At 34.3% G+C, this 72,089-nt stretch overlaps 2 protein-coding genes and 1 pseudogene across 3 annotated transcripts; 1 reads left to right on the top strand and 2 right to left on the bottom strand.

Moving 5' to 3' along the window:
* Nucleotides 1-25,403: 25,403 nt before the first annotated feature.
* Nucleotides 25,404-43,445, top strand: LOC114260102 (MLO-like protein 11). The gene is made up of 15 exons (XM_028200159.2): nucleotides 25,404-26,270; nucleotides 26,474-26,531; nucleotides 26,644-26,879; nucleotides 27,195-27,311; nucleotides 28,361-28,421; nucleotides 30,559-30,656; nucleotides 39,119-39,193; nucleotides 39,673-39,758; nucleotides 40,246-40,295; nucleotides 40,817-40,857; nucleotides 41,262-41,432; nucleotides 41,554-41,589; nucleotides 41,957-42,024; nucleotides 42,117-42,177; nucleotides 42,764-43,445. The coding sequence occupies exons 1-15, from the start codon at nucleotides 26,145-26,147 to the stop codon at nucleotides 43,160-43,162; spliced, it is 1,683 nt and encodes a 560-aa protein (XP_028055960.2). The 5' UTR covers nucleotides 25,404-26,144; the 3' UTR covers nucleotides 43,163-43,445.
* Nucleotides 31,295-32,199, bottom strand: LOC145794911 (heat shock cognate 70 kDa protein 2-like; annotated as a pseudogene).
* Nucleotides 43,446-44,681: 1,236 nt separating the features above from the next.
* Nucleotides 44,682-70,338, bottom strand: LOC114260101 (choline transporter protein 1). 2 transcript variants are annotated; one of them, XM_028200158.2, is made up of 10 exons: nucleotides 70,015-70,338; nucleotides 62,054-62,412; nucleotides 61,549-61,694; nucleotides 61,081-61,264; nucleotides 59,958-60,031; nucleotides 59,763-59,876; nucleotides 49,132-49,488; nucleotides 47,056-47,316; nucleotides 46,180-46,404; nucleotides 44,682-45,149 (listed from the first exon to the last, which is right to left on the bottom strand). In XM_028200158.2, exons 1-10 carry the CDS (start codon nucleotides 70,197-70,199, stop codon nucleotides 44,964-44,966), a joined length of 2,091 nt encoding a protein of 696 aa, XP_028055959.2. In that variant the 5' UTR covers nucleotides 70,200-70,338; the 3' UTR covers nucleotides 44,682-44,963. The 2 variants fall into 2 exon arrangements, with proteins under 2 accessions (XP_028055959.2, XP_082736054.1); XM_082879928.1 differs by lacking the exon at nucleotides 49,132-49,488.
* Between the last annotated feature and the right edge of the window lie 1,751 nt (nucleotides 70,339-72,089).

Here is a 72,089-nt window from a genome sequence, read left to right as displayed (position 1 = left end):
TCGTTTCCTGAGGTTAACTTCAGGACCACCTTTCCCTCAACAAATGAGGTAGTAGAGTTTCCCATAAACAATTTCTCACCGTTTGTAACCGGTTCGAAAGTTATAAACAGCTCATTCTCGGAGCAGATGTGGCGTATAGCCCTAGTAAAACTAAAACCCCTCGCTACCACAATTGTAGCACTTTCCAAAGAACCGATAACCAGGTTCCCGCGGCTTGTGTGCCAGCTTCTTTTGCAACACCACCCCTTGGTCCCAGCTTAGAGCCCTTGTTCACGGGGGGGCTTCTTCCTTATCCCAGAAGATTTGCCATGCTCAATGACATTGGCCTTCATTGAGGAGGTAATGTCATTGAGGAGGTACTCCCTCATTTCTTTCTATTATCCTCCTCAATTCGGAGTCAGATAATTAAGTCTTCTTTGTAAAATTTATACAAAGTCTTGAACAAATCCTTGTGTCACAATGACTATGAAACTCTCAAAATCATATCACAGTAAAAACATTCCCAGAATGTCATTAACTGAATTAGGCACCCAAATATAATTGGTCCAACCTATCACTCTGAAGCTAATAGTCTTACTATCAGGAAACACAAATCCAGTATTCAATAGTCTACTATTTGGAACTTCATAACATGGCCAGTAGTCTTATCACTAGGAATCACTAATTTCTCAGCATGTGGTCAGTAGACTTTTTACTACTAGGAATCGCAATGTCTTAACATGTGATCAGTAGTCATTTTACTACTAGGAATCACAACGTCCTGATATAGGATCAATAGACTCTTTCGTTACTAGGAATCATCATATCTTGACATATGACCAGTAGCCTCTCCACTACTAGGAACCATGATGTCTTGACATGTGGTCAGTAATCTGCTCACTACTAGGAGCCGCAATTTCATAACTGTGTAGCCAAAGGTCTAGCACCTCCTAGGAACCACCAGTTTTCTATCTCTGTAATCAGTGATCTTGTACTCACTAGGAGCCACCAATTTAAAAATATATTTGGAATTTAAAATCCAAAAAATTTTCACCCACTATAACAGGTTGTCTCATCTTTGCTTTCAAGCAAAGTCACATAGCAATCACAAGAATACCAAACTAATTGCCTCTGATCAAATCAGAGAAATTTTAATGCAATCTTATGATTTCCTTTAATCATACTTGATCTCTCATGATCTTCCTTTAAGAATCTCGTGAGGCTAAGGTTGTTAGGTGGAACAACATTTCTGTTTGTCACCTTTTGAAGTCATTTCTGAAACATCACAACAGAATTTCACTTCTGTGATTTCAGAAATTAAACTTAACCCTTAGAAAATCCCTCAGATGAAATTTTAATTCAAAACTAATATCACCATTTAACCTAGAATCGAACATGGTCAGGAATGTTCCCAGGAAGACTGGAGGGGTCACATCGGTCCCACTTAAAACCCAATTAACCTTTTGACAAAACATCCAAGAGCATGTTGACTCCTAGTCCATAGGAAACAATTTTAAAATTAAGATTTCCGGGGGATAAAGGTTATAACAAACCGATTTCCAAGCAAATAAAATTTGCTGCCAGAATTACACCATTCATAAAAGTTAACCGGTACTCCCGGAAATGAGCCCATTATTTCTAAATAAAATCAGAAATATTTTAGCTAAAGCTAAAATTTGGTTTCCTTTCTCAAAACCAAAACACTTGTGACATAATCAGATTATAACCAAAAACTTTCTCCAAACTTGGTTTTCCAACACTTTGGGAATAAAATGATTAAACCCAAAGACTTCCTTAAACTCCAAAGGTTTGAAACCAAATCCGTCTTAGTTGTCATTTCTGAACAAATAAGAACTACTCTTTAGCCAAGACTAAACACTTTGGTTTCTATTACAGAAAACCAAACCAAATTCTAAATTTATAAGCAATTTAAAAATTGCTACAACCAAATACATGCATATAAAATGCTACTAATAAAACAAGCAAATAAAACTTGCTACCACAAATTGATAAACAAACCAACTAAATCTCAAGCAAAACATGCTTCAAACATTTAAATAAAATAGCCAATCCATAAGGATTCTATTTAGTCCAAAAGCTTTTCCACGCTTAGGTATTCCTATTCAACACAAAAGTTAGTAGTCCAAACATTTTTTATTTTTTTCATCCCAAATATTCATTTGGTTTTGTATTTGTTTTTCCATTCCCTTTCGCATTGGTATGCCTACAAAGAAAGTTAGTAGCAAACCACAACAAAATACAAACAAATAATCTAAGCAAAAAATAAATATAATAAATAATAGAAACCATCTAGCCAACTATTTATAAAATTAACCAATGAATTAAAATGCCAATTTAATTAAAACTTTTAAAAAAATTCAATACTCATGAGTTATGAATGAAATTAATTCATAATAAATATTTAAACTAATAACTCTAAATAAATAAGTTAAATTCAAAGTTAATGCACTCAATTAAATAATTCAGATTAATGCACCCAATTAGATAATTTAGATTAATGCACCCAAATAAATTCAAATTAATGCACCCAATTAAATAATTTAGATTAATGCACCAAATTAAATAATTCACATTAATGCACCAAATTAGATAATTTAGATTAATGCACCCAATTAATTCAAATTAATCATGTACACAATTCATAAAAATTCTATAACTCTAAATACATTAAACTAAAATTAATAGGCAAGAGTTACAAACCAATAATCATTTAGCAATTAACATATGCAAATAATTCTAAAAACATTAAATTATGTAATCTAGTCTAGAAAATAATAGGAATTGGTGTGGCTGCTGTGCGGGGTGCACAGCAGCCACTGCTGTACAGCCATTTGGGCCCTTTTCGGGGCCCATTTTGATAATCCGAACCGTTCACATTTTAGAACACATCAAGTAGAACATACCTGTAAAAAATCAAGTTAATCGGATATCGTTTACCCATTCATCCACTCACATTTGTATTCATTTTAATACTTTAAATTACAATTGTTATTTATTTTTGTAGATACAAATGTGAGTGGATGGATTGGTAAACGATATCCGATTAACTTGATTTTTTATAGGTATGTTCTACTTGATGTATTCTAAAATGTGAACGGTTCGGATTATCAAAATGAGTCCCGAAAAGGGCCCAAATGGCTGCACAGCAGCGGCTGCTGTGCACCCCCGCACAGTAGCCACCCCAATTCCAAATAATAAGCATGTAACAAAATAAAACTAGAATAGAATTAGCATGTTAAAATTGCAACATCCATAAATTATATTTTATAACCATAAAATTCATGCAAATTATGATAGAGAATTCTAACTAAACTAAGCAATTAGAGAGTACCATTACATAATTTACAATCATTGAAATAGTGAGCAATTCCGCAACAATTCCTAGTAACATTATACAAAGCTAACTTAATAGTTTATATAAATCTATACGATCAATTTCATAGAAAATATATATAAAATCTGTTTTAAGCTTGTTGTTCAAATTGTAAAATTAAATAAATAGATTTATGAAGAAATCAAATTATATACCAAGAACATATGCTGATAATTACAATTAAATTTCAACATAAATACACAAAACAATAAAAGGGTAAAGAGACGAAACCGAAGCCTACACGGAAGCAGTTTCTTTAAAACAGATTTCGCCGCCTCACGAGTCTAGTGCTTGAGGAAACCCGGCGTCTGTCTCCCAGGATACGACGATCAAAACCAGCTATGGCAGAAGCACTTTCTGTCTAGCTTAGCGAATAAGAACAGTGGCAGCACTCTCTCAATGTAGGAACTTTCTGGCAAACTGACTTGTAAAATGGAAGCAAAAAATTTCTATATTGAAACTTGATAGGAGGGTCTCAATTTATACATGTAAAGGGGAGAGAAGAAGAGCCTCCAGCCTTTAAGGCTGGTCATTAAAACACCAAGCATCCATAGCCCCTTTCCAAAAATATGAAAGTTTGGATGCCCAAAGGATTCACACCCTTTAGCCAAGAAAAATGATTTAAATACCCTTAAAAATCCTATTCATGAATCTAACATCATGAGGCAATTTCTTGGCAATTTTTTATTCAAAACTCAAAGGTTTTTGGCTCACTTGGACCTAACACAATAAAAGGTTGGGACCCACTTTAATATTTAATTAAAGTCACCACACTTTAATATTAAATTAAAATCACCAAAAATTATTTTTTCCAACAATATATATATATATATATATTCAGTGATTCACAAGACATCTCTAAGTGTAAATTTATATGTCTTGATGGTTTTAGGTGAGTTAATAAATAAAGAAGATGATGTTGAATTTGAAAACAGTTTACTAGAATTTGCAATTAACAATTGTGTTTGATTTTAATTTTATGTATTCAATTTTTTAGAAATTGAGTTTTTTTTTAGTGAATATTTTTAAAATTTTTAACAATTTATTTATTTTTTTAAATGTACATTATTTAGATATATCTAAAAAGTAAAATATTTATAAAAAATATTTTAAACAAATAATAAATATACAAGAGTACGAATATATACTGAATTTTTATATTTTTGGTATTTAGTGAATTTTTTACAATTTTTTTTCATAAATATTATACTTTTTAAATATATTTATGTTAAGTGTATCTAAATATTACAAAAATTACTTAAAATATTAAAAAAAAATTCAGTTAAAACAAAAAAATACGAAAAATAAAAATTTTAATTTTCTAAAAATAAAACTAAACAATCGCATTCTTTAAAACTTTAAAAAAAATAAAAAACAAAAAAAATGATAACTTTTTCTTCTGAGTGGTGTACTTTTAATAATGGAAAAGATTCGTAATGGAGAAGGGGATGGTGTTGTCACAGCACCCTATTTCGAAGGGCTTGATTGAGGTTTATATTAATTTTATTTTGATAATTTAAATTGTTTATATTATAAGATTTATCGAGTATATCATAAATATATAAAATGAAGTTAACCGTACATATGTAGTCCCATGATTGGACCATAATTGTTTGAAAAAAATTATCAAAATTATGCTAATTGTTTATTTTTTAAAACATAAATGTTGTGTTGGACTATTTCAATATCTTTTATTTATTTATTGATATATTTTGTTCATGAATCTTCTTTTGTCTTGTTCATGAATCTCATCTTATTCATGAATGGAGTTTCATTGCTTTAGTGACCATTTGTCTTGTTCATGAATGAAAATTAATTAGAATTCATGAGCTTGGTGGTGAGTTAATATTAGAATGCACTCTCCCTTTTCTCTAGGTTCATGGTCTTTATTATTTTTTGGTGTATTTTGTAAGTCCTAGTGGCTATAAATAGTTCCTCTCTTCTACTCTTTTTTACACCAACACACCAACTATTTTCTATACAAGAGAGATTACTAGCAAAGAAGAGTGTTTTTCTTAGTTGAGTTTTGGGTTCATCATATTGTGTAGAGTTGGCCTGAACCATGCGACAAGTAGTCGGGTTGTTGTATCCTGGAGGAGACAGGTCATAGTTTTGTGACTGCTGCATCGGTATTTGGGTTCTTCCTACCGCAGTAGGCTTGATCTCCTTAAAGTAAACGAGATATTCGTGCATCAACCTGATCTATTTGTATCTTATTTTCTTTACATTATTTATCAATAAAATATAATTTTTTCTGGTATTTTCACAAACAATTTTAAGGAGATCAAACATGGATCAAGTGCCAGAAAAAACCAATGATGGAAATGGAGATCTCAACAAGCCTTTCAAATTCAGGAGAGTTCATTTTAAGAGGTGAAAAGAAAATTTCTTTTTTACCTCAGCCTTTTGAAAGTTGCATATATTCTCACTGACAAGAACCCAAACAAAATCCTAAGCGAGGAGATGAATGATGAAGACTACAAGGCACATGAAGCAAAAGTGACTTCCTACAATACAAATAAGTATAAATGTCTATTTTATCTCTTAAATTTTCTTGTTGATTAATTTTATGATTATTACTATGACATCACTTACACTTTTTCTTCTACTAATTTTTGGCATGCTCACTTGTGTCATATTAACAGTAAATATGTGGGAATCATGAGTAGTTTAGAATTAATTCCTAAAGTGACAAAAAAAAATTGAGAAATGTGTAGTTTGTAGTAAAGCAAAAATTACTAAAATGCCTCATAAAAGTGTTGAAAAAAAATACCGAATTTCTAGAATTATTTCATACTGATTTGTGTGAGTTTGAAGGAATTTAACTCGGAGTGATAACCAATATTTTATCACTTTTATTGATGTGATGCCCCAAAATTTAAGGACATCATAATAAGATTTAGAAACTTAAAATCAATATTGCCACAAATATTACTAACATCCATTAATTAACAACCTAGAATTTAAAGTTCTTACATCACAACTTAGTCTTAGTACATAATAGAAATGACACAAATATAAAAAGAAAACTAGAGAAAAAGAAATTTTAGGAAATGGTTCATGGAACTTGGGCACTCTTCAAGCTAACCAAGGCTGAGTGTCGCGTTGCAAGGTCTCGGTGTTTCTTTCGGTTTCTTCGGTACCTGGCATAAAATGCCAGGGCAACGGGAATGTCAGTGAGCGACGAGCTCAATAAGATACTACAACCCGAAAATACTCACCTCGATAATAATACTCACAATTTATGAATAATATGTAGTAACAGAATAACAAATAACATTTAATAAGCATAAAAGGAATGTTATCAATTGAAATAATAACAATAGATAAAAATAAAAATAAAACTACAACTACAACAAATGGAAACAGTATTTCATCATGAGGAATATGCCCACTTTCTTTATTTTTTTTATTTTTTATTTTTTTAAATTTTCATAGATTTAGTTTATCAGATAAATTTAAGTAACTTCCCGCGGAGCACTACTTCCACTCAACCACTAAGCAATGGCCATAAGCCCCCTTGGTCAATTATTCAAATGTTACTTCCTGTAACTACCAATGATAGCCACGCACCAGGGTTACATACCCGAGTCATGACATCACGGTCTGCCCTAAGGGAACGGTCTATGTTGTGACACCCGCACCACCAACCTTACATCACCTACACCGATAAGAGCCGAAATATCTTCCCGTGCCACGTTAGGCTTCACAACTCACTTGCGCAAGATTCTTGACCGGGCTCATCTCATCACTTTTAAAAATTAATGTATCATTGGTTAAATTTCGTGTTTCTATACTTGTTGAGATAGTCACAATAATTCAAAATTTAATTACTAATAATGTTATACCAACTCATTAAAATCCCAACATAAATATTACACATGTCACACAATAATAAACAATTGTACAAAATTTAAATAAACAATTTATTTAAACTATGGTATGAAATAATAATATAGATACCAAAAAGAAGAAATAAATCATAATCACACACATGCATGGATTTTTAATCTACAATATTAGATTAGTATAATATTAAATTTTAGTCCAAATAAACAATTGAAGAGATACTTTTTTATTCCTCCTTAATCTGCCAAAGTTTTCAGAATGTATATCTTGCAAATAAAATTATAAATAAATTACTTATACAACTCTAAAATTCATATAAATCTACTGAATACTCAATAAACATGTTATGGTCATTTTTCAGAAAACATTTTTCAAAAATAAATTATAAATAATTCTTCCAAGAATGTTCATGTCACAGATTTATCACATTTTCTTAAATTAATTACATACTTAGATTTATAAATAAATTCCATGATCTAAAAATTTATTATGAAACTAGACTTCTCCAATTTTATTTTTTGCTTAGAAATTATCAGATTTGGTTTAATATAAAATTTTTAATGATTTTTCAAACACATAGTGAAATCTGCCTATAGCTCCAGATTTGGTTAAAAATTTGTATAAATTCGTAAAAAACTCAATAATTGTTGAAAATTTTTTTGGATGAACTAGACATCATTATAAACAACGTTTTAGAAGAAATCATCTTCAAATTTTGAGTATAAAATTGTCTAAAAATTCGTACAACTTTCTGGCAGATTTAAAGGGCCAAATAACATCTTCAATAATCTTTTTAATGGCATAAACTACACATGCAAGTTCAAATTCCACAACATTATCATGATTTTCAGACTACCAATATTTGATATACCATCATAAATTTTCATACAATTATAAAAAAAATTCTACCTACAAGTTTAGACATTTTATCATATGTATATAATCTGAAAATTTCAAATATAAAAAAAATGAGAGGGTTGAGATGGTTTTCTTACTTAATAGTAGAATTGAAATGGGGTGATGAATTGGTAAGAAAATTATAAGCTTCTTGATCTTCTACTCTTCTTCTTCCTATTTTAACTGAACTTTGCTCAAAGATCTATTTTTATTTATTTTATTTTATTTTAACTCTTCTCCGATCAGTTGAGGAGAAGGATACAAACCATATGTGTATATATAGAAGCTCATCACCTAAGGTTTTCACATACTCTCTCTCTCTCTCTCTCTCTCTCTCTTTTCATTATTTTATTTAGCCACTTTCTCTCAATTCCAAGGAGTATGATGGGGTTGAGGTTCCTATATTAACATGCAAACAAGCATGTGGAAAGTTGTTCTGCAAAGGTTTGATTTTTTTTTTTTTTTTTTGGTGTGGGTTTCTTAAAATTGATACACTAAGATTTTTAACTAAAGTATTTAGTAAGAATAATTATCATACTGAATCCTAATTAAAATAATTTATAAATAACAAATATTGAACACCCACAAAATTATTATTCTTAATATTGTCTTTGTTAGTGATTGAATTGGGTCAATTTAAAACTAACTTTTACACTAATATACATTTCAGATAGACTCTAGATAAAATTAATTAATTTATTTATTTATTTATTTTCTTTTAAGAATAATTAAATGTGGGTTTTCACAATTGATGATTTTTAAAATACACAAACGTATATTTATTAAAAAATAAAAGTGATGCTTTTGAGAAATTTAAAGAATTAAAGTGAAAAATCAATTCAATAAAAAGATTAAGAGAATTAGAAGTGATAGAAGCCAGGAGTATGAATCTCTAGGATTTAAACCTTTATCTAATGGTGTAGCTGAAAGAAAAAATAGAACGTTAATTGACTTGATGAATGCTATGCTTATTGATTCATGTGCTCCCTCAAATCTTTGGGGCGAGGTTATTTTGACAGCTTGCTATGTGATAAATAGAGTGCCACACAAAAATACTAAAATTGTACCTTATGAGTTGTGGCAGGGGCATAAACCAAATCTAGGTTATTTGAGAGTTTGGGATTGTTTAGCTTTTGTGAGACTTGTAGATCCTAAACGACCTAAATTGGGTGAACGAGTTACCACTTGTGTTTTCTTGGGTATACATTGCATAGCACAGCTTATAGATTTTTTGATATGGAAAATAATATTATTTTTTAATTAGGTGATGCTATTTTTCATGAAAATAAATTTTCTTTCAAATCTAGAAATAGTGGGGGTCAAATAATTTTTGAAAATATTTTATCCGTGCCTAGCTCTTCTACTCATTCTCAATTTTTTCAAGAACAAGAAAATTCTCAAATCCAACTAAGGAGGAGGAAACGAGCTAGAGTTGAAAAAGATTTTGGCCCTGACTATTGTCTTTACAATGTGGAAGAAATGCCTCTTACGGTGCAAGAAGCTTTATCATCACCTGATGCTATTTTCTGGAGAGAGGCTATAAATGATAAGATAGATTCATTACTTTTAAATAAAACATGGAAGCTAGTGAACTTACCTCCAGGTTGTAAAACTATTGAGTGTAAATGGATCCTTCGTAAAAAACTTAAACCAGATGGAACTATAGATAAATATAAAGCGAGACTTGTCGCTAAAGGTTTTAAGCAACAAATGGATGTGAAAACAACATTTTTAAATGGAGATCTAGATGAGGAGATTTACATAGACCAACTCGAAGGCTTTGTGGAGCCTAGCCAAGAAAGCAAGATGTGTAAGCTAACTAAATCCCTTTATGGTTTAAAACAAGCTCCTAAACAGTGGTATGAGAAATTTGATTCCTGCATGCTTGAGAATGGCTATAAGACTAATGAATGTGATAAGTGCATATATTATAAAACTTGAAAGAATGCACATGTGATTATTAGCCTATATGTGGATAATCTACTTATCTTTAGCTCTAATTTGCATATTATAAGTAAGACTAAGAATATTCTTAATAGCCACTTTGATATGAAAGATCTTGGTGAAGCCAATTTTATTTTGGGAATTAAAATTATCAAGACTAATGATGGCATTTTTCTTGATCAATCGCATTATGTTGGGAAAATTTTAAAGAAATATAACTTTCTAAACTGCAAACATGTTGCTACTCCTTTTGATGCAAGCATATATTTATCTGTTGTAACAAATCAAAAAAAAAATGATTAATCAAAAGAAATATGCTAGCATGATTGGTAGTTTGAGATATGCTACTGACTGTACTAGACCTGATATTGCATATGTTGTTGGAGTACTTAACAGGTTTATTAGCAAGCCAAATCGAGATCATTGGCTAGCCATGGAAAGAATTATAAAATATTTATCTGGTATAAAAAATTATGGTTTATTTTATAACAAGTATCCTGCGGTACTTGAGGGATATAGTAATGCCGATTGGAACACTTTGTCAGGTGATTCTCTCTCTACCTCAGGTTTTTATTTTACCTCAGGTGGTGGTGCTATATGTTGCACTACAACATTTTCTTAGTTTAGTGACATTTGAAAGTGCCACAAAACTATTGGTTTAATGACTTTTTTAGTCTTGTGGCATTTTGAACAAGTGCCATTTGTATCTGTGCCACGGTAGATACTAGTGCCATGGTAAATACTTGCAAGTGCCACTACACCATCATGGCTAAAAACTTTCAATGACATTTTGATGTCATGATAGATATTATTTGTGGCACTATCAAGCGCCATTAAAAAAAGAGTTAGTGACACTTGTAAGTGTCATTACACCATCAAGACTAAAACCTTTCAATGACACTTTAATGTTATGGTAGGCACTATTCGTGACGCTATCAAGTGCCATTCGTGACGATAATTCGTTGTAGAACAATTTGATCCGCTCTTGCGGAGACTCGAACCGCCAACCTCCTGCACCATAAACCTTATACACTTCACTCTTCCCACTACACCACTATAGCACCACATGATTATATATGCAACATATATTATTTATATAGTACATACATCCATATTAATGTAAAAGTATATGTATAAACATAATTATTTTATTGAACATAATTTATGTAAAATAAACTATTTACTAGCAAAATAAAAAAAGACCACTTTTAGCGACTAAAAATATTTTTTAGTCGTCAATTCTATACTTTTGGCTACTAATTATTTTTTAGTTGCTAAAAAACTTAACTTTTGCTGACCAAAATTGGATTTGGTTGCCGAAGATACACTTTCAGCTACCAAAATTTTGGTCGCCAAAAAATTTAATTCCTGCCTTAGGATTTTAGTTCTCCTGCGCTAAAAATGACCACTTTTGGCAACTAAACTTATTTTTTAGTCGCCAATTGTAGACTTTTGGCTACTAAAATTTTTTTTGGCACCAAAAAGCTTTACTTTTGGCAACTAAAATTTCTTTAGTTGGTAAAACCTATATAATCAGTGACCAAACTTATATTTAGTCACCAATTGTAGACTTTTGGCTACTAAATTTTTTAGTCGCTAAAAAGCTTTATTTTGGGCTACTAAAAATTTTTTAGTCACTAAAACCCATATAATCAGCGAACGAACTTAGTTTTAGTCGCCAATTGTAGACTTTTGGCTACTAAAATTGTTTAGTCGCCAAAAAGCTTTACTTTTGGCAACTAATGCTGTTTTGGTTGCTGAAAGCTATACTTTCAGCGACCAATTTTTTTTTGGTCAGGAAATTTAGTCACCGAATGTGCTTTTTCCTATAGTGTATATTGAGTTTAATTTATTTATTTTTAATCATTTACTGCATTTTAAACATTTAGAAAATATATCGGCATTTTTTGTTTTTTCAAAAATGTCATTATAAGCTTGGAAAGTTTTTGGCTTAGTGGCATTTTTCAAAATGCTATAAATATTTGTTTATGACATTTTTTACCTAAGTGCCATAAAAAATAATTTGCATCTACCTAGTATCCTAACATTTTTTAAAAAATGCCATTGTGATTAAAGTTTAGTGGCATTTGTTGGTAAATGCCACGAACATAATTTTTTGTGTCATTATTTTATAAAATGTCATAAGATTGATGTGACATTTCTTTATTGAAATGCCACTAGAGCCTTATATGTTTGTGGTTCTATGGCATTTTTCTAAAACATTTAATGCCAATTTTTATTTTTGTGACATTTTCTAAAAACATGCTACTAGTGTAGTATCACTAAAGTGTAAATTTGTTGCAGTGACATTTTTGTTGTAGTGAAGTGACACTTTTTTTAATTGAAATGCTACTAGAGTCTTGTATGTTTGTGGCTCTATGATATTTTTCTAAAAAATGCAACCAAATATTCTTTTTGTGACATTTTTTAAGAACATGCCACTAGTATGGTATCACTAAAATGTGTTTTGGTTGTAGTGTCGGAGGTCTAAAAAACAGACTATAATTGCTAATTCTACAATGGAAGCTGAGCATATAGCGTTAGCTTCAGCATGAGATTTGTTAAATGAAATCCTTTTTTGAAAAAAACTAATTCCTCATATGTTAATTCGTTGTGATAGCACTGCTGCTATTGGTAGAGTGAACAACCATTTTTATAATGGTAAATCTAAACCTATTCGAAGGAAACACAGTAATGTGAGATCCTGTTTTAGTAATAGCATCATAACTGTGAATTATGTAAGATCTTGTGATAATCTTGCGGATCCGTTAACTAAGGCCTTGGAGAGAGATAGGGTCTAGAATACATCGAGGGGGATGGGTTTGAAACTTATAAAATCATAAACCATGTATGAGAATACCCAACCTGGGGACTAGAGATCCTGTAACTAGATTTAATGAGAAGAACGAATCATATAACTCTTTAATATTTTGTTATCTATCCCTATGATGTAAGTGCATTCGTCCTGTAATGTTGGAGAGTTGAGTTTTTATACTCTTAATGAAATTCTGTAACTCTTATTGAGTAGGGTGTGTCAATTACAGGAACATCCTTGACAGATTTCACCTATGTGAGCATGAAAGTAGGGCCGCTTTCTATAAGAATAATGCTTATTCTCAAATATGCTCATGAAAACTGAGATAAGCATAATGCCGTAATGTGATGGCTATTAAAACTCATGTCAACACCTAGATTATTATATGTGAGCAGTAATACTTTATTTTCTCTAAGCAGTTATAGTTCAAGTCTAAGACCACTGCTGACTCTGGAGTAGAGGTTACTGTTTCACTAATGAAGGTTCAATGCAGAGCACATCTTCATGATGCATACTAGTCTATCGTTGTTTGGTAATCTCTCTTGTCCTTGTTGATATTAAAATGAGTGAGGGATTGTTGGACCATTTTAATATCTTTTATTTATTTATTTATATATTTTGTTCATGAATTTTCTTTTGTCTTGTTCATGAATCTCATCTTATTTATGAATGGAGATTCATTGCTTTGGTGACCATTTGTCTTGTTCATGAATGAAAATTAATTAGAATTCATGATTTTGTTGGTGAGTTATTATTTAGATACACTCTTCCTTTTCTCTAGGTTCATGATCTTTATTATTTTTTGATGTATTTTGCAAGTCCTAATGGCCTATAAATAGTTCATATCTTCTACTATTTTTTACACCAACACACCAACTATTTTCTATACAAGAGAGATTACTAGCAAAGAAGGGTGTTTTTCTTGGTGGAGTTTTGGGTTCACCATCTTGTGCAGAGTTGGCCTGAATCATACGACAAGTAGTCTGGCTGTTGTATCCAGAGTTGGCCTGAATCATACGACAAGTAGTCTGGCTGTTGTATCCTGGAGGGGACAAGCCATAGTTTTGTGACTGCTGTATCGGTATTTGGGTTCTTCTTACCGCAGTGGGCTTGGTCTCCTCAAAGAAAACGATACATTCGTGCCTCAGCCTGATCTATTTGTATTTCATTTTTTTTTGTATTATTTATCAATAAAATATAATTTTTTTTTTGATATTTTTACTAACATGTTGTCTTCTTATAAGTTATACATATCTAATTGACTTTATTTTTTTTTCATAAATAATATTATTCGATGAATCTTATGATACGAAATACGCACATCATCAAAAAAGATTTAAAAAATGCGCGACGATCTAACAACACGGTATTGTGCCCCCGGGTTCTGATTGATGGTGGGTGTAAATGCATTGCTTTTGCCTTTTTACATACGCACTTCTAATGCAATTTGTTAAATGAGAAAGAAGAGTTAAAAACAAGTATATGGCAATTACCCTTGTAATTTATAATATTAGTTTGTTTGGTTCCTTTTTTTTAAAAATATATTTTTAAAAATTTTATTTTCTTATTTTTTGTATTTTTTATTTTTACTAAATTTTTTTAATATTGTAAGAAATTTTTTTATTTTTTAAACACACTTAACATAAATATACTTAAAAAGTAAAAAATTTATGGAAAAAAACCTTTTAAAAATTCACTAAATACCAGAAATATAAAAATAAAAAAATATGAGAATTCAGAACATTTTTGTATTTATTAATTTTTTAAAATATTTTTTCACAAATTTTTTACTTTCTAGATACATCTAAGTAAGGTGTATCTAAAAAAGTAAAAAAAAAAAATGTTTAAAATTTTAAAAGTATTCACTAAAAACAAAAAAATACGAAAACTAAAAAACTCAGGGTGTGTTCAGTTTTTGTTTGTAAAGTAGTTTTTGAGATAAAAAGTACGAAAACTTGTTTGGTTTGCCTTTTTTCAGAAATGGTTTTGAAAAATTGTTTTGAGGAGAGAGTTTTAAAAAAAAAATGATTGATTTGATATGTATGAGAAAAGAGTGATTTTGGAAAGTAGATATCCAAACAAAATTTTGAAATTTTTTTTGAAAAAAATTGTTTGGTTTGATTACTCTTGAAAATTTGTTTGTCGAGAATTTTTCTCAAAAATTTTTCTGAAAAACAAACCAAATAAGGCCTCAGTTTTCAAAAAACTTAATCTAAAAAACTCAAACCAAACACACTGATTATTCTTATGGGTAATGTGTACTATATGTAATTTATAACATTATTATTCTTATGGGTAATGCGTACTATATGTAAGTTATGTTATTTGGGGTGTTGTTTAACATAAATGTCATAATCTAGTCATAATTAAAATAACAATTGAGTTATAATCTAGCATCACATAAGATATAACTAATGATTTTTTGGATTATAACTAACATAATTTACTAAATTATAACCAAGTCATAACTAACACCACAATAAATTATAACTAAATATTACAAAGAACATAACAAATTGTATATGACATAGACCTTTTGAGAGTGTTTTGTATAAAATTCTTCTATTATATAATACAACAATGCTTGGTAATTCCAATTTTCATGACTTGAATGGTTCGAATGTCTCAAAACGATATCGTTTTGAAGGTAAAATAATTTCATTTCAATACATTCGAGTCACACAAATTCGACCTACCAAACATAAGCAAAAATGTTATAGGGTGTTTGAAATTCAAACCTTCAATTCTTATTTCTCATAATTTTGAATTTTTTAAATATAAAAACAAACATGTTGCAAGGTTATTGGTTGTTGGATTTTCAAGACAACATATTTTAATTAACTCAAATCTATGAAAGGAAAGTAAATGGGATTTATTTTTTTAGATTTGATAAATGAGATATTTAAAGTCTTCAAATTTAGTATTAGTTTATAAATGTTATGTCACTTATATGAAAATCTTTTAAAATTTTCAAACATAATCTGGAGTTATAAATGAAAAATAGATAATACATTTACGTTGTAAAATGAACAATCTATGTATTACAAAATTAATAAATATTTCATGTATTAGACACTAATTTTACTATTAAGAAAAAAAAAAACACTAATCTTCGCAGCTCAAGTAGAGTAATTTTTTTATTTTTTTATTTCTTAATTATGCATTCATCGTAAAATCTAAAATGTATTTATTAAAAAAATTAATAAATATTTTATATTTCATATATTAATCTTTACCCATCAAGTATAGTAAAATTTTTAAATTTTCTTTCAAAACCATATCTATATGTATCTATCCATCTATATATTTGTACTATATATTAAACAAAAGAGACTTTTCACGAAGAGCCTTGTGAAAATTACAACACTTCTAATTAAATTTGTAAATTTATTTATTTAAAAAACATTATTGACTAACCATTAAACCAATAATTACAAAAATAGTAATGATTTCAAATTTATGTTTTTTAGAAGAAAGGATAAAATAATCTCCTTTCTGATTTATCCAAATCTATTATCTCTCATAAAATTCAAAAGGAAAAATTAAAAGATATCCAAAATACTAATTACAAAATTTTAAGTATTGATTTATCTACCCGATTTAATTTAAAATCTATATTATTATGTAAGAAAAATGTTGTTAAGTATTTGAATTTTAAAGTGTCAATGTAGTTTTTTTTTTCAATTCTAAAAATACAAAAATACACATGTCATGAAATTATTAGACATTTAATCAATATGGTAATATATTGGACATTTAATCTTTCCTCCTTTAAAACATTGTTAATTTGATCAATATGGTAGTATTATAATTGATATTTTATCATAACTCTTTTAAAACATTCTATATATATAGCAGTTAAGTCAAATATTTTAACTTTTCAATATTTCAAAAAAAAAAAAAAAATCATTATTGAGTCCTTCATCATCAGTATAATAATATTTTTAAATTTTCTTAACTAATAATCTTTTTAAAAATAATTTTAATTTTAAAATTTATATCTATCTATCGATGTTAAATTTAGTTGGTAAAGATAGTTTGATTTAGATATAATTTAAAAAAATTAGTTAGTATAATACCGAAAATATCTACCCACATCTTAGACAAAATTTATCATGTCATGTGATAATTATCATCTAAACACTTCCATTACAAAAAGAGTATTGCTATTAGCACCCAATCAATTATTTTGGACTTTCCATTTCTTTGGACTCCCACTTATAAATTATAAAACCCTTAAAATTTATCGTCTCTTCCCAAATAATACCAAAATTATTCTTATGAAAACATTACACCTATTCAATTAAATGCACACCCCCATAACTAAAAAAAGCTCTCTCCCAAAAACCTTAACAAAACCCAGGAAGGTGATTATTACTCTATCTCAACATACTTATTCATGACTTGAGAAAATAAATATAAGGTTTTTTTGGTTATTAATTCAAAATTTCTTTTTTTGTGGGTTTTGTGATTTTCATGAGTTTGGATTTGTGATTTTTCAGGTGGATTTCTTTGAATTCTCTGACAATTTCAATTCTTGTTCTTTATTTTACTTGGGTTTTGTGATTTTAAAGTCTGAAAAAAACTCATTAATAATGCTCGATTATCTATTTCTGAACAAATACGAAATGTTCGATTACCTATTCCCGAACAAATAAACAATATTCGGGCTTGTGTTCTCGAATTTTGGTCATATGTTCTGAAGTTCAGTACTGAAAAAATGACTAACAATTTTTATTATTTTATCATTTTTTTTAAGAAACTTACCCTTACAACACTACAAGAAAAAGCACCTTTGGCGACTAAATTTTTAGTCGCCAAAAGTCCATTTTTAGTTTCCCCGACTAAATTTTTTAGTCACCGGTTTTGTCGCGAAAACATGGTCGCCGGAGGTATTGGCGGCTAAAACTTTTTTAGTCGGCAAAAAACAAGTCTTTAGCGACCAAAGTTTTGGTCGCCAATAGTGAATTACACTTTTTAAAATTATACATTTAGCGACTAATCTTTTAGTCGCCAATAGTCAATGAATCACCAACCAAACCGTTTAGTCGCCAAAAGAAACACTTTTGGCGACCAATAATTTTAGTCGCCAAAGGTGACAAAAAAAAAATACTAACTTTTTTGGTTTTTTTGAGATTCGAACCACCAACCTCTCACCACATTCTAAACCTTTAGAGGCACACTATCTCCACTATGCCACTACAACACCACATGAATATATATGCAACATATATTATTTATATAGTATATTGACCCGTATTAATATAAAACTATATATATATATAAACATAATTATTTTTATTCAATATAATTTATATAAAAAATAAATTATTTACTAAAAAAAAGTGAGACCACTTTTGGCGACTAAATCTATTTTTTAGTCGCCAATTCTATAGTTTTGGCTACTAATTATATTTTAGTCGCTAAAAAAATTCATTCCCGCCTAAAAATTACCACTTTTGGTGACTAAACTTATTTTTAGTCGCCAAAACCTCCACTTTTGGCTACTAAAGTGACTTTTAGCCGCCAATTGTACACTTTTAGCTACTAAATTTTTTTTAGTAGCCAAAAACCTTCACTTTTGGCTATAAAATTTATTTTTGTCGGTAAAACACGTATAATCGGCGACCAAACTATTTTTTAGTCGTCAAAACCTATACTTTTGGCTACTAAATGTTTTTAGTCGCCAAAAACCTTCACTTTTGGCTACTAAAATTCTTTTAGTCGCTAAAACCCATATAATCGGCGACTAAACTGATTTTTAGTCGCCAATAACTATACATTTGGCTACTAAACTGTTTTAGTCGCCAAAAGTCTTCACTTTGACTTTTGGCTACTAATTCCATTTTAGTCGCCAATTCTGCTACTTTCAGTGACGAAAATTCTATTTTTAGTCGTCAATTCTGCTTTTTCTTGTAGTGCAAGACCAAGCTTTTTTGAGTTAAGAATACTATCATAACTTCCTTTGAGCTTTTATTCTTGTACTCCTCTCATCTCATGGAGCTGTGGTTGTTATAAAAGCTTTCACTCTTTGTCATTACTGGAGAAGTATAGGTAATCAAATAGTTGCCACGATTATTGCTGAAATATTGCTGCGAAATGGTTTTCAAGGTTTTGAGAATGAATAGTGCTAGACTTATTTATTTTAATGATTTATTTAATTATGTTTTAATTTATTTGGAAGAGAAAAATAGAATCAAAATTTATTTTGACGATTTATTTAATTATGTTTTAATTTATTTGGAAGAGAAAAATAGAATCAAAATTTATTTTGATGATTTATTTAATTATGTTTTAATTTATTTGAAAAAGAAAAATAGAATTAAAATTTATTTTGTCCCATTATTTCTCATCTAAACCTTAATCCTAAATGTTGTTAGAATGTATTTAATATTTGATTAAATCAGGAGTTCAAACAGTCCAAAACAGAGGTTCAAATAGCCCAAAAACAGAGGTTCAAACAGCCCAGCACAACAGCAGTTCAAAAGGTTCAAAATGTTCAAGTGGAAGATATTCAAATTTGTAATAATGGAGTAGAAGGTATTCAAATTCGTAATGATGGAGTACAACGGCTATAAGTTTCATTATATATACCAAAGCCTATAATGTAAACAAGTTACAAAAAAAAAAAAATTAGAAAATATTCTTTGATCTATAATCACTCACATCTATTTTTTGAAAAATTCTTTGAGAAGTGTTCTTCAATTTTTGTTTACAGTCTTTTTTAGAAATTATACACTGAGATGTATAGCTTTAAGCCCATCTTTCCTGTGTGAGGTTTACAGAAAAACCAGAGTTTCATTTTTATATCTATCTTTGAGAGATAATTCTTGTAACTTTCTGTGAAAGTAAAAACACATTCTTTTCAACCTTGTAAGAGTGTAGTACACTCAGTGTTCTTGACTTAGAAAGTCTATGTAAAATCTGTGAAAGATTGCTCCATCTGTGAAAAAGTTGCTAGCACCCTGTGAAGCTAGAGTATAGTGGAAAATCTCAAGTAAGCTTGAGGAGTGGATGTAGGCCGAGTTAAAGCCGAACCACTATAAATTTGTTTGCTTCTCTCTCTCTTATCTCTTTATTTTATTTAAATTGCTATAATTATATTTCATATTTTCACTGTGCTAAAATCATTAACTGACATAGTTTGTTAGAACACTTGTTTTAATTATTTTTATTTCATTAATTATATTTATTTATTGTGCTAATAATAATTTTTATTAGAGTATTATTATTTTTTTTTGTAAAAACCTAATTCACCCTCCCCTCTTAGGTTGTTTTTTGAGAAACAGGTAGGTTTTAAAAGTGAGATTTGGGGAAGATGGATAGGTGATGATGGAGGTGGGTACTCTCATAATTCCTAACTCATAATGTAGATAGTGTGTAGGCTTATTTGTGAAATGAGGTGTCTTAAAATTATTAATGTCCTTTTTAGTAATTTGATTTGAGATTGTTATTGTAATAAAAAATAAAAAATAAAATGAGCTAAAAAATGAAGACTCCAAAATTTGAGACACCTCAAAAAATTTGAATTATTATAATTAAATTTATCTTACAAAGTATGTGTGTATATATATATATCTAAGAGATTCTAGGAGATTAAAATTAAAATTTTAAATTTCTCAAAATTTTTACTTTTCAAAAATTAAGAAATACACATACTGATACTACAAAACTATTGATATATCTAATTTAAAATTTTAAAAACTTTTACAAAAAATGTTCAAATAAAATCATTATTTAAGTCAAATCACATTTGAATTCGAAAATTTTTAGATAAAAAGTTTAAAATGAAATTTTAAACATACATATTTAAAACGAAGGGGTTGTTTGGGATGAACTAAATAAGTGCATTTTTTATCTTTTTATGAAAAGATGTGCAGAAAAGTAGAAAGGTGATGTGATAAAAAAAAGATAAAAATATAAAAAGATGAATTATTTGAGATATGCCAAACTTGACCTTAGTCTCAAATAAAATTTTAATAATGCTATGGGGACTGTTGTGATGCATAACACTAACCACATATATGCCATATGAAACCCATCAACTATATAATTAGTGTCATATGAAACATCACATCAGTTATGTTTGGCAGGGGTTTGTTTTGATTATTTTAGTGAAAAAAAAAACAAATTAGAATAAAAAATAAATAAGATAAAATGTCACATCTAAAATATAATCATTTTATTTTTTCTTTCATAAAAGTTAAAAAAATAAAAAAAATCTATCACAAACGAGATTTTTAACCTCAAACTAAAATAATCAAAAAATTAAAACGCCAATCTACATCCCAAACGAAGGTATCATATAATACCAAAATATGATATTAAAATATAATCATCTTAAAAGTTACTTAAAATTCAATTTATAAAATTATGCATAACTTATTATAAAGAAATATATTCTATTCTTTATTTCTAATAGCGGGTCTAATGATATGTCCAATTCAAATATTTATTTATTTATTTTGTGGGTTAATTTTTTGTTTTAAAATTATTGCATGTTTAAACAAAAATATTATGATTAAATCTTAGTGTAATTTGGATTTTAATATCCAATAAAGTCAAATCACATAGCTATTCTTGATTTTTAATATCTTTTTCCTTAGGCTCCGTTTGGCAAGAGCTAAATGGGTTTTTTTGGCTATTTTAGTCACAAAAGACAAAATAGGCTATTTTAATCACAAAAAATAAAATATCACATCAAACCCATAATCATTACATTCTTCTCTCACAAAAAAATCAAAAAAGTCATTCCCAAACCAAACTTTTTAGCCCGGGCTAAAATAGCTAAAAAAGTCAAAAAGTCAAAAAGTCAACCCACTTCCCAAACAAAGGCTTATATATTTTAGTTTCCTCTCAATTATTTTATTTTATTTTATTTTAAGGAAATGTATATCAAATGAGAAAATATAGAAAGAGAGAAATAGTGAAAATAATAGTCGGTCTAGGAATTGAATTTTTAAATATTTTTTAGCTTTTCATAATAAAAAAATGTGCCAAAAAATATATAAAATGTTGACTTTTTGTAATGACTCTTTGACTTTTTAGTTAAATATATTATTTCCAAATAAAGTCTAAATACACTAATTTTAATAGTAAGAATAAGGTTTATAATCAAATATAATGTTTTTACAAAGGGGTATTGACTTAGGATAAAGAATGTGAAAATAACTAAGCTGAAGTTTTATTGGGAAGGAGAAGTTGACGAATGGATGGATGGGAATAATTAGAAAAATGGTTAAGTATGATCAATCTGTGACACCATTAATGAAAGAAAAAATAATAATAATAAAAATAAAAAATACAAACTTGATAAACTTAGTAGAATTACTTGATTCAAAATCATTATAATATATATTTAATATTTTTACTATTTAATTTTAAATTATTTTTTCGATATTTATTAAAGATAGTATGTAACACGAATATCATACTAGTTCTTATATATATACATTTATTTATTTATTTATCTATCACCTCCGCGACTCCATCCATGATTGTATGGATGGACCGAGGAATCTTTGAAGTGATATTGGGTTGTGTTCGTCAATTTTATTACTTGGAAGAGTCAACAAAACGACATCACTTCATTGGACTATGTGATAAATCCCATCATTCATCACGGCTGGTCCTCCAATCCCTCCATGATGGGCTAATAGAATTTTAAAATCTTATGAATGCGCATAGGACATTCTATGGTAACACTTTCTTTCTTCTTCTTTTTAATGTTTATTCATTTGACTTTAAAAAAAAAAAAAAAAAAAAACCAAATGGGGTTATAGAATAGAATTAATAAAACGAGATTCGGGATATAAATCAAATTTTAAATTTTTTTAAGTTATATTTTATTCTTTTAGGGATAAAAAAGTAAAACAATTTGAAAGATTATATTGCTACTACTTATGGAAAATCCTATTTCCACACATCCTTTCATCTCAGTACACACACTTGATGAAATAAAATTTTAATAAGAATTTTACCACGAAACAAAATGACCGTAATAGACATCATAACACATACTAAATATGAAATCTTAGTTTTCACTATACACATAAATTTGTGGTGTCATTGTTGTTATTTCATGTGCAGCAAAGCTCAAGAACAAAGAATTTGTGTATATGCATGTCCTTCTTTGAGGAGCTCAGGAACCATACCATTTTATTGATGAGAAGATCCATACCATTTTCGGCTATTTTTGTAAAGAATTATTTGATGAGCCCAGGAGCCCATTAATCTCTCCTCACTCTGTTGTTATATATGCATATAATTTGTATATATTCATGTTTATGTGTTTGTGTGTGTGTGTATATATATATATATATATATTGTGGGTGCTGGTTTCTGACTACACTGTCAAATAGGTACTCAGTTGGAGAATATTGGCAGAATAGATTATACCCGAATAACCTACCACAGAAAAGTAAGATTTCGGCAGTGGTTCGTCCACCCGGGAGCATTTCGACGATCAAGTCAGTGCTCAATTATCTCCCAAAGATAACAAAATGTGAAAAACAGTGTACCTTAGACCCACGATGGTGCTTTACTTTTATAGCCAGCACTAACCTGATTTCTGTAGAAACCTAGCTTCTCTTGGACTCTGGCTCAATGCTCATTTTGGACTCTCCAATAGATAAAGATAAACCCCCTAAGAGTTTTATCTTTATCCAGGCTGATGTCCTCCCCCATTCTAGGACTCTTATTGCTTATCCGTTCATCTCGGATTCCGATATCTCCGCAGATAACCTCGGCCTAGCCGAGATCACCTCGACGCCATGACCAGGACACGTGGCATTTCGGTGCCACCTTGGCCACGTGTTGTCATTCACAAAAATATGCCCCCACATATATGTATGTAATTGGTCTCTATATTTGAATCAACTTGTTGTTTGATATGGTTTCACTGATTCAGATTCACACTCATAATTCCCTTGCCATTGCTATTGAAGCAGCAAAGATTGCTGAAGATGTAAATCAAATTCAAGACCCAATTTTTTAATACTCTACTTCTTCATTTTTCTTCATTGATTACTTACCTTCAACAATGCAGTGGAGTCAATGTAGTTCTTCAATGGAATTGGGTCTTTACCATGGGTTTTCAATGGAGTTAGGTTATGTGGCTATCCGTTAGTAGCTGTGTGAGTGTGTTTATCGTGGATGGGTGTTTTAAGGTAGGTAAAACCTATTTAGGTGGTTTGTGTATAAGATTTAAGTTAGGGTTATAATTGGAAATATGGTGTGTGAAATGAGAATAATAATATATAATCCAATTCACAGAAGTGTGCATTGAGATATATAATCTGCATAGAGATGAAATGGTGTGTGGAAATAGAATTTTTCTCTACTTATCTTTCAATCTGTCCACTGTTCATATATTTGTTCATGTGTCATTAATCTATTTACCCATTTATCCACGTGTTATCATTAATTTGTCCACATATGACATGTCTGTTCACTTAATTTGTCTATCTATTGATATCACCATGACTATCTGTTGCTAGCACTCACTGCACTGGTGACTTTCCCAATGGAGTAAAAATAGAAAAAAATTTATTCAAAATAATAATTTATTCTTCTTATTAAATAATTTCACATTGTTTGGTTTACATTGTTTTTTTAAAAATTGTGTTTTTTTCTTTTTTATTTTTAGTGAATTTTTTTTCAATATTTGACACAATTTTTTTTTATTTTTTATATACACTTGACCTAAATACACGTATGAAGTAATTGTGAATTTTTTTTTACCAAATACAAAAATTAAAAAATAAAATACAAAAATTTAGTACATTTTTATATTTTGTTGGATTCAATGAATTTTTTTAAAGATTTTTGTATAAATTTTATACTTTTTAAGTACATCAAGATTAAATAGATTTAAAAAGTAAAAAAAAAATTAATTAAAATATCTTTAAAAATTATTAAAAATATAAAAATATGAATTCAAATTTCAAAAATTTAATTTTGAAAATTTCAAACCACATAGAGTAGATAGTATTACCCTTAAATTTAAATTTAGTAATATCATATTTCCTATGAAAATAGAGTCATCATCGACAAATCTTAAGAAGGTATTTGAGATAATTTGAATAAGTATATTTTTTTGATTTTTTTAAAAGGTATTAAAAAATAAAAAGATAAAAAGAATATATTTTTATAAAAAATGTCAAATAATATCCAAGTTAAAAGGTGGATAACCGAGCCGATTAGAACCCTGCCGATTTTATTGGTGTAGTTGGCTAACTAAAGTTTCGTTTGGTTTTAAATTTTTAGTTAAAAAAAATACAAAAAAAATAAAATAAAATTAGTGATATAAGTTAATAAAATAAAATGTCACATTTAAATTATAATCGTTATATTTTTTCTCTTACAAAATTAAAAAAATAAAACAAAATGAGACTAAAAAAATCTTAACACAAAAAAGTCAATTAAAAAAATCAATGCCAAAGGAAGACTAACATGAGTTGGTTTCCAAACAAACGACGCCGTTTGCGAAGAGTAACCAGTAGTGTATTTCGAGAAACGCCAATCACGCCAACCTCCAATAACTGTCTCTCTCTCTCTCTCTCTCTCTCTTCTCTCTCGTGACGGAGGAGGAGAGAGATACAGATCTCTCCTGGTGGAGGTCCATCCATTGATCACTGTTAATTTCTCATTATTGTCACCAACACACACACACACACGCACGCACACGGACACACAGAGAATTGAAAGTCATGCAAAATTTCGCAGAGACCATTTGTTGAAGCCATACGTTATACGTGTAAAACACCTGAATGTTTTGACTGTCTGTCTACGATTTACACAGAGAGAGAGAGAGAGAGAGAGAGAGAGAGAGAGAGAGTGAGAGGAGGTTGTTCCAAGTGTGATTGTCTGGCTTAGAAGCATATATGTTGTATTAACAAGGCCAGTTGTAGCATTGTTGTGACTCCAAACTCCATCTTGGAGTCAATACCAATTGTAAATTCTAGTAGGTTAGGGTTTTGAAGATCCCCGAATTCACAATTAGGGGGAATAAAAGATGCAGAGGATTGTTAATTACTAATTTTGGTCTTAGGGATTAGAAATCTAGAGTGAAAGAGAAGGAAATTTCACTGGAGAAGCTTCACATTTGTATTTCTGTAACATGGGTTTTTTTTCATGTGTTCACAACTAAATTTTTTGCTCAAACCCATATTGAAAAGTTCCAAAGATTGACAGAAATTGACAAATTTGGGAGTGGGGTGCTTTTGAATTGAGAGTTTAGTGTTTGGGAGACAAATATTATCTAGAATGGAACCACATAGAACAGAAATGCGATCTTTGGCGTTAACGCCAACATGGTCTGTTGCTACTGTAATGACAATCTTTGTTGTTGTGTCTTTGCTTGTGGAGCGATCAATTCACCGCCTAAGCAATGTACGTCTAGATTCACTATTGATTTTTTGCCATTTATTATGATTTCTGTTGGAAATTGGACTATTATGTTTCAATTGATACAATTTTTGATATCGAGCTAAGCTTTTCTGCATATTTTCATTGCAAAGTTAGTTTCTATAAAATATCAATATGAATTACTTTGGGCTTGTTCTGATGAGCTTATATTTTTTCTTTCATTCTAGTGGTTGCGGGAAACAAATCGAAAACCTTTGTTCGAAGCTGTAGAGAAAATGAAAGAAGGTATTTGGCATAAATTTCTATGTCAATCCTTACAAAATTTATCAACTTTTCTTATGTGTATTTTTTAGAATTCTCATCTTGAAGCTGCTATTTTTTGGATTTCTGTTTTCAGAATTGATGCTTCTAGGCTTCATATCTCTCCTTCTCACTGCTACTTCAGGCTTTATATCAAATATTTGCATCCCAACATCGTACTATGAGAGTGTGCTTTCTCCTTGCACCAAGTCTGAGGTTCAGGACGACACTGAAAATAATGTTTCACAGGGTCGTAAACTTTTGATGGCTTTTGCTCTTCCTCACTCATTTAGGAGAATGTTGAAAGAGTTAAATAAAAAATCTTGCAAAGAGGCATGTTTCTTATCCAAAATCATTGCATAATATATTGTGTTTTTTTTTCCCATCTAATGTTTCCATTCAAAAGAGAGAATTTTCCAACACATTCTATGGAATTTTTGTTTGTTTTCCATGGTTTTTCTTCTTCTTTTAAAAATAAAAATAAAATTTTGGGAAAAATTTCCTAATAATTCCATTTCGGTTCTCAATTTTTTATTTTCTTTCTAAGCAGTTACTTCCAACCCACCCCCCCTTAATCTGAACTTTTTTCTGCTTGCATCTGGAGTTTGGACTGATCCTGGGTTATTTAAATTTTATTTTATTGGACAGGGTCATGAGCCATTTGTTTCATCTCAAGGTCTCGAGCAATTGCACCGCTTCATCTTCGTCATGGCAATCACACATGTATCTTACAGCTGCTTAACAATGCTGCTGGCAATTGTGAAGGTTACATTCTATTTTGCAGTTCAGTTGCAGTTACTTAATTCAGTTGTTTGCATGTCTTGTTTGTTTTTCTTGTCTAGTTGGTAGAAAGATCTCCAAAGTCTCAAGAAAAAATTATGTACTGTTTTGGTGTCTCCAAAGTCTCAATAAAAATTATGTTTTTCTTTATTACATGTCTATGTCAATCTACTAGTTCCAAGGGAGCTGTTGCCTTGGATGAATGGTGTGAGTGAAATTTATACAATATACTCCCTCCATCTTGAAATAAGTGTCTTGCTTTATTTTTATTGGTCCCAAATTGAATATATGTCCCAATGGAAAATTCAAAGCAATATTCTTTTGCTTTTCAGTGTTACCAGTTACAGCAAACACGTTACATTACATATGTTATAAAAGCAAGCGATTTTGGAAGAGTTTATGCCAAAGAGATGCAGTGACGGTGCTTGGATTTATTGTTGCTTTCATAAGCTTTATGCTTTTTCAAACATGACACTCATTTGGGATGGATAAAGCAGAATGATCTGGATTGTACCTTCTAGAAAATTGATGATATAGTGATTACTGTAGGTCATTTGTAACATTTATTTTTGTGGGTCATGCTACCAATTATACAACACAGACCATGTAAGCTGTGTTAATTGGTCCCATGTATTGTTGATATGGTTCTACTGCTTGCAAATTTGCAGAAAACTGTGTTGAGTAGGTTTTTTCTTCTTGTTGCTCTGCTGGTTTGAGGTTGTGCTCTAGTGTTAGTGACATTAAGAGTACATGCTTCACTCTTGATTTTGCAATTTTTTTTATTATTTATTGTAGTGATTAATCTGCAACACATACATCCTTTGAACCCTACACATACATCCTTTGACGTTAAGATGAATAATGTGTTGTTCAGTTTTGTTTATATTAAGATGAATTTGTCATGTTTTCATTACAGCATCGTAGTCAAATTTATGGAAGACAAGGACTTCACAATTATACTTCAATTGAAATGAAACTAAAACACTTGTGTGTTATTTTCTGCTTAATGGCTGTCTTTGTAATAATGTGATCAGATCCATAGTTGGAGGACATGGGAAGTTGAGGCTTATTTGGGCCAGCATGAATTATTAACTGGTAAGATCTAATGCTTGATATAATTTACATGATTCTCCGCATTTTCTAGACCCCTATATTTATTCTACCCTTGTTCTGGTGGACTGGTACAGTTCTCCTTTTTATATGCTATATTTTTAGCTAGAGATGAATTTGTACATTAAAAAGAAAAGAATAGGGAGAGGGAGTGGGAATCTATCAAGTAGAGAAAAGGGAATGCCTAATGCTGTGTTTGGTTGAGGGATTTAGGAAGGGATTTGGAAAGGGAAATGGAAAAGGTAGGTGAAATGTGAATAAATTATGCCTATATTTCACATAGTTTCACACATCTTTTCCCTTTCCCTTTCCAAATCCCATCCCAAATCTCCCAACCAAACACAGCATAAAGGAAAACATATAAGGTAGCAAAGTGAAAAGAAAGGTAACAGTTGATGTTAGATTACAACAGCCAAAGAGGAAACTCCAAGTTTTTGTTACAACTCCAAATTTTTGTTGCCCCTATTAGCAAAAGAGTTGCCTAGAATTAGATTAGCTATAATTTATAAATACATTTCAAGGATGCAATTCTCAACAACATGATATCACGTTTTGATGATGATGTTTTAAAATTGCCACGGGAAGGTCAGCTGGGAGTTGGGAATCTACATGCAGTTGACATACCCCAAAATTTCAGGGAAGATTTTTGGACCTGTGTTCTGTCTCTGTAAGTGTAGAAAAGGTAAAGATGATGCTGTTATTAGTGGCCTTTGCAAATGCCTCTATTGCACATTTTGCCTGAATTCATCAACCATCAGCATTCACTTTCACAAGTCCCAGAGGAAATAAAAGAAAAGATAAGCATCACAATGAGAAAGTGCTTAGTTAGATAGAGAAGAAGAAACTACTGTTGTCCTGTGTCTAGGGATTCTGGAACATGGAATGCTTTCAAGTTCAAGAGAAACAGAAGCCTAAAGGAAGCTGAAGGCATAGTTCTCCCTCCCTCCCACAACAGGTGGAAATCTGTTCTTCCAAAGGCGCAAGACATTAGGGAAATGGGCAAAATTCACTTTACCCCTTGTGATTTGTCATTTGAGAGTAACCGATTTACCTTCATGGGGTTTTGCATTAAATTGCATTATTAATTCTGTTAAACAGAAATTACAACAAATACATATTTCTAATAAGAAAATTTTACGAATATATTATATAATAGATGACTTCTGCTTCTTACAATGAATTCATGACCTTGGTTGCTTTTTGTGATATAATTTATGGAGATCATCAACATGATGAGAATATTCATAGAAGTTGTCGATAATAACAACAACAAAAAAAAAAAAAGTAGAAGAAGAAGAAGAAGTTTACTGCAAGTCAAGAAAACGTTAAAGCTGTGATGAGATGTGGTCAATGTTGGGACACTTGGTTTGTGGTGCTTTTGCGGCAAGTACAATGAAATTGGAGATGCTAATTATCTGGGTGTCAATCCAACTTGGTGCTGGTGAGGAGGGGTGGGAGTAGCAAGGGAGGTGAGGCTAGGGATTAGGGCTTTTGTGGGTCAAGGAAGAAGATGAAGATGAAGGCAATATTGTCATGTTGCACTAAAATTTTGAATTTTTTTGTCAACTCTCGAAGTACGTGTTTGTGCACAATTTCCATCAATTTATATTGAATTATTAACAGAGGGAGGTAAAGTGCAAAAGTGACTAAATCTGCGCGAGGCTATTTTAGCTATTTTTAAATGTGAGGGAGGTGAAGTGTTACGAGACCAAACCACATGGAGTTAAAATAAATTTTTCCCTAAGGAAATTAAGTGAACCAGCTATTGGTTGGGGCTTTATGTCATCCAACAAAAGCAGGAAGACGTTATTGATTTGTTCGGGCCGTATGTGAATTTAATTAGAATGGACTAATTCTCACCATCCCAACATGTTATACTGAGTTCAAAATTTATAGATTATTTTTTTCTTTCTTTTCATGTTGTTTAGGATGGCCGTTATATTCTCTTTATCTAAAAGAAATTTTAGTGGTCTATTATGCTTGTGTAAACTTAAGAAACAGCATTGACCCAATTCATGCCCCTAAATTTGTATGATCCTCTGCTTTTATATAGTTAAACTAATTATTTGGCAGAGATAAAGGAATGTTAACTAATAAACTTGTGTGCTCTATTCTCTTACAGAAGAAAACACAAGAGACAAGACAATGCATAGACAATCAACCTTTGTCAAATTTCATACGTCAAATCCTTTGGTCTGGAATAAGTTTCTTGTTTGGGTGGTAGGTACACAACTGTCTCTGTGCTGCATTTGTATTGGTAACTTTGTTCCTTCCTATGTTTTGATATAACTAAGACAGTTGCCCCTAGATGTAAATTATGGTAAACATTATCTGTTTTATTTGATTCTTTGAGGAACTGCAAAGAGGAAGTATCTGTAATTGTTTATTCTTGTTGGGGTCACTCTAAGTAATTTTTTGTTTATGCAGATCTGCATTCTTTTTCTAGTTTAATTCTTGTTCTATTATGTATTTCAACTTGGTACTTGTTGCTTTAAGCAAAAATTATGTTAAAATCCACCTACTCTCCACCTACTTCACCCACTTAAACCTACTCCACTAAACCTAACCCACTACACCACTATCACCTCCACTTCACCTACTCCACTAAACCTAACCCACTACACCACTACCACCTCCACTTCACCTACTCCACCTACCACCTACTACCACCTACTCTTCTATATATAGGAATCATTGTAACATATCTAAATATCAATCAATAATACATACAATTTATTCTCTCTCTATTTATTCTCTCTCTATCAATTTATTTTTTACATGGTATCAGAGCGGGTTTAGAACCTAGTATTCTTGCTTCACCGGCGGGCGGCAACCTCACCTTAGCCGCCCGCCGGACCTCAACCTATTCCGCTGTCATCTCTATCAATACATATAGCTTCCAGTTCGCCGTCACCAGAGGCGACTTCTCTACATACAAAGATCAACACAGTCATAACACCACCAGCGGTTTCCAAACCAAGGGAAAGTGGGGTAACATCCAACAACAAGAGGTCCTGAACCTTCTCATTACCCTCCCCACTCAAGATAGCAGCTTGGACAGAAGCACCATAAGCAACAGCCTCGTCAGGGTTGATACTCTTGCAGAGCTCCTTCCCATTGAAGTCCTGCAATAGCTGCTGGACCTTGGGAATCCTGGTAGATCCACCAACAAGAACAACATCGTGAACAGTGCTCTTGTCCATCTTAGCATCTCTAAAACACTTCTCAACTGGTTCCATACACTTTCTGAAGAGATCCATGTTGAGCTCCTCAAATCTGGCACGGGTAATGGGGGAGTAAAAGTCAACACCCTCATAAAGGGAATCGATTTCAATGGTGGTCTGGGCAGTGGATGAGAGAGTCCTCTTCGCTCTTTCACAGGCAGTTCTCAATCTCCTGAAGAGCTCTGGGGTTACCGCTGATATCCTTCTTGTTATTCCTCTTGAACTCCTGGACAAAGTGGTTAACCATTCTATTGTCAAAATCTTCACCTCCGAGATGGGTATCTCCAGCAGTGGCCTTCACCTCAAAGATACCTTCTTCAATGGTAAGAAGGGACACATCAAAAGTACCACCACCAAGATCAAAGATCAAGACATTCTTTTCCCCGTATGAACACAATCCCTACCCACCAGGAAAGAGAGACGGATATATTCTATAAACTTTTCCACTCACTCTTTTTCAGCTTTTTCTCTTCAGAAAAGAGAGAAATATATTTTTTAAAATTTTCCATTCTAAAATATTCTCCACCCAACACCATCATCACATTTTCCACCGCCCAAACATTCTTTATCTTATATATATATATATATATATATTTTCTTGTTCTTCTTTCCACCGCCCAACTTTTTATCTTTTATTAAAATAAAAAAAAAAAAAAAAAAAACCTTCTATTCATTCCATCTCATTTTTCTGCTCAGTCTTGTACCTTCAAGCCATTCGGATTTGCACAATAAACTCATTTTATTCATATCGGGACTTCGCCCTGATCATAATTTTACACAAAAAAAAAAAAAAAACCAAACAAACAAATACACAAAAACAAAACAACCACATCCACAAGCAGGATTTTCCCTTCTCTACTCTGCCGCCGGTCTCTTCTTCTTGCCTCCGTCCTGGACGGCCCTTGCCGGTGTTGCCTCCGTGTTTCCCACTCCACTGGGCATGATCACTACTCCCTGCTCCTCCACTGCAGCATATGGCGGCCCTTCAAATCGGAACATCACGGTGGCCTTCCGCTTCAGCTCCTTGTTTTCTGCCTTTAGCACACTTATCTCTGCTCGCGCATCCTTATACATGCGTTGGAGCAGAGCCAGCTGGGAGTTTAACTGTTGCACCTCATTTGTCCTGCTCTGCAGCCGGTGCGACAAGTTTGTGACCGCAGTCATGGTTTCCACACATGACTTCAGAGTATACTGATTGGTCTCAATATCAGTTTGCACCGCCATTTTTTGCTCCACCGACCGCATCGGAAAGTTCAACGGAGCAAACACAGAGGTGTTTGGTTGAGGTTCACTGGCCACCGCACCAGTTCTCTCTCTTGTTGACTCATTGAGGTCGGGAAAGAGAGTGAGTAGACCACGGGATGAAGAGGCCATATTCTGGGTAGCTGAACGGGAAGAAGAGGCCATGTTTTTTGGGTTGCTGAGTGTTTCCGAGAAGGGTTGGATACAGAGTATTTACAGATTGTTTCAGAATAACAAGTTCAGAGGTTTCAGTCTGGTTTGGTTTCCTCCGCCTCCGCATTGGTTTATATTGACACAGACGACGCGGCCGACACGCCGCTCTGTCGCTCACGTGCCTCGCCGCGTCTCCGGCTCACCTTTTGATGGCTCGACGCTTTCTGTCGGGCACGACTTTTGATGAAGTGGGCGCGCCTTTTGAGGGCACGCATTTTGATGGCACGTCTTTTTATGGATTGGGCACGCCTTTTGATGGCACGCCTTTTGAAAGATTGGGCACACCTTTTGAGGGTGCGACTTTTTAGGGGTCCGACAAGACTCTGTAAACTGTCCCGACATTGATTCCGGTTAGCTCCTTCAAGGGTCCGACAAGACTCTGTAAACTGTCCCGACATTGATTCCGGTTAGCTCCTTCAAGGGTCCGACAAGACTCAGTAAACTGTCCCGACATTGATTCCGGTTAGTTCCTTCATGGGTCCGACAAGACTCTGTAAACTGTCCCGACATTGATTCCGGTTAGTTTCTACAAGGGTCCAGCAAGACTCCGTAAACTGTCACAACATTGTCTGCTACAACGGTCCGACATGACCTCATAAACTGTCTTCTACATCGGTCTGACACCGCCATCCAGTGTCCTCTACACCGTTATGACACCACCATACAGTGTCCTCTACATGGTTATGACACCCCCATACAGTGTCCTCTACAACGTTATGACACCACCATCCAGTGTCTTCACCAATGGTCTGACACGACCATACAGTGTCTCTTATCCTCTTTTATTTTTATGTATTTTCTTGTTTTGTTACTCTCTCCAAACTCAAGTTGGTTAGTTCCTATCCCCCTTGAGTTTGCGGGGGGCTGTTAAAATCCACCTACTCTCCACCTACTCTCCACCTACTTCACCCACTTAAACCTACTCCACTAAACCTAACCCACTACACCACTATCACCTCCACTTCACTTACTCCACTAAACCTAACCCACTACACCACTACCACCTCCACTTCACCTACTCCACCTACCACCTACTACCACCTACTCTTCTATATATAGGAATCATTGTAACATATCTAAATATCAATCAACAATACATACAATTTATTCTCTCTCTATTTATTCTCTCTCTATCAATTTATTTTTTACAAATTAGAAAACTGTTATATGGTCTTTTCATTCAACTGAGAACAGAGCATGAAGAAAATTTTTGCAGCTCTAATGAATTGTTTAAGCTTGGTGTATTATGATTGATTCATGCCGACTAACTGATCACAAATAATCTTGGTTCAGAATTTGATGCATTGATTCTGGGTTTTTAGTTTCTCATTCGGTTCATTTTGCCCCAGAAAATTGCAACCTTTTTCTGTTGGAAATTGAATTCCGCTTTAGGATCACATTCATAACATTGGTGTGGCAGCAAGAGATATATGCATCAATCTATATACTATAAGTTCTTGCAATAAGTAGTGCACTCTGATTGGCCAAGTTTCTTTAGGAAGCCTGTTTTAGAGATTCCACATGCGAGAAGTTAATATATGTCCAAATGTTATTTTTGTATACAAATTGCTGGATTTTAGAGGCAATATGGGTGTTTCAATTTTTTTTATACTATATCATGATCACTAATCACTTATTCTAGTCATTACTCTATTGATTGCAATAATTATGTTTTACTTAAATTAACAAGTCTGAATAGGTTGTTCACTCAACATCCTTGAAAGCACACAACAATTTATGTGATGGTTGTTTGCTTTCTAGAAAGTTCATATTACTCTAGAAAGTTAAAATATAGTATAAGGAAGTTCGTACATGCAGCAACATGAGGACTAACTGATCAATTTAGACTCCTAAGATGCACTGCCTGCTTTGACCATTTAGTATTTTTTTGCTTCTTCATGAATGTTTAACGTGATTACTTTGGAGTGGTTGTAGCTATTATACGTATAGGCATTAGTATACATCCAGCTAGGATCTTTGGTCATGTTTGATTCAAAAGACTAATAGTGAAGTATTAATAATCCTATTAAATTAGTGTAGGATTCACTATCCAATTGGATTAATATCCATTGGATTAATAATCCCACCCCTACCCCATTACTAATAATCCTACAAATTTGTTGGATTAATTATCCATTGGATTAATAATCCTAAACCAAAATGTTAAAACAAACATGAGATAATTGGGCCCACGGATTAATAATCCTAATCCCATACTCTAATCCACCCAATCAAACATGCCCTTAATGCTATGCCTATGACTGGGAGATGTCATCACATACACTTCTTTCTTCCAGTATTTTGGCAGGAAAGCATTCCTAAAGTCATATAATGTCTCCATTTTTTGGTTTCAGTTTAGCAATCTTTATTCTTTTAGTAATGCAACAAGTTAAATACATTTCCTTAGTGACTGGTTTAAATTGACACCTGATTTCATTAAAGCATAGAGGTTTGAGGGAGTGTAACAATTTTCAAGAACCCAATGAATTGAAGATGGAAAAAGGAAAAAAAAGACAGGAGTGTTTTAACTTGTAGAAATTTAATGTATAAAGAGAAATAGAGAATTGTATTATTGATTGATGTATTGATATTGTGTGTTTATTACAAATGGTGAGTGGCTCATTATATAGGAGAGGGTGAGTGTAGTAGGTGAGGAGTAGGTGAGGAGTAGGTGGTGGTAGGTGATGGTAAATTGGTGGTAGGTGATGGTAAATTTTAACAGCCCCCCGCAAACTCAAGGAGGATAAAAACTAACCAACTTGAGTTTGGAGAGAGTAGCAAAACAAGAAAAAATACATAAAAATAAAAGAGGATAGGAGACACTGTATGGTCGTGTCAGACCATTGGTGAAGACACTGGATGGCGGTGTCAGACCGATGTAGAAGACAGTTTATGGGGTCATGTCGGACCGTTGTAGAAGACAGTTTATGGGGTCATGTCGGACCGTTGCAGAAGACAGTTTATGGGGTCATGTCGGACCGTTGTAGCAGACAATGTTGTGACAGTTGTTGTGACAGTTTACGGAGTCTTGCTGGACCCTTGTAGAAACTAACCGGAATCTATATCGGGACAGTTTACAGAGTCTTGTCGGACCCATAAAGGAGCTAACCGGAATCAATGTCGGGACAGTTTACAGAGTCTTGTCGGACCCCTAAAAAGTCGCACCCTCAAAAGGTGTGCCCAATCTTTCAAAAGGCGTGCCATCAAAAGGCGTGCCCAATCCATAAAAAGGCGTGCCAGATATGATGGCGAGGCACGTGAGTGCCTTGGCTGGCGCGCCCGTTTGTCGTCAAGTGGCGCGCGATACGCGTGGCTGCCTTGGCTATTTAACCAAGGTTGATGCTGAGGCTGAGGCTGACAAAAAACTTCTGAAAATCCGCTGAAAAAACTCTTCCTTTGCTGAGAGAGAAACTCTGTAATACTCTGTAACCAACCCGTCTCTGAAACACTCAGCAACATGGCCTCTTCTTCCCGTCCAGCTACCCAGAACATGGCCTCCTCTTCCCGTGGTCTGCTCACGCTCTTTCCAGAACTGAACGAGTCCACAAGAGAAATAACTGGTGCAGTGGCCAGTGAACCTCAACCAAACACCTCTGGTTTTGCTCCGTTGAACTTTCCGATGCGGTCGGTGGAGCAAAAAATGGCAGTGCAAACTGATATTGAGGCCAATCAGTATACTCTGAAGTCATGTGTGGAAACCATGACTGCGGTCACAAATTTGTCGCACTGGCTGCAGAGCAGGACAAATGAGGTGCAACAGTTAAACTCCCAGCTGGCTCTGCTCCAACGCATGTATAAGGATGCGTGAGCAGAGATAAGTGTGCTAAAGACAGAAAACAAGGAGCTGAAGCGGAAGGCCACCGTTATGTTCCGATTTGGAGGTACGCCATATGCTGCAGTGGAGGAGCAGGGAGTAGTGAATGTGCTCGGTGGCGTGGGAAACACGGAGGCAACACCGGCAAGGGCCGTCCAGGACGGAGGCAAGAAGAAAAGACCTGCAGCAGAGTAGAGAAGAAAAATCCCACTGTGGGTGTTGGGTGTGTTGTGGTGGTTTTTTTTTTTTTTTTTTTTTTTTTTTTTTTTTTGTGATCGGGGTTGATCCTGACATGAAGAAAATAAGTGTGTTTGGCAAACTCGAATGGTAGGGGTGGTAATGCAGAAAAATCAACTGGAATGAATTTTTATTTATTTTTTTATTTTATTTTTATTTTATTTTATTTTATTTTGTGAAAATAATAATAATAATAATAATATTAATATGGGTATCATGGAGTGGGCGGTGGTACAAAAATATTGTGTAGAAAAAGAGGGAGATGGTGGAAAAGGGAGGCCACTCATGTTATTAAAATAAATTAAGGAATTAAAAAAGTGGTATTGGTTGGTGAAATAAATATATATATGAAAAAAGGAAAAAGATGAGAGCATTGGCGGAGGGACAGGCCCATGTGGCTGGCATGAAGTTGGGTCCATTGTGTTTTCATCATAATAAGTGAGTGGGTGATAAAATAAAAGAAAAGAAAATAAAATAAAAAGAAAGTTGGGTGGTGGAAAATTATTGTTTAGACAGAGAGAAGGTATGTGAGGTGTAAAGTGGAGGACAAAATAAAAGAAAAAGGTTGAAAAGCAACAGTGCCGATCATGCGCCTGGGAACTTGACCAGTGATGGCCACTTGCAATTGGGAGGTTGACAAAGCTAGAGGCTGTTAAAGGTTTTCATGGCTAAGAGATGGCTCGACATATTGGTGGAGGAAGAGCGGAAGAGCATGCTTGAAGTGAAAGAGCAGACACCGACTGGTTGGCGAACTCGCAGCACGTCCTGGCTGAATAATGTCGTGTCAGGTGTTTCTGGATCTGTTTCAGGATATTTGGGAACTGTTTAGAAAATCCCCTGTGGATCCTTATCTTAATCATCAGCTTCAGGTGTTTCTGGATCTGTTTCAGGATATTTGGGAACTGTTTAGAAAATCCCCTGTGGATCCTTATCTTAATCATCAGCTTGTTCTCCTCCAAGAAGCTGTAAGTAGGTACCTCCAGATTGTAGGGTGCTGGTCCCTTGCGGATCCTACCAGAAATGTCATAGTGTGAGCCATGGCAAGGGCAAAACCAACCACCAAAGTCACCAGTGTTTGGCAAGGGGATGCATCCCAGGTGGGTACAGACCCCAACAACAATAAGCCATTCTGGGTCCTTAACTCTGACAGAATCCTCTTGAGGATCTCGAAGGGAGGCAAGATCAACACTGTTAGCCAACTTGATGTCATCCTCAGTTCGACGCCTGATGAAAACAGGCTTACCACGCCACTTGACTGTAACAGTCGTCCTAGGTTCGATGCTAGAAAGGTCTACCTCAAGGGAGGCAAGGGCAAGAACGTCTTTAGTGGCAGACATGCTCAAGACAAACTTGAGTACCAGGAGACGCATCAAATGCACATACCAGGGAGTGAAGGCATGTGTAGAGGTCCGGCGGACTAGGTTGAGGTCCGGCGGGCAGCCAAGGCGAAGTTGCCGCCCGCCGGTGAAGCAAAAATATTAGGTTCTAAACCTGCTCTGATACCATGTAGAAATTTAATGTATAAAGAGAAATAGAGAATTGTATTATTGATTGATGTATTGATATTGTGTGTTTATTACAAATGGTGAGTGGCTCATTATATAGGAGAGGGTGAGTGTAGTAGGTGAGGAGTAGGTGGTGGTAGGTGATGGTAAATTGGTGGTAGGTGATGGTAAATTTTAACATAACTAAAGTGCGCTTCCATTGATACACAGTAATAGAACTAAAAAATGAGGTGTTTGTGAGGAGGTTGTAGAACTATTCTGTCTTGGTAATCTCTCATTTATCTGTTAACTGCATTGATCCAACCACCTAGTGGTGTATCTTAATATTTTTCTGATACATAAACTAGGAAGAATCATATTTCTGTGACAGCATTATTTTTATCATTACATGGCTTCATTAAACCTACTCTTTTAATTCCGAATTTTGATAGTTATGTTAAATTGCAGACCTGTTTTTTCCGGCAATTTGGGAATTCAGTGGTTCGTGCTGACTACCTTACACTCCGCAAGGCTTTCATTGTGGTACAAAATCTCATTCCACTACAAGAAATATGCCACCTTATGTTGCACTCTCTCTCTCTCTCTCTCTCTCAAGTACATTATCTTAAACATTTATATACATGATTTCCACAAAGATACATTGTGTCTATATAGGAGTATAGGAATTATCATCCCTCAGTTAAATTTTAGAGCTTACTCAAAAAGGAATAGGCATCCTTTCTTAATGATTTTTACAATTGTCCACCAATGTTTTGATTTAGAAAATTTGAATATTTAGACTTCTGAGTTCACTGCTATTAATTTGTTGGAAATGTTAATTGCTTTCATACCAATTAGATTCACTACATTTTAAAACCTGGTTTCCATTTATGCTCCCATTTCTGTTTGTACTACTCTGAGATGTTACTTCACAAGTACTTGTTAATACTAATTCATAGTAAGCGTAGTATTGTTACCAATAATTTATTATTTACAGTCCTTGTTTTCCTTATTCATGGCAGAACCACAACCTTACATCAAAATATGACTTTCACAGTTATATGATCCGCTCTATGGAAGAAGAATTTCAAAAGATAGTTGGTGTGAGGTAAGCTCATTATAAGAATTTCAGAGGATACACTCGTTCTAAGAATTGAAGATCCTTTACAACTCTTTGAAGGATATCACACACACACACACACACACAAAAAAAAAAAAAAAATCCCTGGAAAGGGAAAAGTTTTGTGACCTCTCTCTCCTATAAATGAATAAATTGGTTAGATTTCAGTGTTCAACGTACCTCCCACATGCAATTTAATTTTTGAAGTTGACACATGTTGAATGTACTAAACCTCATTTCAAGTCCATTGATTTTTCCCTTCCCTTTTCCTTATTTTCCTATATATTGGCATTTTCCTTATAATTAGATCGCATTAGTTTCATCAAAATATAAATGGGTGACAGGTGCGATTTGAGTGCCTGCAATTTTGATGTCTACTGTCATGATCTAATTTAGATCTTCTAGAGAGCATCTTTTTATTGTCTTGTGTGTAATTGAAGCTAGCACCTAAATGCCAGTTCTGAATCTTTTGCAGTGCCCCACTGTGGGGATTTGTCGTGGCTTTTATGCTCTTTGATGTGAAAGGTATGTCATGTTATAGACTAATTGAGGTTCTAAGATCATTGGTTTAATGCATATTTGGCTAATCATGGACATCCATGAATGTCTATGTTACATGGACTTTGGGTTCAAATGTTGGATTCACCTAATTCACAGGTCCAAGGACATTGAAACATAGTGAAGTATTCATATTTCATAATATTATTTTATTTTCAAAGGCAAATGATGTTTTTAAGTAAAACAGAGCATGTTTTATTTTTAAAGCAAACCTATCCGAAAAGTAATTACCACACATGCTTGTTGGCAGCATGCCCAATTAAACATGTTTGACGCATATTGCATATCCCACAAGGGTTTGTCACACATTTCTGTCCATGTAACAAAGATGAATGTAATTGTGGTACTCTACTCCCCTCCCCCGCCTCCCTGAGTGGATCCATGAGACAACTTGTATGGTGATCTTACTTTTGCCACACTACGATCATATTGTACTTGTTTTGTCAAACTCATTGAACTTATGATTTATTGTTTTTTTGTATTTGCAGGTTCTAATCTCTATTTCTGGATAGCTATCATTCCCGTTATTGTAAGTTCTTGTTTTGATGCATCTGGGTCTAATCTCTATTATGTCTTTGAACTTTTCCCTCAAATTGAAAGAAGAAAAATGAAAGAAAAGGTGTAACAATGAACTAGAAAGCTATTCAACTATTAGATTTGATTTTCTTCTAAATCCTCCCATGTGCATGTGGACCTTTTATTTTTCTCTGGTGAAGTTGAAACTGTACGTACTCTTTTTTCTTTGCTCTTCAAATACCTCTTCCATTTTACAATGCCAGCAAAACCAAACAGGGGAAATCAAATTTTCATTTTCAATCCTTTTCCTGGCTTCCAAACACGATGTGAATGAAACCTCCGTACTTCTTCAGTTTGTTATATAACTACATGTTTCTCCCATATTATATTCTTCTGATGCCATAAATTTCTATGCAGCTTGTTCTTCTGGTGGGAACAAAGTTGCAACATGTTATTGCAACCTTGTCTTTGGAGAGTGCTGCAATAAATGGATCTTTCAATGGCACGAAGTTAAATCCTCGAGATGATCTTTTTTGGTTTAAAAAGCCAGAACTTTTGTTGTCCTTGATCCATTTTATTCTTTTCCAGGTTGGCTCAGTTTTTCATAATGCAGTTTGGCAAAGTTGCAATTATTATTTCCTTATTTTCGTACTCATGCATTTTCAAAACTAACTGATATGAATCTTTCCATGTTTGACTCTTTCTGCAGAATGCATTTGAGCTGGCTTCATTTTTCTGGTTCTGGGTAATTCCTTTTCCATGACTTTATTGGTTCTTGTAGGAATGCTGGACTAGTAAAAAAAATTTTGGTACTTGATCTTAACCAACTCAAATTTGACTTTGAGATTATTTGCTTTTCTTTTCTTTAATTTGGTTAGTATGAAGTTGATATCTTGAAACTGATTCTATCTTGCACCGCTCCAAAAAATAAAAAAAATAAAAATTTGTGCCAACTCTGGCTAGGCTGATGGAAAATCAGTTCAAAGCAATTAATAATGGAATGAAATTAGAAAAAACAGAAATTAGTGCATGTGCGTGTTAGAGAGAGAGAGAGTTTATATGATTGGATGAGGTTCCATATGTTTAACCAAAGTATATTGTTTAATTTACAGTGGCAATTCGGGTATAATTCATGCTTCATTAGGAGCCATTTGCTTGTGTATCTACGGCTGATTTTGGGGTAACTGTAGCATATATCCATTTCACCTGTAAAATGAAAATTAAATTCATCTTATTAGTTATAGGCCTTAAATTTATTTTTTTGTCTCGTAGATTTTCTGGACAGTTCTTATGCAGCTACAGCACCTTGCCAGTATATGCTCTGGTCACTCAGGTACAGTTTTTCAGAATTTTTTATGGGACAAGTTTTATATGGTATTGCACACATTGGCAACATGTGGTTAGTGGTCTTCATAGATTAGGGTTGCAAATGAGCTGAGCCAAGCTCTGGAAGGCTCAAGTTCAGCTCATTTGTCTATTGAGCTCGAAAGGCGACTATATGCTCTGATCACTCAGTTACAGCTTTTCAAACTCTTTTTTGGACAAGTTTTATAATCTTGCACACATTGTTAATATGTGGTTAGGGGTCTTCATGTTTCATTTAGGGTTGCAAATGAATTGAACCGAGCTTTGCAAGGCTCGAGCTCGTCTCATTTGTCTATTGAGCTCAAAAATTCAGCTGAAGCTTTGATTAGCTCGTTAATACTAATCAAGCTCAAGGTCAACTCAAAGCTCGATAACAGAATTTTTTTGGACTATTATTTACATTATTTAACTATATAAATAATATATTCATCCTATTATTTAAATAAATAATAAAGGAGTCTAATAGTTTGACTCAAATTTGTTTATTTACTTAATCAACCAATCTGAGCATTTGCAGTCCCAGACTAATGTAAATAGCGACCTATCATTTGCAGATGGGAACAAACTACAAGGCAGCCCTAATTCCACACAGAATAAGAGAAACGATCCACGGATGGGGGAAGGAAGCTAGGAGGAGAAGGCGGCATGGCATTTTCACCGATGATTCAACTATACACACAGAAACGAGCATGGTGTTGTCAGTTGAGGAAGATGATCAACGGCTGCTTGATAGCCCTCGAGCTGGAGCCCACGGTGCTGCCACGGAGATGGAATTGCAACCTCATACCATTATCATTCCAAGTAGTCCTTCCCCATTTGCTAACGAAACTTCAAGTCGTGCTGGTACGCCTCTCCTTCGGCCTTCTGCTTCCGTTTCTTCCACGGTTTCATCCAAAAATCTCCGTCTGGAAGCATTCACGAGGTCCACTTCAGAGCCTAATAGAAGAGAGTGAAGAAAATACTACAGCGATGACGATGACAAGGATAGAAGAAAAAAGATGAGATTGGAGTTGGCCGTTAATACTCATATGGTGGTTGTTAGTTGTAGCATTATCAATAGAACAAAGAAATTGATATACGAGCCGATAATAGAATCAAATTATAGAAAATATACTTGGATTTATGCGAATAGAGTAATTTCTGTAGTGATGGGTCCCACGACCTATATGTATATCAAGGTTTTTTTTTATGATCTTGAAATGTTTGAACTTATGATACTATACGATCTTTCCTCAACTGCTTTTCTTGTTTGTTTTCTTAGATTATGTTTGGATCATAGATTGGTGGAAGAAAAGGAAAAGAAATGTAAAAATATAGGAAGAAAATGAAATGAAAGATAATGAATGAGAGAGAGAGAGAGAGAGAGAGAGAGAGAGAGAGAGAGAGGAAAGTCATATATCCCTTCATTTTTCTTCAAATACAAGCTTGAAAGCAAACATAAAACACTAACGAGAGTGATCTCATCTCTGAATTTCAACTCCACTTTGGAGATTTTCAATAATAAAAAAGAAAAAGTAGGACTTATTGTTCATTTGCTTTGAAGTTTTTATTCAACACCTGCCCTTTTTTTTTAATAGGACAATTCTAAATTCTAAATTTATGGTCTTCCCTTGTTAACTGCTACTGTAGCTGATCAGCCTAGTAATGCAGGTTCACTATCAGTGGACCCAGACCACCCATGACCACCATGGCCTTTGGCAGGCTTAGAACCGATGGGCCCCCAATATCCCCACCCAGGTCCGGGATCGGGATTGGGATCCAGCTAATAAACACTGTGGGGGAACCGACACCCCAGTTTCCACTGGAGTTTCCATCATTTCCTAGCCCAAAACCAGGCCCATAATTGTACTGCGGGCATCCAAATCCAGGACACCCGCAGCCAATTTGTGGGCCGTAGCCAGCAACACATCCTGGGGACCCATAACCAAGCATATGCCACCTCCACCACCACAACCACCACCACTGCCACCTCCGCCTCCACTTCAACCACTGGCCAAGTTAGATATAGGTTTTGTATTAGAGGGAGATTGTTTTGGGTGGTAATTGTCCAAGGAGTCTAAGAGGACCCTATGGAAGAGCCAAGCCTTGCATATTAGGACCAAGAAGGCCATGCAGACATATTTTGGTGAAGTCATATTTTCACTTAGTTCTTTGCATGATCTAAAATCATTAAGGGCCTTAGAGCTATATATAGTTATAAATCAAGAGTAGTGTTGTCAAACGAACCAACCTGCTTGAGTTCGATTTGTATTCTACTTCTTAAAATTTTTTTATGTGAGCAAAATTCATTTGAAATTAACCTGAAAAGTAAACAAGTCAACTTTAAACAAAATTTAGAACTCGTTAGGTTTTCATGTCAAACTAAAACAATTCATTACCCTACTCAACTTGTTTAAAGCCCTAATCATAAGGACTGAAAGAATAATCAATCCTCATGGCTACTAAGGCCTCTCGTATTGATCCCTATTCCTATATCACAATACAAATCTTTAAATTTCATTGCTTTCAACCATAAAATAACACACTGCTGACATAGAAGACTTCAACATTTTAATGTTCCTCACAAAAATTATATACAAGGGGGCAATAAAAAATTCAAAAAAAGTGGCAAGACTTCAAAACAAGCAAACTAGTTCTGATCAAGAAATTGAAGACTAGCGCAGACCAAAGCAATAAATCATCATACAATCAGGATTCTCAAGTTCGATTAAGCGAATATAAGAAAGGGAAAACCCAAAAACAAGCATTGGGACGTTATTGTGTTAGTCTATGCATCTCATTTTGCTCATTGAGAGTCTCAATGAGAAGGGGAGGGGCATATTGAGCCGTCCCATGGTGCTCGTCAGAGTCTTGGCAAAATGAGAGGATGATGGTATCGATGGACATCTCAACAACAGCAAAGAAAAGGGTAGCCACAACATAACCCAAACCCCAACATACCTGCATTAGAAACAAAGTAATTCAAACATGAGTCGCAACTCCCATGGAAGAAATGGTAGAAAAGTTCACTTACAATTGGCATTATTATTCAAGGAGTCTAAATGTAACCTAAACTAAAGTTTAAAAATAAAACCCACATATAGTAAGTGGAAATTACTCGCACTTTTTTGTGGAGAGACTGATTATTGTGACTCGAACTAGCGTCGCCTTTGAAATTTACATGCCATTCTTTTCAACTACAATGTACAGGCATATGAAGCATGGGTATTTCGATAAACATGTTGTACCCGTACCGGGTATATACCGGTGTATGGTACTTCTGCATATGTATTGGGTACACGAAATATGTATTCAAATTTTTTCTTCTAAATTTTTGACATATCCAAACGTATTTAGTATATATCCAAGTCGTGCCGTGCCGTACCATACCGTACCTCAATCAAAATAATATTTTCTTCTACTACAGAGATAAAATTATTTTTACTAGATTTCTTTTTTATTTTTAGTTTTATGCTTCGTATGATTTGTTGATTTTAAAATTAAGTCATGATTTGTAATTTATTTAATATAATGACATTTAGTTTTGATTTATACCTTTACTTTTGGCATTAAATGTTAATTGTAGGTTGGATCTTAACAAATTAAACCATTTAATCAATTTTTGCATGACTAAATATTTTTTTACAAACGTATCGAGCCCGAGCCCAAGCCGTACCCGTACCCATATCCTACTTTTTTTGAATTTTACCGTATCGACATACCCATATCATACTAGTACCAGTACTTATACCTGTGCTTCATACCAAAGCATCACATCACATCAAATAGGTGTCGCGTGGTTGCTTCTTGCTCCTCTCTACAAGGCTTATTTTTTAACTATGTCCCTACATTATTTTTTGCTTACAAAATCTAACCTAATTGCTTTCAATTGCTTTTAAGCAACTATTCATCAATCAATTTCTGTTATGCACTCGTGCTTTAATTGTATTACTACATTGATTATACTCGTAAATAATACTAAGAAACATACCAGCACAGGAAATAAGGGGGAGGAGATCTTGTGAGCAGAGTTGTATTTGTGAGTGTTCAACATGAGGAAAGCAAAAACTGCACTTGAAAGGCTGACACATAACTTCCCAAGAAAGAGAATAACATCTCCAATCACATTCACTTTCCCTATCCGAAGGATGTTGCTGATGATCAATTCTGTTGCAATCTCAGAAGCCTTAAAAAAGCTTTTGCCCGTTATAGCAATCTGAAAGAGTCAGAAGCACGTAAGCAAGTAAGAATGAAGCAGAAATACAAAATAACCAAGAAGCACCAAGCCACAAATTATCCAAAATATATGCATAATGCACATATAATTTAAGTACATATATTGGTATTAAGGTCTTATCCATAGTAAAATGGGTTATGAAGAATGAATAATCATTGCCTAGCATAAACCCAAAAAAATCAAACCAAACTAAGCCTTGTGTCCTAATCAAGTGGGTCGGCTACATGAATCTTTTTTCAACATTATGTTCTGTCAAGGGCTATATGCCCAGTTAAATTAAACAAATTCATCTAACCTTTTACTACTTCGTTCTATGTCAATTTAGATATTTTCTTCGCCCTTACATTTCCATTTATGGTGATCATATCACTCTTCCTTATCATTGCATTTATAGGTCTTTCTCGTACATGACTAAACCATCTTAGTCTATTGTCTTTTAATTTATCTTCATTTCTAATTCTATCTTTCCTAATTTTACCATACATCCATCTAAGCATTTTCATCTCAGCTACACTCATTTTATGACCACATACTCTTGCTAGGAAACAAAAAGCCTAAAGAAGCACATATCAAGAACAAAACTCAAATAAAAATACATACGCTTGCTGGAAAGCAGTTTCACTAAATTACCATAATATAGGCATTGCGGTTCACAGATTTGATGGTCCACTCAATACACCGTCGGCAAAATTGAGAAGAACGAAATGTCACCCTTCCAATCCAGCTATCAGGTATTGTGCTAGAAACCTTCAATTTGCGACGAATTGCCTCAAGTATAAATCGGATGGACTCAACAAATGATACAATGAGAGAGCCAAGAGCTACAGACCCAAGGCTGTAACGCATAAGCCGCTTCATTGAGGAGAAAACTGGAAGAAATGGAATCTCTGGCTGCATATACAAAAGTTACTAAGCACCAGATTAAAGAGATGTACAAGGAATTAATATTGAAGTATTCAACTGAACCAAGAAAATATGTCCTCAAGGACCTTATTTAGCAGAAGACAACAGTTAACTAGCAAAAGAGGCCCAAAACTTCTAGTATATAATATAAATCTGTCCACAAGGCAATCAAGGACAATGTACTGAAGCCTGGGCCAGAATGGAAGATGAAAGGAAAATTAAAACAAATAAATAAGCCAACTATTTAATCTAAATCATTTTCTTTAATTGTGGGTATATCACTTGATATAAATCCAATCTGGGGACATCTTCCATGACACTGCCTGGCAGCAAGAACGTGGAACAATAAAAGAAAGAGAGGTGGGCAATATGCAGACAGAGACACAATCTAAAACTGAAGAATCTTATGCTTCCCATATTATGTCAGTCTTATGATTCAAATATAGCTATTATGTCAGTGGAAGCAATCTTTACACAAATAAAATAAAATAAAATATAAAACTGTTGCTTTGCACGATCAATGAACAAGACTAACTCATGTTCGGACAACAAAACACTGTATCAGGTGTAATGCATACGGGTCTCAAAATCTGACATTGGGTATCAGGTGATAGTGAACATATCAAAACACATGATCCAAGGACATATTTTGTTATGAGTCTTTATGTATGTCTATTAAGGTTTTAAAAAGCGGCCGCAACCGTTACGTAACGGTTTTGGCGGTTACCGCTACCCGTTATGGCCGCTTTTGCAGTGTGATTGAGATTCACAGGTGTGTCGGCCGTAGCAACTGCCGTAGTGGTCGTAATGGTGCCGTAACAGTCGTAATGGCCTGTTACACACCGTTACGTAACAATTCCAAACTGTTTCTTTCGAAAAAACACACAAAAAAAAGCTGAAAATGGGAGAAGAGGGATAGAGAGAAGAGGGAAGATAAAGAGAGAAAATGGAGGAGCAAAAGATAGACAGAGAGAAAAGGCAAGATGAAAAACACGTTATTGATTTGTTGAAACTGTAAGACCTATACTATTCTATTCAACTGCTATCACTAAACCATTTTGTTTGTGTGTGTCTATCTCTATATTGTTTGAAAATAATAATAATAATAATAATAAGTGTGATCATTATCTATTTGACTTGGTTAAAATATGTATATATATATATATATTTAGGCTCTTATTTATCCTTTTACATTTGTCATTATTTATCTTATATATAATAGTTAGTGATTGATTTTTTGTATAATATAAAATCATTAATTATTAAAATAAAATATAAAAAACTCAGTTTATAGTGATTTAAAAATATGAAATGTATTGGATCATACTTAAAAATTTACAAAATTGATCAATATTTATTTTTAATCCAATAAATATGATCATGGAAAAAAAATATGCGTATCGGTAAGTTTTTTTCAAATTGTGTAAAAAATAAAAAAATTTACGGTTCCGGTTACCGCAACCGTTACACTACGGCCTTTACACCTCGCAACCGCAACCGCAACCGCGTCACTGCCACCGTTACAGCGACCGCAACCGCTTTTCAGAACCTTGATGTCAATGTATAACAAATTTAGCTCATGCATAAGGGTAAGAGCAATATTACATATTTCTAAATAATTGTATTTTATATAAAAATACTAAAGCATGAAAGCATATTTACTTGGGGCAAATTAAGCAACCCAAAAAAACAAACAAAAAATAAAAAGTATCGGTAAGTAATTCTACAATTAGTGAGAGGTATCATATAGAATAGAATAGATGTATACAGTCTATTCTTTATGCACATGACTGAGTAGCTTACTGATGTGTCACCACGAGCCCAATAGTAGGAAGCAACAGAACCGGCAATCACTGTTGAAGAGCAGGCTATAAAAAACTGTGTAGCCCAATAACAGCCAAACAGGTGGAAAAGAATTGCAGCACCAATATGAGAAGTACGACGAATGCTATAACCGCAGCAATGGTCACAGCTCACCCGTTTCAACCCAAGCTCATAGGTGCAGCAATTGGAGTCGCAGTTATTCTCAACGATCTGACCAGAACTGAAAAGATGGAGAGCAGCAGAAACCCAGAACATGTAAAAAATTGCGAGGATAAAGTAAGGTATGACCGGAAAGATTATAAGCAAGTGAACTTCTCCAATGACCTTGGCAGCAACCTGTGTACAGATTTAGTGGCAATTGCATTACAATAAGGTAAAATCATCTATAGACCACGTCTCATGGAGCCAATCAAATGACTGGTGTGAAGAAAGTAAAACAAAGAAAAAGTATTTGTTGGATCACCCATTGTGCCAAAATTTTAAGCTGTTAGGAAATGAGCCCAACAATGTATATCAAGCTATCCAACTCCCTCCCTCACTTATAACCCCGCCTTGCACGTGGAGATGCAAAACACATAAAGAAAAGAAAGAATGCAAACAGGGGCCGAATTCAAATGGAGAGACTTGAACCCAAGACTTCCCCTAACCTAAACTCTAATACCATTCAAATGTGAAGAATGTAAAACAAAGAAAAAGTATCTGTTAAATCACCAATTGTCCCAAAAAAGCTTATGTTGTTAGGAAATGAGCTCAACAATATATATCAAGCTATCCAACAATATCAAGTCCAAATGGGGTGCTACATACCTTGTCATGGATTTTCACTTGAATGCTTTAAGTAGAAGGTTACTTTGTTACCGTTATGCTTGTTGAATATAGAAATTAGAGTACATAGAATCTTTTTATTTTTAGTATTATGTATATAATCTGTGATTGTGTCAATCACTGATTTAGTATGGTTTTCTTATTTATATCGTTTCCTAAATTGTATCATGAATTTATTATATATACATGACCTTTATCTCATTCATGGGTAAGCCAAATAATTCTTTTCATTCTTTTTGGTATTAAAGCTAGGTTAACTACCTAGTAATTTTGCTTCACCGGCGGGTGGTGGCCTTGCCTTGGCCGTCCATTGGACCTCAACCCACTCCATTGCCATATTTTCTTTTAGTATCACTTCGTGGTGATCTCTTCCTTTATCCACTAGTTTATTCATATCCTAAATATCTCTATCATATTTTTTTGAACTCGCAATCTATTTTTTTTTTTTTTTTTTGTGTTTCTGTTACAATTTGTCTCTCTCTCTATTTCAACCTCAAATAGGTTTCTATCTGCAAACCTATTTGCGTTTGAGAGGGGTATTATACCTATATCATGATGAGTATGGTGATGTACCATGTGAACCACCTAAGCCCCCTATTTGGCGCACAACCCTAGTCACCCCCTTGGCACACTACCTAAGCTACCTCCCCTGGCACACTTTCTAATAAGCCGCCCCTTGGCACATTCAGTCATCTGTTGCCATCATCATTTAGCACCACATCATAAGTTATGTGTGTGCGACACTTACTGGTTCAACATCCAGTTCTCTACATCGGTCCAGCATGACCCCTTTAAATTGTTTCGACATTGATTCCGATTAGTCTCTATAACAATTTGACACGACCCCTTAAATTGTCTCGACATTGATTTCTGTTAGTTCCTATATCAGTTCGGCATGACCCCTTTAAACTGTCCCGACATTGATTCCTGTCAATTTCTTCTAGGGCAATTCAGTCCCTATTTTTTTTCCCTTTCTAGGATGTGGTGCTAATATATTAAGCACTTTTTGGCCTTTTTTATTTAGTAGACTACCAGATTTGTTCGGTAGCATTTATTTGGACTAGCCTTTGAGTTTTTTTCCGACTTCTTCCAGTCATCCATTGGCAAGCTGCGATTGTTGAATATCTTCACATCAGTTTGAGAGGGAGTGTTGAATATAGAAATTATAGTATATAAAATCTTTTTATTTTTAATATTACGCATATAATTTGTGATAGTGTTAATCACTGATTTAGTATAATTTCCTTATTTATATTGTTTCCCAAATTGTATCATGAATCTATTATATAGACATGGCATTTACCTTATTTATGGATAAGCCAAATAATTCTTTTTATTCTTTTATGCTCAACAATCAGCTAATGGCCAAAACATATCTATGGTATATGTAGGTAAAAGGGTAACTATGATTAGGTGGATATCTCTGATGCCGATGAGCTGAATTCTATTAATAGTGTAAATTTTAGAGAATATCAGATTAGGGAATGATTAGGATATCATTCCCTATTTATATTAATGAAGATTAATAATTACAAGGGAGCCCTAAGGCATAAAATAATTACAAAATAATAACCCAAATAATCATATATTATTCTAACACTCCTCCTCAAGCTGGTGCGAAGATATCTCTCATGCCCAGCTTGCCTAAGATGTCATGAAATGGCTTACTCCCAACTCCCTTGGTGAGGATGTCAGCAAGTTGTTCACTAGACTGCACAAAGGGAGTACATACTGTGCTACTAGTGAGTTTCTCCTTAATGAAGTGGCGATCAATCTCAACTTGTTTTGTCCTGTCATGTTGAACCGGATTGTGAGCGATGTTGATAGCGGCCTTATTATCACAGTACAACCGCATGGAGTCCGTCTCATCAATACCTAGATCACTCAATAATAACCTGATCCATAAGAGCTCACACACTCCTTGTGTCATAGCTCTAAACTTAGCTCCTGCACTCGACCTGGCAACCACATTCTGTTTCTTACTCTTTTAAGTAACTAGGTTGCCTCCAATAAAGGTGCAATACCTTGAAGTCGATCTCCTATCAGTCACTGATCCAGCCCAGTTAGCATCTGTATAGGTTTCTACACGAAGATGATCATACCTTGAAAAATAAAGACCCTTACCAGGAGCAGACTTCAAGTACCTCAAAATTCGCATGACAGCCTTGAAGTGAATCTGATGAGGAGCATGCATAAACTGGCTAACCACACTGATAGCAACAACAATATCAGGATGAGAGTGAGATAGGTAAATGAGTTTACCCACTAATCGCTGATAGCTCCCCCTGTCAACAATTGCTCCTCCTTCATCATCCCCCAGTTTCTGATTGGGTTCTAGTAGAGTATCACAGGCCTTACAGCCAAGCATCCCAGTTTTTTTCAACAAATCAAGCACATACTTCCTCTGTGAGATAAATATCTCATCCTTGGAGCGAGCAACTTCAATTCTTAGAGAATACTTCAAGCTCCCCAAGTCTTTGATCTCAAACTCAAGGACTAAATACTTCTTCAACAGAGGAATTTCCTCACTATCATCACTCGTAAGAACTATGTCATCTACATAAACAATGAGTGCTGTAATCTTACCAAGTGAGGAATGTTTCACAAACAATGTGTGATCTGTCTGACTCTGTTTGAAGCCATATTTAAGCATAGCCTAAGTGAATCTCTCAAACCAACCTCTCGGAGACTGCTTGAGACCATATAATGACTTCCGAAGCCTACATACTTTGCCTTCTGTCTGATGATCCTCAAAACCAGGAGAAATGTCCATATATACCTCTTCTTCGAGGTCACCATGGAGAAAGACATTCTTTATATCAAACTGATGAAGTGGCCAATCTAGATTAGCTGCTAAAGAGAGAAGCACTTTGACTGAATTCATCTTAGCCACGGGTGCAAAGATCTCCTGATAGTCAATGCCATACGTCTGAGTGAACCATTTTTGCCACAACTCTAGCCTTGTAATGCTCAATAGAACCATCCGCTTTGTGTTTCACAGTATACACCTATTTGCATCCCACAGGTCGTTTACTCTTAGGTAACTCAGTCAATTCCCAAGTACCATTCTTTTTAAGTGCTTTCATTTCCTCAATCATGGCAAGTTTCCACTCAGAGGTAGCAAGAGCATCCTGAAAATAGTTGGAAATGCTAACAGAGGAAATATTGGACACAAACGTTTTTTATGAGGATGACAAATGAGAGTAGGACACAAAATTTGAGATAGGATGTTGAGTACAAGACCTCACACCCTTTCTCTTGGCAATCGGAACATCAAGATCAATGGACTCAAGAGATTCAAAGTTACCTGGACTCTCATCAAAAGTAGGAGATGACAGTGGAGGAGCAGAAGTGGTCTCTTGTATCCAGTTAATTTTATGTCTGTCTTTGTCCCTGACATAAACTTGCCCTTCCCTATCCTTGGTGACATTGGGTTCTGCAGTCCCAGTATGAGATGGTAGTGCAAGAACAACTAGTTCCACCATAGGAATAACAGGAATCACTTCACACCAAGGCTCCCCCTGAAGGGAGGACTGTAACACCGGAGAGGACAAGAAATAGGACTGGGACTCAAAGAATGTGACATCCATGGACACAAACTACTTACGAGAAGGAGGGTGATAACACTTATACCTTTTTTGAGTAGAAGAGTACCCAAGAAAAACACATTTGAGGGAGCGAGGGTCCAACTTACCACGAGTAGGAGAGTGACTATGGACAAAACAGACACAACCAAATATTTTAGGAGGAATAGAAAACAAGGACTGGAAACCTAGGAGGACTTGAAGAGGAGCTTGTTTTTGCAAAACCTAAGTAGGAAGACGATTAATAAGATGGGCAGTGGTGAGAACAGTGTTGCCCCAGTAGGACCGAGGCACACTCATAGAAAAACACATGCACCGAGACATGTCAAGATGATGGTGATTCTGCGTTCCGCCACCCCATTTTGTTGAGGGGTATTGGTTCAAGAGGTTTGATAGATAATGCCATGAGTAGAAAAATATTGCCCTAACCCAGAATTTATATACTTACTCCCATTATCAAAACGAAATATTTTGACAGTGGCCCTAAACTGAGTACAAATCATCTTATGAAAATTACGGAACACAGAGAAAAACTCACTCGTCTTTCATGAGATACACCCAAGTAGTACGAGAAAAATCATCAATAAATGTAACAAACCAGCGATGACCTTTCACAGACACAACACGAGATGAACCCCAAACATCAGAATATATTAATGAGAAAGAAACTAAACTTTTATTAAAACTAGAAGCAAAAGAAGCTCTGTGTTGTTTGCCAAGCTAACAAGACTCACAAAAGAAATTCAAACACATTATTGTTTGAGAAAACAAATGGAAATAAATGCTTAAGTAAATAAAAAGAAGGATGTCCAAGACGCCGATGCCACAACCATATATCATCGGTGGTAGTAGGATGCATGGTGGAAGAATGAGCAAGTTTGTCTAGTTGATCCAGAAAGTAGAGACCATTTTCTGTACTACCACTGCCAATCGTCCTCCTCATGACAAGGTCCTGAAAAAGACAATGATCAGGAAAAAATGTCACACTACAATTCAAATCCTTTGTAATACGACTCAAGGATAGTAGGTTAACAGAAAAATTGGAAACATAGAGTACAGAAGAGGGAGGTAAAGTAGGAGTGACATGGACTAAACATTTCCCAGAAATAGAAGAAACAGTACCATCTGTAATCTTAACTTTGTCCTGACCTGAAGAGGACTTATAGACAGAGAAAAGATCAGAGGAGCCAGGCACATGATCTGAGGCACCGGAATCAATATTCCAAGGCAAAGACTTATGAGACAGGAAAACACAAGGAGAAGAGGTTAAGTTACCTGAGCGGGCAAATGACGAGGAATATGTATTGAGAGCAGTAGAAGACCGGCGGTCCAGCAATTGACGCAGAACGTCCTCAAGCTCATGAGTAGTCATGCCAGAGAGATCATCAGAAGCCTGACCAACGAAAGCAAAATTAGAATCAAGTGTATCAACGGCACTAGACTGATGAGCCCGGGGATAGGAGCCACGTCCTCTAGACTGGCTTGACCAACCTCCTCTAGAACCAGACCGATCACCTCAACCCTCGGCTAGAGTCCCATGAAGCTTCCAACACGTCTCACGAGTATACCACAGCTTCTTACAGTAATCACAGAATACAAACTCCTTGGCGGCAGACGGAGGAATGAGAGTCAAGCTGAGGCCATCTCGAGAGGTAGACAGTAATACTGAGCGGTCAGTAGAGACAGGGGACATCATAGCAGACCGGCGACTCTCCTCATTCTGGACATAGACAAATGCCTCCTGAAGTGAAGGAAGAGTATCCATACTCAGAACCCGATTCCGAACCGGATCATACTCACATTGAGACCGGCCAGAAACTTGAAGACCCTCTCCTGTGCAATGAACTTCCTGTACCTAACAGAATCAACAGTGCAAACAGGCTTATAGTCCTGCAGGTGATCAAGGCGTTTCCAGCCGTTGGTGAGGATGGTGAAGTATTGAAGAACCATCTGCTCCCCGGAAATAGAGCTCTCAATAGAGCGGCGTAACTCAAATGCCTGGGAGAAATTCAATTTGCAGGAATCGATGGTAGCCATAGCATCCCAAACATCTTGGGCAGTCTCCATAGACAAGTAGCCCTCGCCAATGTCTGGTACCATCGAATGAATAAGCCAATCCATAATCAAAGAGTTGGTAATCTCCCATTGGTCATAACCCGGGTCAGTTGTGCTGGGTGCCTGCATCCTGCCATCCACATACCCCATCTTCCCTCAGCTCTTCAAAAACATAGTCAAACTCTGCGACCACACGAGATAGTTCTGACCATTAAATAGAGAGGTGATAATTTTAAGACTCGGGTTAGGGTTATCAGTCATAGTAGTAGGTATAGGGAAACTCTCACTCCTAGGTGTGTGAGAAGTAGTGGACACATTGGTAGAATCTGCCATAGATACTATACTACCGAACCCGCAACAAAACTAGTGTCAATCACAAACCTGGAAGGTGGTGGTAGTGGAAGGAAAAACAAGCAACCACTATGATAGTAAAGAATTAACAACTCATGCTCTTTTTTTTCTTTTTTCTTTTTCTAGAAAAATAAAACAAACAGTGCTGGGTTATATAAACAGACCTAGGTTATATAAACAAACAAACAACTCAAGGGTGAGAGACGAAAAAACGAGATAGACGGAGAGAGGAAGACGACAAGAGAAGCGAAGCAGAGGGAGAGTCGAGCAGTCGAGAGAAGTGAGGTAGGATGGCGGAAAGGGCAAGGTAGTCGGCTGAGTCATCCAGTGGTCGACGAAGCTAGCACAGACGACGACGATGATGAGCCGACGGTGATTCAGTGGTCCACGTTCATCACACCAGGTGAGTTCCGAACCCTAGGGGAGCCGAAACCCCTCAGGCTTGACACCAACGAAGCCAACAATGACGACGATCCGAATGTTATTCGGCTAGGTTGGCTCCGGCAGTGGGTTGGTGGCTCTGGTGGGTACTGTATGCTTGAGGAATTTAGGTTTTAGGGTTAGCTCTGATACCATGTAAATTTTAGAGAATATCAGATCGCTATTTATATTAATGAAAATTAATAATTACAAGGAAGCCCTAAGACATAAAATAATTACAAAATAATAACCCAAATAATCATATATTATTCTAACAAATAGCTCTGCAAGATCCTTAAACATTTGAAAGGATACTACAATATTTGGGCATAAAACACAGAGACTGTTGATCCATTCAACATAAGTGCGTTGGCATTTACCTATATGGTTGTTCCTTCCTATATAATTTCATACTTCAGAAACTCCCATTAATGACAAATTACTACATTTTCATGGTGGTACAGTTTAACCTTGATTCAATATTTAAGCTCTCGTACAAGTTAAATTAATATTGAGGTGTTAAATGTCTCGGTATTTGATCCAGATACACAAAGCTCATGCTTACAGTAGAGTTTGGAAGAGGAGGTAGGTAGGCAGCTTAACCCCACTTTTTTTGTGGGGAGACTGATTCTCATGACTCGAACCCATGCCTCAGGAATCGAAGCTTAGCTTAAAACTAAAGGTTACAGCCTAGTCATAATTTAAGGATCAAAAGATTTATTATTCATTTATCTTGGCAAATTCAAAGAACCATTTATCTATTATTCTATTGCTTTGAAAATACTAAACATCAAACTTACTGTGACACCCCAAAGAACGCCACACACTATGAGTATATGATCACCTACCCTTGAATATTCTAAGTCAAATTAACTATCTTATTATACAAAGTACTTAACGTAAAGCTTAGAAATGGGTAGTTAGGGAACTTTGAACGTGAGAATTCTACCATCAACTGTAAAGACTTAAGAACTAGTCCCCTCTTGAACATAGCAAGCATGTATTACATCAAAAGTATTTTTACATGACATGACCGAATACTTAATTTAATTACCTTTCAATACTCTAGCGATGGAAATATGAATTGATAAGATGAAACCTTAGAAGATGAATACAATTGGCAAGAAATTCAAAAGTAAAAAACATGCCTTGATGAGATAAACTTAAGAATAGAAATGCTTGAAGATTATTAAGAGTTAGGGAACACTTTAAGTTTAGAATTTGTGCATGCTAGGATGTACCTATGCAATATTGAGGAGCTTAAAGATCTTAGACTAATGTCCTCGTCATTTTAATATTATATGTTATTTTGCTAATTGGGATTAGTGCTAATTAAGTAGGATTAGTAAACCTTAATCGTGATTAATTAAGCTAAGCAAGATTAAGATAAACCTTAATTAATTAGAACTAAGATTGATTAACTAAACTAATGATGGAGATTAAAGATTTTGGTGAAGCACACACATAGGTGAAGCAAGCATATACCTTACCATTTTGTCTTAACCAACCCTTGTCTTACCTAGCTCAATAAAACCAAATAAGAAGAAGAAAATCTGTAGGGTCAAGAAGAAAGGAGAAGAAAGAAGAAGGGAAGAGAAGAAAGGAGAAGAAAAGAGAAAGAAGGAGAGAAAAGAAGAGAGCTTAAAGAACTTGTCAAATCCATCTTTGATCATCTTAAGGTAAGTTTTGAGCCCTAATTCTTGTAGTAATCCCTCCTATCACTCAAGATTGACAAGAAGTTAGAAACCATTTGGGTTAATGACGAAGTTATGGAAGAAAGAAGGAAGCAATGATGAGTAAGTTGGAAAACAAGCTAGGCAGCCTAGATTTTTTTTGCTATTTTGATCTTAATTTTGATGCTCTTGTTGCATAAGAAGTCATACCTTCATATTTTCAAGTCAAATCCAAGAGTTTTACAAGTTTAAATTAATGTTTTGGAAGAATAAGCAAGAAGGGTTTGAATAAGAAATAGAGTTTATGATTTCTTGAGAAACACCTAAGTTTTGATCCTTGTGCCTTAAGAATAAATCATGTTTTGAAGTTATTGCTTTGAAAAGAATCATATTTTCCTTCAAGTTTTCAAGGTTCCAAGGCTTAGAAATGTGAAGAGGTAAGCTAGAACAAAAGAGGATTTTCCAATAGCACACAACAACCATCCCTGCATGTGCCGAAGGGACTCCCGCACGTGTGGCCAGACCCTCCAGGAACCCAATTTTGGTTCTGAAATAACCGCACGTGCGGCACCCCTGCTCCAAGCCCATTTCATGTTTTTCAAGCCTCAAACACTTAGGACACTTCCATGTATGCATTTGACATTTAATTTACACTTGTTTAGGACTTGAATTAAGCTTGAATAAGCCTTGAATACCCTAAGGAAAGATTAGGAAACAGTAAGCTAAGTTAGAACACTTGAAGTGAATTTAGAAGCTTGCTAGTTCAAGTGTTTTCAATCTCTTGCTTATGCTTTGTGTAGGTCAAGCACTTCAAGGAGGAATCCTTTTGTTCAAGGAGCCATTTGTGAGTAGTAATATAGTAAAATTAGGTTTGTTAAGTTATGATTTGAAATGCAAAACTTATGCTATGTTAATGAAAGTTATATTGATATTTATCCCAAAACAAAAAAAAACAAAAAATGAAAGTTATATTGATGTTTTAACATGAATGAACATTCTATATTCATATATCATATATTGAGATGACATTCTTGGATCATGTCCCACTATTGGGGACTTGATGGCCGAGCTCACCTTGCCACCTTCAGGTGGGTCGTTTAGCCGATACCCGGGCTTGTTAAGCACCTTGCAATCCTTGATATGTCCATCATTATGTAAATGTTTACAAGTCAAGTCTTGTATTATCTTGTTCAAGCTAAGTCATGTTCAAACTATGATTTTATGTTATTTTATAAACTATGATTTATGATTTTATGTTCATTTACCACTTTGCTATATTACTATTCACTAGGCAATGACTCAGCCCTCTCCCTCATATATATATATATATATATGTAGGTGATGAAGAGCTCAACTACGAAGAGAAGTTTGATTAGAAGATAATATTGTATGCTTGTGCTGGTTTTGTAAAGGTTCATCATAAGTGTTGTATTTTACTTTGTTGTTTAGATGATGTAATAATGTAAGATGATAACCCAAGAGGAATGCATACTTTCATTTCATATAGTTATACACTGCTCTGAATGAATGTTTCAAATAGACTCAATATATGCAATTAATGGCTCCCGCGCTCAAATGGAAAATTTGCCCCAATTATTCTAAAAGTCCAACTTGTTTTGTAAGTTAGGCCTTTGGTAGTCTGCGACTATTAGCCGATCACTGCACTATCATGTTTGGAGCGGGATGGGGTCGTGACACTTACCTTGAGAACAGATGTTGCCATAAGGATGCGGCGGACAATGGCAATAGATGAGAGAATGGAGACAATCATCACCACGGTCATGAGAACAGCAGCAGCATGGAGATGATTAAGCTCCTGAAAGATGTAAACACGTGTAAATAACAAAACAATGTTAACAGCTACCAGTTATAAATTTAGTTACTGTTAAAAACTCACCCTTGTAGATACATTATAATATAGATCATGCTCACCAATGATGGAGGAGAGGGCACTGTTTCCGATCCATCCAGCTAAAATCAAAGGAAAATAAATAATCATTATATTCCACAAATAGAACAGATGTCCAAGAAAACAAGCAATAAGCAATGTTTCAGTAAAAACCTTGTTTGCATCCTAATATGTTGGATACCTAATCAAGCAAAGAATTTCCCAGGACATTAACTGACAGCATATCGGAGGATTCAGAAGCATAAGAATGTTGCAGGATCCGCCATCCAAAGGGTTTACTGTGAGATATCAATATTCCAAAAAATTGAAGCAAGTTCACAGTAATCAACCATTAAATCGAGTTTTAATGGCCCAAAGCATGTAAGCCTTATGTACTACTTCCAGGGTCAATTATATTTTTGTGGATCCTGGTAAACAAATAGAGGATCATCATTGGGTAAATGACAATTTTGTTCTTTTAAAAAGATTACTTTTATGTAAGGCCTTTAATGGCACAATAATTCGACAGTCTATATGAACCTACATAAATCTCCACTCCATGCAAGATGTGTAAAGAGTATGGTTAGTGATTGACCAAATGACAGACTATGCCAGCCCTGAAAAAGACTCCTAATTAAACTGTAATTAAAATTATATAAATATAAATATTGAAGATAAAAGATTATAGAATTGTAAATAAAATTTCAACGCCAAAATTGTTGTGCAAACATTCTGCATCAGTGGGTGGTCACAAGGTACATAGGTTTTGGTGTTATGACTGTGGACGCTTTCCTCTTTACTGTCTATATTCCAATATGCAATGATGGAGACGGAGTATTTGGGATCAGCAGAATTCTAAAAGTACGGAACAAACTAGTTTCACACAGCGAGAACAACATCCGCAGCAACGACCCCTAGAGTTTGGCAGATATCATGCTCTTATATTTATCTTTATATGATTAAAATAATATTAAATACATCCGTCAGACATAGTTCCATGATTATGCAATTGTAAAATATTTAATATTTCAGCACAGAAACATTTCAATTTATCTAGCTAGAGATGCATTAAACCACCATTTGATTTGATAAACAACCTGCAATGGAAAACAGTAGTAGGAAATGTCCTAACCTTTCAAATAGTAAAACATTGTACATGTTATTATGAGGAAATTAAAGAGGATGATTGTTATCCATGGCATCGCAGCAACAAAATGTCTAATCATCAAAAGCCATGTCACTGATAGAAACAGTGGCAAGATTCCCCCACAAACAATCAATACAGACCAAGACTTGCTAACATCAGCAACATATCTCTGCAAAATAACAACAATTGTAAATTTCACTTAAACACAATTTGTGATGGCAAATGTATCATTGTCAATGCATAACAAATAAAAAGACAAATCTATTTAAGCCTTTATAAAATACTAAACAAGAATTTCCATGAAGGCAAGAGTGGTTTATAAATTATATATATGATTCTCAATGCCTCTACAAGTGTGAGCCCAAGTAGCTAGGACTAATATTAATAGTTGAGCACTTCAAAAGTACGGTACTGTAAAGAGGGACACAGACAAAAACAAAAAGGCTACTCAACCTTTAAGACTGCTGACCGTGAATTGATGGCCTTGTGAATGGATTTATCTATGAGTATGTCCTCAACAATTTTTACTCCACCCATCTGCTGCCAATGCCGCAAAGACATATTTGATGCACGAGCAATAAACTGGCAGGTCCAGTAAACTGAAAGAGAAGATTTGTACTCTTTAATGAACAAGTGACGAGCTCTAAACTGAAGTCAAGGAGACAAGAAAGCTTAATCTGTGAACTAAGGGGCTCTAGCCTAGTTTTTCCTTTGGCCACTATGTCTATCCTAATGGGACGTCTTGGGTTCCACTCTCAAGAGTGGGATGGGAAAGCAACATTTTGTAAGGTGTATGGGTGTGAGTTTCAAATCCCTCAATTGCTAATCTAACAACTAACCACTGACTTTTGCCGATCAAAAAAAAAAAAAAAAAAGAAAAAGAAAATCTCAATCTGTGTAATATGGCTATTATCTCAATAACAGATTGAAGTGCAAACGTTAACCCCAAATAACTTACCATTCACACTTGGAAATACAACTGGGTAACAGGGACCTTGAAGTTGAAGAGAAGTGTTCCTTAGATCTGGAGTAAGGTCCGCAAAATAATCATAATTCCTATCTATCCAGTCATCAATTGAGAGATGGATATCTCCCTCTGGATAATCACACACCCAATTGAGTGAATCTTCTGATGGGATAGGGCAATCCAATAAACAGATACTTCGGGCATTATCAAGCCTGAATTGGCTGTCCTTTAAACCACTCTGGTAAACCTGGTTGGGATTCAACCAATATCTGAGTTCCAACTCACGAAGGCCAGGATTCGCATGCCTATCACCACAAACATTTCCTTTGTAGTCCAGCCCATAGTTAAGCCTAGCAACTCACAACACAACTTATCACAATCACGAAAATAAAGGAAGAAAAGAAGCAAAAAACATCATATAAGTATGTAAGCACAAAGAGAATGAATCAACATGCGCTCAACCATTAATAAGGCTGTTGTATTTTTTTCTTAAATGAACATTAATTGATTCAGAGAGCCGTTCCTTGATAGCAACTATCGATACTTCCAAAGTTAAAAGGAAGAAGGAATCACTCGATTTCCCGGATAAAATAGCATATATTTCTGTAGATTAGATAACATACAAATCCTTTCTATAGTAATTGAACTTGATTTATTAGTATCTTTAACATGCGCTCAACCATTAATAAGGCTGTTGTATTTTTTTCTTAAATGAACATTAATTGATTCAGAGAGCCGTTCCTTGATAGCAACTATCGATACTTCCAAAGTTAAAAGGAAGAAGGAATCACTCGATTTCCCGGATAAAATAGCATATATTTCTGTAGATTAGATAACATACAAATCCTTTCTATAGTAATTGAACTTGATTTATTAGTATCTTTATGCAAGTTACAGTTCAATCAGTTTATGCCCTTGTTAACAAGAGACAAATCGCGTTTTGCCAATATCTTAAAAGTGAACACTGGAGCATCGGAGAGGGGAGTCATTACAGTTTCACAATGGTATTGTTGAATATAGAAATTAGAATAAATAGAATATTTTTATTTTTAGTATTATGTATATAATCTGTGATTGTGTCAATCACTGGTTTAGTATTGTTTTCTTATTTATATCGTTTCCTAAATTGTATAATAAATTTATTATATATACATGGCTTCTACCTCATTCATGGACAAGTAAAATAATTCTTTTCATTCTTTTTGGTATCAGAATTAGGTTAAATACCTAGCAATTTTGCTTCACCGGCGGGCGGCAACCTTGCCTTAGCTGCCCGCCGGACCTCAACCCCTTCTACGGTCATATTTTCCTGTCAGTATCACTTCATGATCTTTTCTTTTGTCCGCTGATTTGTTCTTACCCCATATATCTCTATCATATTTTTTTTTTACTCGCAATCTTTTTTTTTTTTTTTTTGTATGTTTCTATTTCACTTTGTCTTTCTCTCTATTCTAACCTCAAATAGATTTCTATCTTCAAACCTATTTGAGTTTGAAGGGGGTTATTATACCTATAAAGCTGCCCCCTCTAGCACCAAAGCCGCCCCCTAGCACACTTTCTAATAAGCCGCCCCTTGGAGCACTCAGTCATCTGTTGCCATCATCATTCGGTACCACGTCATAAGTTATGTGTGTGCCACGCTTGCTGATTCAACATCCAGTTCTTTACATCAGTCCGGCATGACCCCTTTAAACTGTCCTAACATTAATTCCGGTCAATTCCTATAACGGTCCGGCATGACTCCTTTAAACTGTCTTGACATTGATTCCGGTCAATTTCTTCTAGGACAGTTCAGTCACTATTTTTTTTTTCCCTTTCTAGGGTGTGGTGCTGATCTATTACGCACTTTTTGACCTTTTTTTTATTTAGTAGATTACCAGATTTGTTCAGTAGCATTTATTTGGACTAATCGTTGATTTCTTTCCGACTTCTTCCAGTCATCCATTGACAAACTGTGATTGTTGAATATCTTCACACCAGCTTGAGGGGGAGTGTTGAATATAGAAATTAGAGTATATAGAATCTTTTTATTTTTAGTATTATATATATAATCTGCGATTGTGTCAATCACTGATTTAGTATTGTTTCCTTATTTATATCGTTTCCTAAATTGTATTATGAATCTACATGACCCTCTACCTCATTCATGGGCAAGCAAAATAATTCTTTTCATTCTTTTGGTATCTCATGATCCAATATAAATAAGATCTTAAAGATTTAGCTACTTCTATTTTCTAGCATAGGTCCATTCATCTTACTCTCACGTTTCACAAACTTAAACCCTTGTATTTTACTCCATTAAGAATCATTTTCCTCAACTCATTTAAAAGCACAATTCTTATGCAACCTTCATCAATCTTATCCTTCCTCTACAATAAAATAGCAAAAGGACACCCTTTAATAAAAGTAACATAAAAATTGATGAGATAAGGGAGTTGCAAGCAATTTGCAAAGCATGTTTAAATGCTCAGCCAAGAATAAGCAAATATTTTTTTTCACTAACCCTATTCAGATCTTGAGAGCATTCTAGTCTTTCAATTACCAAACCAAACCAAACCAAACCAAACCAAGCCAAGCCTTAAGTCCTATCAAATGGGGTCGGCTACATGAATCCTTTTTCTCCACGCGGCCCTATCGAAGGCCATTTCGTTAGTCAAATTAAGTAATCCATATCTCTATTTACAACGCTAACCAACGTTAATCTAAGCCTACCCCGTCCCCTAGCACTTCCATCTACCGTTATAACATCGCATCTTTTCATTACTGCCTCTGTTGATCTCCGTTGAATATGACCAAACCATCTCAATCGATTATCTCTCAACTTATCTTCTATCGGTGCTACTCCTACTAATTCCCGAATACACTCATTCATAATTCTATCTTGTCTAGTCTTGCCACACATCCACCTTAGTATTCTCATCTCAGCCACACTCATCTCATCAACATGATGTTTCTTGGTTACTCAACACTCCGTCCCATACAACATCGCTGGTCTAATAGCCGTTCTATAGAACTTACCTTTAAGTCTAGTGGATATTCGTTTATTGCACAGTACCCCAGACGCACTTCTTTACTTACACCATCTCGCCTTAATCCTATGGGTTACATCCGCATCAATCTCTCCCGTTGTTGTGATAATCAACCCTAAATAACGAAAATGTTCACTCTTAGACAGTTCTTGGTTCTCAATTTTTACTTCTCCTCTACTTTCATTGTTGTTACTAAATTTACACTCCATGTACTCTGTCTTAATTCTACTTATTCGGAATCTTTTAGATTCAAGAGCTTTTCTCCAAATCTCCAATTTTGTATTAACTCCTTCTTTAGCCTCATCCACTAGTACTATATCGTTTGCAAAAAGCATACACCATGGCATGACATCCTGGATATTTCTCGTCATCTCATCCATAGCTAAAGCAAAAAGATAAGGACTTAAGGTAGATCATTGGTGTAACCCTACAGTGATAGAAAATTCATTTGTCTCTCCAGCAGACAATCTAATAGTGGTCACCACCTCTTCATACATTTCCCTAATCACATCAATGTAACATTTTGTCACCTCTTTCTTCGCTAACACCCACCATATTATATCACAGAGCACTCTATCATATGTTTTCTCAAGATCGATAAATACCATATGAATATCTCTTTTCTTTTCTCTGTACTTTTCTATTACTATCCTCAAAAGATAGATCCAATGTTTTTAAAGGCTCAAGGCGCACTAAGGCGCTGAAGGTCTCTCGGGGCCTAGGCACAAGGCGAGGCGCAGGCTTTATTGAAGTAAGGCGCACAGTCTTAGTAAAAAATAAAAAAATAAAAAAATTAACATAGATAATCATTTATAGTACTAAGACAATTTGTTTAAAAATAAAAAGTAATCAAGATTTAAGACAAAATATAAAATAATTCTCAAAGTCATGAAAGTGCATATCACATAACATTCTAATTTTCAAAGATAAAATAATCTACATTCAATAAAATAAAAACAAAAACAAAAACACCAAAACATAAATATCCAACAAATACTAATATTTTGTGAATAATTAATTATTTGTAAATTTTTTTGTGAATATTTGTGAATAATTAATTATTTGTAAATTAATTATTAATTAATTATTTGTGAATTAATTATTTGTGAATAATTAATTATTTGTAAAAAAAAAAAAAATTTAGTGTATTTTTTTTAGTTAATTAATCAGAATCAGAATCTATTTTTTTCTCCTAACATGTAAAGGAAAAAAAAGACTAGTAGTACATTGTATTAATTAATTATTTGTGAATAATTATTTATTTGTAATTTTTTTTTCAGTGTATTTTTTTTAGTTAATTAATCATAATCAGAATCAAAATCTATTTTTTTTAGTCTATGTTTTTTTTTAGTTCATTATTTTGTATTTGTATTTTTTATTTTTTGTTTCTAACGGACTCAAAGGCATAATTGAAAAAAAAAAAGAAAAAAGAAAAAAGAAAAAGAAAAAGAAAAAAAAAAGGGCAAAACAAAGTAGTCAAACAGCCAAAAGAAGAAGAAGAAGGAGAGAGAGAGAGAGAGAGAGAAGTCATTCGAAGTTGAAGCCAAAAAAAAAAAAACAAAACAAAACAAAACCGAAGAAGAAGTCGAAGAAGACGAAGAAGTCGAAGTAGAAGCAGAAGACCAGAAGAAGAAGATGGCGAAGAAGAAGAAGATGGCGAAGCATACCTGCAAAGTCGAAGAAGAAGTCGAGCAGCCCAGTCGAAGTCGAAGTCGAAGTCGAAGTCCAAGGCGAGGCGAGAGAGGAAGAGACAACACAGATTAGGGTTCAAGCGCAGCCGTTAGATCAGATCTAGCTGTTAGAAAATCAAGCGCGCCTAGTCGTGCGCCTTGCGCCTCTGATGCCTGGTTCAAGTCGCGTCTAAGTCACGCGCCTAGCTCACGTCACCTCGCCTGGGACCTGCCCAGGCGCAAACAATGCCCTTCACTTCACCTTGCGCCTAGGCGCGCTTTTCACAACACTGGATAGATCCCTTCCATTGTTGACCTGCCAGGCATAAACCTAAATTGATTTTCTGACACCTCTGTTATATTTCGCAATCGGCGTTGTATCACACCCTCCCACACTTTCATTGTATGACACATTAGCTTGATTCCTCTATAGTTGTTGTAATTCTGGACATCTCCTTTATTTTTATAGACTGACACTAAAATACTCTTTCTCTACTCATCTGGTATGTTCCTAGTTAACAAAATTTTGCTAAATAACCTAGTCAACCAAGCAACCCCCTTTTTACCAAAATACTTCCAAGCTTCAACAGGGATATCATATGGTCCTAAAGTCTTATTTGATTTCATCTTCTTAAGTGCAATCTCCACTTCAAAGTTCCTAATCCTGTGATAGAACCTATAGTCTTGGTTTATTGTATTACTGGCTATTTCTTCCCCTATTGCCGTACCTCCATGTTCGTCATTTAATAGTTTCCCAAAATAGTTCTTCCATCTTTCATTAATTTCTTCATCCCTCACCAATACCTTAGAATCCTCACTCTTGATACACTTAACTTTTTCCTCTCCCGTATCTTAGCATGTTTGTAGACCCTCTTCTCTCCCCCCTTATTATCTAGTTTAGTACATAGGTTATCATAAGCTTTCAACTTAGCCTCTCTCACTACTTTCTTGACCTCCTTTTTAGCCAATCTATAACTCTTAAGGTTTTCCTCAGTTCTATCATTTTGTCACTTTTTAAAGCACTCTTTTTTTGCCTTAACTACCACTTGAACCTCTTCATTCCACCACCAAGTTTCCCTAGAGCTAGGTCCCATTCATTTCGACTCTCCAAGCACTTTCCTTGAGATTCTCCTCATACAATTAGCCATCGAGTTCCACATAGTGTTAGCATCATCTTCCAAGTCCCAAGTACCTTCTGTACCCACTCTATTATTAAATATTTCTAATTTATCTCCTTTTAGGTCCCACCATCGCCCACCATCTCGATGCCCACCATCCTTCCTAGCTTGGTATTGCCTTTTAAAACATAAATCTAGTACCAAAATCCTATGTTAAGAGGTCAGGCTCTCTCCAAGAATCACCTTACAATCATTGCATTTTAGACAATCCACTTTTCTCACTAAGAAGTAATCTATTTGGCTCTTAGCTGACTCGCTCTTAAAGGTTATCAAATGCCCATCCCTCTTCTTATACATAATATTGGCCACCACCAGGTCAGAAGCCAACGCAAAATCTAACGCCAAGTTTGGCTACAAAGAAAAAAGTGCACTTATTTCATCTTTTTATCTTTTTTGGGTCACATCAATCAACATCTTCTCTCTACTTTTTCTACACATAATACAAAAAAAGTCAAAAAGTGCACTTATTTAGTCTTCCCAAACTAGGCCTAAATTACTCTCTCTAGTCTCATTTCTGTCACCAAAACAGTTTCCACCATGCACCCTTTCATAGCCTAGTTTATCTATGCCTACATGGCCATTAAAATCTCCACCTATAACCAGGTTCTCTCCTACAGATATCTCTTGTAAGATCTCTATCTATTTGCTCTCAAAAAACCCTCTTAGTTTAATCATCTAATCCTACTTGAGGGGCGTATGCACTAATAACGTTCACTATATTCCCTCAAATAACTAGTTTAACTAACATAATCATATCCCTTTCCTAATGACCGTTACTACATTCTCCACAAGACCTTGGCAATTAAAATTCCTACCCCATTCCTGCGTCTATCCTTACCACTATAATACAGTTTAAAACTGGTATCCTCAATTTACCTAATTTTTTCACCCGTCCACTTAGTTTCTTGTACGCAAGCTATACTAACTCTCCTCTTAATCATAACATTTACCAACTCTATCGTCTTACCAGTTAAGGTTCCTATATTCCAAGTGACTACTCTAACCCTATAGTCTTGGACTAGCTTCTTTACCCAAGCTCGTCCTGGAAAAATGCAAGAACCTTTGCCCATTTTTCATAGCACCCATTTGACCTAGCATTACAGATGACCAATTTGTGAGCAATCCCATCATGTACATGCTTTTTTTTTTTGTTAACGAGTAAACTCCCCAAGCCTGTCATCCGCCGACTTCAGAATCAACTACCTAATGTCAGTTTAACCGGTGTAGGACGAGGAGCAAATTTCGGGTGTGTATATTGACTCCACAACGCACACACCATTTAAGTCAGAGAGTGCAGTTGTCAAGATTCGACTCCACACCCACGCCTTGGATACGGTTCGTCTAACACTTAGAAAGCCGTCCTAGGGCCATTGCACCAAGCCCCTGGGAGTTGGCCCCTGGGTGTGTAGAACATGGGACTTCAAGACTTATGCCCCAAAGCCTTACCAAACCAAAGTGACACAACCCCTTGGGTTTAATTATTCTGTTTCCAAGTTCTTAGTAGTCGAAACAAACAAATTATCCTATGGGTCTCTAAAACATATTAAACATCAAATACACTTAGGCACATGAAACACATTGGGGGATATAAGTGAAATTTTTCCACACAAAAAATAACAGGTTTGAGAAACAGTGATATCTTTCTTCCTTCAGAAATAGAGTAACACATTGAAAATTTTGCAAATTTCACTTTTAACTCCCCATTACTCAAACCGTTAACTGTTTAAGGAAAAAGTTCAAAATACCTAAGTACCTCATTGTGTAAATCACAGGCATATTTGTCTTATTCTTTATTGACTCAAAATGCATTTTACCCCTTGGTTGATTTATACAGGCATTTTTGTCAGTTTCTTTTTAGACCCTGATTTAATCCATGTGTGGTTGACTTTTTAACATTTGAATATGAACACATAACCTTGTCTGGGTACGTGTTTATTTTGACAAAATTTGACAGGGGCCAAACAGCAATTGAGTAAACCAAATCGAAATGAATCAAACCCATAAAGGGAAAGTGAAATTTGCTAAAATTAAAAGATACCCAATTGGAGTCCTAAGTAGTATGATTTGATGTGTACCTCAATGGGTTTCCTTGGTTGAATCCAAAGCTGGAGTTAACAATCATTCCGACCCAGAAGACAATGAAGACGACAAGGAACACCAAATCTCTGCATTTTCTGTGTTGTCTTATGATTCCACCCATTTGGTCACTTCCATCGCTTGACGGGTACCTCCCTATCACTCCTCCCAAAGAACCCCTCATATCTCCCCTCTCTCTGTCTCAAGCTCTGTTTGGTTTAGAGAGAGAGAGAGAGAGAGAGAGAGAGAGAGAGAGCGAGATGGGCATGAAAAAGCCAGCAAAGGGTTTCTAGGAACAACGACACTACAGATATAAATACTATGAAGCCAAAACTAATCCCAAAAAATAATCTGTCCGTTTGGTTTGACTGTTTTGGATTAAGTTTTTTGAATTAATTTTTGTTTTTTTTTTCTTTATTTTTAGTGAATATTTGGAAAATTTTAAATATATTTTTTTTGGATGTACTTTATTTATATGTATTTAAATAGTAAAAAATTTGTAAAAAAATATTTAAAAAAATTAATAAATACATAAAACTATAAAAATTATACTAAATTCTCGTATTTTTTTATATATTTTTGATATTTAGTGAATTTTTAAAAAGTTTTTTTCATAATTTTTTTATTTTTTAGGTATAATTATGTTAGGTATGTCTAAAAATTTTAAAAATTGTTTAAAATATTAAAAAAATTCAGAAAAAACAAAAAAAAAACACGGAAAATAAAAATATATAATTTTCTGAAAAGTGTTTTTAGAAAACTCTAACCAATAATTGATGGTTCAAATTTATTTTATTTACCAATCTCATATTTTATTAATTTAATTTACACTATATAAACACTTGACATAAATTGTGAGTTAAGCATGATTTCATAGCATTTTTGTTTAGGAAATATAAAGAAATTGGTCAGAATGATATAAATAATTATATTTTTTAATTTTTTTATGAAATAATAATAAAAAATAAAGAAATAATGTTACAAACAAAAAGATAAAAACTACACTTTTATACTGCTCTCAAAGAAAAAGTTTGTTTAGGAAGATAAATAGAGATAGTTCTGTATATATTAAGGGGTTGTTTGAGATGTTCTAAATAAGTATATTTTTTTGACTTTTTATAAAATATGAGTTGAGTTTGAAGTGATATGATAGACAGGTGATGCGACTTAAATAACTTGATGTGACTTAAATAGAATAGTGAATTTTTAACTTTTTAACTTTTTTTTTTTTTTTGAAGATGCCAAATATTCTATTGATTAATTGATTTTAAGACACATTTTTTAATTTTTTATAAAAAAATATATAAAAAAATAAAGAAATTTTTTAATTTTTATAAAAAAATATAATAAAAAAATAAAGAAATAATGTTACTAACAAAAAGATGAAAACTACACTTTCATAGTGCTCAAAAAGAAAAAATTTGTTTAGGAAGATAGAGATAGTTCTGTATATATTTATACAGATTCAAATTCTATTGATTGATTGATTTTAAGATACGGTGATGTTTTGGAAAAATAATTAAAAGTTGACTTTTTAATTTTTTTAATTTTTTATGAAAAAACATAAAGGAATATAAGAGATGATGTGACTCAAAATAGATCAAAAATTGAGAAGTGACTTGTAATCCACTTTCCAAAAAGAAATTAGTTTAGCAAGTAATTAAAACGTATTCATCATAATCTAAAGACCAGGTAGGTGGCTTAGCTGTTGGGTCGAATTTGAGTTGGCTCGGCTCGATTTATACTCATCAAGGAAGAGTTGGGATGCTTCTGTGAGTGTTCATGGCGGCTTGTATTGAGTGTATATATATATGTATATATATTTTATTGAACAGAGGAAATGCTAAACAAAAACAAAGCTAACCCCAAAGCTAAGCTATTCTAACCAAAACTTGTAGAGCATGAGGAGAGTGGGCGGCCCAATCAATGGAAAGACGGCTATGAAGGAAGGCCTGGGCCACCCAATGGGCAGCACCATTTGCTGCTCTTGGACACCAATGAAAAGAAACATTCCTTCGATCTGCCAACATCTTAATGTCGTTAACCACATTCCCAAGGGAGAACATCCTCAGAC

The sequence above is a fragment of the Camellia sinensis genome, chromosome 7 (genome assembly GCF_055761805.1).
Source record: "Camellia sinensis isolate YWXY chromosome 7, ASM5576180v1, whole genome shotgun sequence".
NCBI classification, from domain to species: Eukaryota; Viridiplantae; Streptophyta; class Magnoliopsida; order Ericales; family Theaceae; genus Camellia; species Camellia sinensis.
This window is presented reverse-complemented; position numbering and strand designations above follow the sequence as displayed.

Bases quoted from the DNA above. Each gene is read 5' to 3' on its own strand.
- LOC114260101 (XM_028200158.2), bottom strand. From the start codon at position 70,199: ATGAGGGGTTCTTTGGGAGGAGTGATAGGGAGGTACCCGTCAAGCGAT. The intron at 49,489-59,762 runs GTAAGTGTCACG...ATCTGTACACAG, and splicing joins TGGCAACATCTGTTCTCAAG to GTTGCTGCCAAGGTCATTGG. The intron at 45,150-46,179 runs GTATGTTTCTTA...TTTCTAATGCAG, and splicing joins CCCCCTTATTTCCTGTGCTG to GTATGTTGGGGTTTGGGTTA.
- LOC114260102 (XM_028200159.2), top strand. From the start codon at position 26,145: ATGGAACCACATAGAACAGAAATGCGATCTTTGGCGTTAACGCCAACA. The intron at 27,312-28,360 runs GTTACATTCTAT...TAATGTGATCAG, and splicing joins TGCTGCTGGCAATTGTGAAG to ATCCATAGTTGGAGGACATG. The intron at 28,422-30,558 runs GTAAGATCTAAT...ATTCTCTTACAG, and splicing joins CCAGCATGAATTATTAACTG to AAGAAAACACAAGAGACAAG.